This window comes from Chrysoperla carnea, chromosome X (genome assembly GCF_905475395.1).
Source record: "Chrysoperla carnea chromosome X, inChrCarn1.1, whole genome shotgun sequence".
NCBI classification, from domain to species: Eukaryota; Metazoa; Arthropoda; class Insecta; order Neuroptera; family Chrysopidae; genus Chrysoperla; species Chrysoperla carnea.
Genome location: NC_058342.1, coordinates 30,592,819 through 30,653,766, shown reverse-complemented (window position 1 = coordinate 30,653,766; position 60,948 = coordinate 30,592,819). Strand labels below are relative to the sequence as shown.

The following is a 60,948-nucleotide window of genomic DNA, read 5'->3' as shown; positions in this document are numbered from 1 at the left end:
AGGACATTAAGTTTTTTTTCATTAAATTTAATTTAAAATTTATGCACTTACTAAATAAATATGCAATATTTTGAATATTCAAAATTTGCTTAATTTTCATAAACACTACCAGAATCATGATTCATTTCAAATTTGTTCATTCTTGAAACTATTACCAAGCGTATAGCTTCGAAATGTTTCGAAATTTTTTTCTGCATCTAGCAATCACAAATATAATTTAAATATATGATAATCGCGCGCATCGGATAAAAAGATTCTTATCATGATGTTGTATTATTTGATTCGATTAATATAAAAAAAAAAAAACATGTAGAGGATAACAATTGACTTTAGTCAATTATTTATATACCCTGTGTATTTCAATTTTTTTTTTGTAATTTTAGATATATTGAACCAGTTTCGAAATATATTCAAGATCAGGTCAGGTCAGAGTCAAAACTACAAAAGGCCAACCGGGGCAATTTCCTGAGGCCCCCGAACTTGGAGGGCCCCTTGAACGAAGGAGACGAGTCTCTGCGGTACAAGCACCATGTATCTGGTGTACTTAGGGTTTTGAAGCCCTGGGTACTGTCAGTATTGAACTGCCCTGTGTTTTGTCATAGCACCCATAATTATACATTTTCATGTATGTCGTTTCCATGGAAACCACGTTTTATTTTTGTTATTCGCAAAGCTACTTTAGGCGTCAGAATTATATAAATTCTTTCTAGAAACGATACCAGCCGATATAGAATATTCGATTTTGGACGATGGTTCCCGTGATACCTGGGACGACATAGTTTAATTTTGGCGAAAACGCTTTGCCGGACGCGCTACCAAAAATTGACTCGAAAACTCAACAATATTTGCAACAAAGATGCGTTTTCGAATGTCTACCAAATGTTTCACGTTCTGGAAGTTTTGCCTGCGACGAATGAACGCTCCTTTTCTACCTTGCGTCTTCATACCTTAGATCATTTTAGCCCTCGGTCAATATACATAGCGGTGTAGTGCAATGCTTTTTTTTAATCATTATTAACTTATTGAAGATTACTGACTGAATATCACATTTTGACCTAATTAAGGTGATTGTAAACCTTCGGTATTGTAAAAAAAGTTTTGGTTTATTGCACGGTACATACATATAAACCAAATACATGCTTTGTAGTCAAGTAGTGAGTTATTTTTGGAATTACAATACCACGCAACTACAAAAATATATAATATATTGTGTGCAAGTGAGGCTTATAAATTTAATAATATAGATATCACTCTTCAATCATCAATACTTTAACTATAGTCGTCTCTGTTCATCAAATGATGGATCTTCGATGAACTCATAATTAAATTAAAATTTTGTTTGGATATCATCGACAACCTTATATTTTTATGGTTTTATTATAAACTACAAGTTTGTCTAAATATTTTAGATAGTTATTTATCACACTGTCTAGATTTTTTGAAATATCCAATTGAAAATGATAACCTATATGATTCATCATTTTTTCAACCAACTTTGAACGATAAAAAAATTAATAAAAAGCGCCATGGCCTAGGAATTTTTTGGGAATTTTGGAAATTTTGTTAATCAAGAAATGTATTTATAAAGTTTTATTGAAATCCCTAGTATTATTCAATCCTTACATATCTCCTTAAATGTTTTCTTTCTCGAGAAAATAATTTCTTGTTTTTATTGACTTTGAACCCTTCCCTTGGATAATTCCTACGCACGGGCCTGATAAATACTCCACTGTGAAAGGATACCACACAAAATGATATCTAATTTTTTGTTTTTATTGACTTTGAACCCCTCCCTTGGAGAATTCCTACGCACGGTTCTGATAAATACTCCACTGTGAAAGGATACCACACAAAATGATATCTAATTTTTTGTTTTTATTGACTTTGAACCCTTCCCTTGGACAATTCCTGCCCACGGTCCTGATAAATACTCCACTGTAAAACGATACCAGACAAAATGATCTCTACACAGGGTATAAAAATGTAACAATAATAATAATAATGTTTTATGCAAATGATATGAATATTATTATAAACGATGCGATGGTTGCGTAAGTAGTCTGTGATTTTTATTTACAACGGATTGAGTATCGAGTATCGAGTATTGAGTCGACGAGATTTGATTGTCTCTCAACTTCTTCTATGTTGAATATGATGGATTGTGAATCCACCTTTAATCAAATTGTGATTATTTGTATTCTTAAAAACAGACATTCTGAATACCTACCGACAACCAACAACAAGCAACCAATCTTGTAGTTCATATCTATTTTGAATTGAATGGAATGGATTTTATGTATGTATTTTATATGCATGTGAGGTTCCATTTTTAGATTCATTTTTTTTCTTTTTCCTTTTTTTTTACAAGAATTTTTTTATTTTATCATTTTGGTAGCATTGTATTTTGTTATATAATTATATTTTCTAGGAAGGATTTCTTTCTACATGTATAAGTAGTTTATGGTCGGACTCTATCTAGGAATATTTATGGTTTGAAATTTAAAAATGGCGTTGACAAAAGTGATAAAAGTGCAAGCATTTTTATACCATGTATATATCATATATATCAAGGTATATTAAGTTTAGTCAGAAGTAATGATACACTACTTTATTAATATAATAGGGCATTCTACTATATCTGAAAAAGTACTTCAAAATGTTGATTTTGCTAATAAGAAATTAACAAAAATTTAATTCGGAAAAAACTAAAATTAAATTTTAAAGCTTTTTTAAACTGTCAAAAACGAGGGCATCCAATTTGGTGACATAATATCGGTATCATTAAACGAAACAACACAGATAAGTTTGACAGATATATTCATAGACAACTAATTATAATAAATAAAAATATTTATTATCTATGGATATATTATACCCAGCTGTCTACACTGAACTAACTGATGGTCTATGGTTCATACCGATATGACATCACATCAGGGCTTACCCGCGTTTTAGGTCACGTGATATATAGTTTAAAAATTACGATTTTAAATTTTAATATTATAAAAGAAAAATGTGCTATTATGACTCGAAATCAGATTATTTAAGTATATTTTTACATAAATTTTAAAAATTTGAAAATATAATATTATTGCCTAACAAATTTTAATAAATAATTATGATAATTTACATTTGAAAAATAATATTTGTGCTATTCGATTTCTTATTTTCACATTTTTTAATGCATTAAGTTTAATTAATTAGTCTTTTTCAATAATTTTAATTTGACATTTTCTATAACATTACATGTAAACAACTGCAAATTAGTCATAACAGCGTCCTTTATCGCCAAAATTGTTCACTGGAAGCGCTAACATCGATTTTATTGTCCCTACCATGACTACACACAGAACGAATATTAAAACTAATAAAAGTAGACGAACAAACCAAAAATTATACAGATGAAAAGTTGAGAAACACTGTAATAACAGTCAGTGGATTTTTTACTATACAACGATGATTTCCCATGGATACATGAAAATTATAGAGATTTTATGAGGAGAATAATTGCGAATGTTTACTTGATGGATCATCTTTGTATGTTTCATTTTCTTTTAGAAAAATGGCATTGATTAAATGTAGTGCAGGCCGTAAAGGCGCACGAATGCAAAAAGTTTAATGTAGTCAAGTTACTTCCAACACTTTTTGAGGGGATAAAAATACTGTTTGTGTCCGATCAGGACACTAAAGTCAGGAAGACGTAATCACTGTTGCTTTTTTCTAAAATATAATATTCTAAATTCATTTTTCATATCATGGTTAAATAGAGAATTTTATGACTTTTTAAATGAGGTTTCACAAGGTTGGCGGTGCTATTTTAAATTTCAGAGGTGTGGTTGGGAGTGAAGAGATGAAACCTAAATTTCTCTAGGTACCATTTATGGCAGGCATGGCCGAGATATTTTAAGTCGAAGTCACCATTGTTATAATTTTATTGTGTGCCATTTACTTTATTGTGTGTCTCTTTATGCAAGTCCGCATTGCTCATAGAGGAGAAAGCGAGACGGGTATATGACTCTTCTACCTATCTCAGCTACTCTAATAGTAAAAATTTTGTCTCTCTGTCTTACTCGTATTTTTGGTTGTCACTGGTTAGGGTATCACTGTCTTACTCGTATGTTAGTTACAGAAGTCTGAGTGTCTTCTCTAAGCCACGTTTGCCCTTGCTGAATTTACGAACTTCCCCCTGGATATCTAAATCGATGTGTTTTCACTCAAAACAATCACATCAAGTAAAGAGTTAATTAGAGTGAATATTTTTCAAATGAACACATCGTTTCGTCGCTATAACAGATTTTGACTGTACCTATTTCCATTTAGAATTTTTAGTTGTATAATAAAATTGGTATATCAAACATGCACAAATAAAAACAATAGCGGTTAGCAGTTATTGGTTCTATGCCAATTATATTCTATGTTTTTCATAATTTGCACTCGGTCATAATTTTATGTACTAAATCCATTTTTATGTTTTTCCATTATTAATCGCATAATTAATGCTTTTTTTTTATATTTTATTTCCAGTGAAAACGATTTCTTTTTTTATAACACACGAATCCCACAATTTTTGTACTGTGATTTTTCCATAGATATCCTCTAAAATTTGCGTTTCCAATTGCAATAAAACTCCGTTTATAAGATAATTTTGATCCCAAAGCTATAAAAATCGCGTTCGAATGACGATAAAATTAGTAGTTTTCGAGTTTGTCCAAAATCTCGTATAACGAGTATTTTCTTTAATCCAAAATCAGCGAATTTTCTTTAATGTAAAATCTTTGACACTATGTGACCAAATGCTCCCAATTTGTGTATATCTGTATTTTCTTTTTTTTTGTTTTGACTAAAGTACCCTATGTACAGAATTTTAACAATTTTCGAAACAAATAGTTTATTTGTTATACAAGGGAAAAAAATCGATGGCAAATTTTTGTTTTCAATTTCCCTAGTGAGTTTGTTTACAAAAAATATAAAAATCGATATTAATTGATTGAATGAGCAGATTCAAAGTTTTTGCTCAAAAGCTTTTCTAAACTGTGCAATTTGGTCGGCTGGTCCATCCACCTTAAGCTAATAAAAAAAAGGAATCAAAAACATCAAAATAACACGAATACAAAAAAACTTCAAAATAATAATATCGTTTACAAAATACCTACTTGTTGTACTAAATAAATAAATAAAAAAATAATTCTCAATTTTTGTGTTATAGAAGTATTAATTTACATCATGTATACTGTGATGTTGTTGTTACAGTGTTACAGTGTCAAGTATTAGTCCAGGCAATTGAGGTCTTGAGCTAAAAACTTAAATTTACTCGCTAAATATCTTCTTGTAAGAGAATATAGACTAATCTATTGAGCAGAAGAATTGTGCGTGTGTCAGCTCCGGCGCATGACTGGAGTTTACTCCTTAAGTGTTGTATAGTGTGCTGGGTCCGTCCGGTTATTATCAGTTTCAAACAATAGTTGCTTTGTCTGTTATACGTACTATGAAGTATATGCAAGGGTAACCCCTGGGCAATGCTAAGTGGGAGAGAATAGAAGCCGCAGAAATGTGGTTCTGGCGTAAAATTTTAAAAATTTCCTGGACAAATATTAGAACAAAAATAATTATCCTCAAACAATCAAAAGTAAAAACTGTCATGAACTTGTACGCTTGGCATATGACAGGAATGCGTGGACAGTCGTGGTAGCCAATGTCTGTTCTCAGGCATGACACTGTCATCGTCGTCAACCCTTACAGAACCACCGCATCCAACTTTTTTTTCGACAGAGAATCCAATAGAAACCTTGGATTTGACCAAAACCTTAAAACTACAGAGAACCAAAAATCGATATTCTAAATTGAAACCAGAATATTTTACGTCCAAATATGACTTTGACTATGACCTTCAAAGTCATTCCAAGATCGATGATGTCATTTCATAGGAAACTCTAAGACAAGAGGGCAAACCTGACAATCCTTTTTTTCCCGCTGACTCTGCAAGATCTTCAGGAGTTTCCATACTCTTGTGACACTCTATCTAGTTTTGTTTGCAAAGTTATTTTAAAAAAATAGCAAAAACGCAAACTAAAATGTTTAAAAATTCCTTCTTAATAGTATGTACTCCTATACTTTTCGTAATAATTATCGACATCTTTGAAAATTTATAGCAGCTAACAGAGGCGCCCAATGCTTATACAATTTTTTTACAGCCTTATAAGGTTGAAGACGATCACTTTGCACAAGTTCGTGAAAAAATAGATTTAGTCTGAAGTCGGTAGAAACACCTTACCAAATTTTTATCGAGCCCTTAACATTTACCTATATTGCTTGTATTATATACTCTATATGTGTTTACCTGTGTTGTGTACCTGTATATATCTTTTTTTCTGTGCAACGGACACACAATTTTAACAAAACTGTCACTAACTGTTACCTATTTGTTATGTAAAATGTGTACAAGATGCTCTAAACATTTTCATGATTTAAAATCAATCAAGTGAATTTATCCATTCATTCATCCGGTAGCATTTTTTTATATGTTCTGAAATATTTTTATGGTGTAAGTAAGATATGTTATATTTATTAAATAGAGTTCATTCCGCCATGACTGAACCTTAATGTCAAATTCTCGTTCTACCAGTGGAATAAAAAGTATATATAATCGGATAAAATTTGCTTGTGTTATCAAAAAATCGAATTTTTTAACTTTATGACGTCATCAGAATCCAAAAAATTTTATTTTGCTCTATCAAATCCAAATTTTATCCAATTTGGATAAACCAAGTATGTAATCCTACTAAATTTGGGCCATACTTTTCAAATTTGTGATCAAAATTAACCTAGCTCTAATAGGTTTCAAAAATGTGGATACCTGGTCCCGGAATTAAGCACATAAGTGATAGCTAGCGATGAACCGATATCAAAGCTGAAACGAATGATCCAAAATTAGTGGGTTTCAAAAAAAATTCCAATAAGATCGGATAAAATTTTCTTGTGTTATCAAAAAATCGAATTTTTTAACTTTATGACGTCATCAAAATCCAAAAAATTTAATTTTGCTCTATCTTTCCTAAATTTTATCCAATTTGGATAAACCAAGTATGTAATTCTACTAAATTTGGGCCAAACTTTTCAAATTTGTGATCAAAATTAACCTAGCTCTTAAAGGTTTCAAGAATGTGGACACCTGGTCCCGGAATTAAGCACATAAGTGATATACTGATACCGATAAACTGATATCAATTACAAAAAAAAGCAGTATTATGTAAAATTTACGTTTTAATTTTTGTAATCCATTTTAATGGTAATAAAATCCACTTAACTACACACACAACCAAGGATCTATATGATAATTAAATGTTACATAATCATATGGATTTTCTGCTTTATCTTATCCGACATATATGTACAGGACATGCCAGTAACAATTATAATTATAATTAACATTTAGTGATTTGTTGTTTATATGAGTTTAAACATTTTTATTTTGTGTTTGAATTGGTGAATTTTCGATTGTTTCCATACTGATTTTCAATTCGTTTTATGGTTGTCCTCTCTGGTTTTGTGCTATAAGTCTGCAATGAGTAAGTATAGTATTTAAAGGTATGAATTCTAACCCTTAAAAAAATTGCAAAAAATCGAAAAATTATTTTTACCTCCAATTTCGATAAAACTCAGTATATAAGGTAATTTTGACCCAAAAAATCCAAAAATATGGTTTATTTAGTCATTGGATGCGTGGCTTTTGAGATATAATCCAAAATTGGACACAAAGAGCGATTTTCTCAGAAACTATTGATCCAATCGATACACACACCCGATTTTTGTATTTTTTGGGTCAAAATTACCTTATATACAGAGTTTAATCGAAATCGGAAACAATAATTTTTTCCCGATTTTTTCGATTTTTTCAAAGGGGTAGGGTTACATTAAAGCAATCGTTACTATCAAATATCCTTTAAAGTTTTGTATAAAATTTACTATGAATATGTTTGTTTTCGATAATTAATTACTAAAGCTTGGAAAATGATTAACTCTCACACCAAAATATTTAAGGGCATAACCCTTAAACATATCAAATAATTTTGAATTTATATGCAAGTTTAGAATAGAGACTGTAATAATTGACATCTGAACTGATTAGGTAATATTGGATAATCAAATATTGTCATTTGCATATCTTGTTAATGGTCTGGTGTACAAAAAGTTGGGTCTAAAATTTTACTTAAAAAAAAAAAGTTCTTATAAGAATAATGATCATTACAAAATGTGCCATATTCTTGACACGAATTAGAAATTGAATCGAAGGAATATGTATTCTCATTTCAAAATTCTCAATTTTTTCAGTTTACATTATGTAAACTACTTACCCAGTTCTATCCCATTTCAAAGTTGGTATTACTAGGTTAGGTTAGGTTATATTGGCTGTCCACGAAGGACACACTTAGGATATAGATCCCATTGTGATACCATATATGTGTTTTACCACCTTTCCGCTGGTAATTTTATTTATACTCAATTTCAGAGGCTGAGGGCACCTCTTTCATGCATAGACCATGCACTAAACCAGCCCATCACAACTATTAATTAAATTAATTTTGTTGCAACGGCGGGAATCGAACCCGCTGCCCTAAGCATACCGCGGGCGGAATTGGTTACGCCTTAACCAACTGAGTTAATAGGGCGACCTATGGGTTTTTCTTAGAATCCATTTCTTTCAAAATGAAATATCTCGATAACTGATCAATTTAGCTAAAACTTCCTCTGAAACTCTCGGCTCTAGTTACAGAGATAACACCATGAAACTTAGATTAATATCATAGATTTTGATTCGCGAGTTTTGCATATTCACAATCAACCAGTGTCTTGTCGATTCTTCAAAAATCAAAAATCAAAAATCAAAACCGATCTAGTTTTTATTAAGAGCACATAAGCTATTTAAAATGTGAAATGAGGCGAAAGGTGGAAAAATATACATGAGAAATTTGAGTATGTATATAGTATGCATGTATTTGGGATGTTTTATTCGTTATGTGCGGATCAAACAACCGATCATCGAATCAGTCAGTGTGTTAGTGGGTATATTGTAAATAGGGGAGAGTGTTATGTCTCCTACATACTTTCGCGAAGTGGCAACAAAGTGGGGCAAGAATCGAGAATATGGAGATGATACTAGTGGTGTCTCGTCTGGTCTCACTTCGCTAAAAAGGTTGCTTTTTGTACCCGAGTGAAACGCAACACTAGGGTACAAATCAAAGAATTCATGCTGTTCATTTTAAATAACATACATGAACATAATCTACCATGAATCATATTATAATGTACTTAGAATCACTCCCACCAACTATACTTGAAAGTACTCTCTTCAATTTATAGTCTTCACGAATATGGTTGGAGCATTGAAAATCCTATAAGGTTCTCTTACATGCATCCTCTTATTTGAGTGTCCTAAAACAGCCTCAAAGGGCATATTTATTGACTCCTTGAAATGAACATTATTTTTCTATTATTAGATATCAGTAATACAGTGCCTTGTTGATTCAAGATACATGACTATGTGCCCTATTCAAACTTTACCTCCTCAACATTTTACGTTATATTTAAGACTGAAATATGGCAGAGCAAAATATTCACTAATTAAAAGTGAATTTGATTAAAATGTGATTCAAACCACAAGACATAATAACCAACTTTTGAAGCACTAAACACTGTTATTTCTATTTTACTTGACATAAATGCACATGGTTAATCATTCCTTTCCGTGCTTTTCTAACAATTGAACTTAATGTGATTGATTCAAGGTAAATTGTATCCGGGGTACTACACATTACCCTATCATATATACATAGACTTATTTCGAAGGTACTTTAGGATAGTATACCTAACCTATAACATAATATTATTTCACTCACTTAAGAATAGTGTAGTCCCTTGGGGTCTTCCGTTAATTGAATAAGCCATTTTGTAAACACAAGCTGTAAGGCCTAGCGTTGCACGGGCAAGTTCTATAACTTACTTGAAAAATCTACCATATTCTTCAAATTGACTTAAATTATCCGTTTGAATATTGACTTTGAACCCTCGGTTATTATTATTTGCTTTAATCCGCTCTCTTCCGAGAAGGGATGGCAAACATAAATATTAATTAATGCTGCTGGAATACCAATGCTTGCCCATTTTTGAGCCAGGGCTGCCAAACCATGCCTTGATAAAAATTAATACTTGGGCAAGGGTTTGAAAACAAGACTCGATTAATTAGCCTTTGCCAAGATTCGAGCCAAAGCTTCGTAAATAAATGCTGGACGAACATCGATTCTATCAGATTGATAGATCCTTCATAGAAGTAAGTATAATAAAACGCAGCTTGATCAGTTAGAAGTTTTCGACTTACAAAGAAAGTAGTCGGAGGCGAAAACAGTCGACACTATATTGTGATACCCTATCAAATTATGATACACTAAAAAGTTCAGCTGTATAAATCGAAAAAACTATACTTGGGACAAAAGTATCAAGTTTAAAAGAAAAATTTATCATTCACTTTATCAACAATTAGCTTTGAGTTTTCAACGACTCCGTGGCGCAACGGTAGCGCGTCTGACTCCAGATCAGAAGGTTGCGTGTTCAAATCACGTCGGGGTCAATCCAGTTTTTTTTTTAATTTTATCTGTATTCTTATTTAAAATAAAAAGTTTATGTTCGAATTGCAGTAAGTAATAGCATTGGATTTATTGCTTAGATAAACTTTAGCTATAAGAATGGCGATATTATTACACAAAGCACAGTGGAAGCGTGCTGGGATCAAAACCCAGAAGTCTTTTTTTTTAAACAAAATTATGCAGGTGAAGAGTGTTTATGACTGGACCCAATCACTAGAGGAGTTGAAGCTCGTATCCTCTTTTTTAAAGTTGCTACATATGTTATAGTTATTTAATATCCAATAATAATTTATGCATCACCTTTAAACTAATAATAATCTGTAAAATAACAAGTGAAAACAAACAATTGACTGAATAAATTGTTGAAATACCATGCATAGTCAGTGTTGATATCTTTATCACATAACACATACATACATAACTGATATTCAAGTATGGTAAACAGTGATGTTTACGAAAAAATATTTCAAGCAAAAGTTGTTTATTTTTGATAAGGAACATTTCTTACATTTAAACTTTTGTTCTATCTCTAATGGTTTACAAGATGGATCCTACGGACCCAATTGATCTATGTTACTCATTTACGAACTCTATCTTACTTTTTACGTCCTGAGTATGCTGTAAAAATTTCAGCTCGATATCTTTTTTCATTTTTGAATTATCGTGTCCACAAACGGACGGACGAACAACCGGAAATGGACTAATTAGGTGATTCTATGAACACCTATAGCAAAATTTTGTGCGTGGCATTAATATTTTTAAGCGTTACAAATTTGGGACTAAACTTAGTATACCTTGCATATTACATATATGCATGGTATAATTACAAATTTGGGACTAAACTTAGTATACCTTGCATATTACATATATGCATGGTATAAAAATTTTTTAAAAAGCCGAATTTTTGAGATCCAAGAAAGAAGAAACGGAATCTACCAGTAATGAGAGCTCCTCTATCCCATACTCTTCGGAAGTACCCTAGAGTACCTTACATGCAGACCGTGTATATATGTTTATTGTATTATGTTCAAGTTATATGTCTACTACTACCCAATTGTGTAAAGGTACGTACAGTATACAAAACCAAACATACGTACAACAAACAATTGACGACTATCAGGTTTTCAAATTCAATCATCCATTATAATCCATGTTAATCAAATGTAAAAGTTTTTATTTAACGATAAAAAAAAAAATATAATGAACCTTTTTTTTTAACTCTACTCTCTGTTATAATATACTTGAGTTATAGATAGAATGTAAATTTAGCATTTTTTCTCTTAGATTTCAATTCATTATAAAAAATCACTGTTAAATTTTCATAATTGGCAATTGACTACAAAAAAAAGTCATGAGCAATACAGCAGTACAGCTACCCCCCTTTAGAGATTCACAAAAATGGCTCAAAGTATCCAATTGCTTTAAAAAAGTGTTCCTACAATTCATACTTTTTCCATTCTCCATAAAGCTACTTAGCCCCCTCTTTGCCATAGACTGGCAACGTCCTTGTCACTATGGTCGTATTATTTTCTCCTCAATAGGTGCTTTTTTAACCCCCGACGCAAAAATTCGACTGTTATTAAACGAATGAACCGATTTTGATTCAATTTTTTTTTTTTTTTTGAAAGGTGGCTAATCGAGGTTGTACTTAATTATGTTTCAAGAAAATCTGTACAGTTGGGAAAGGTTCCCATGCTAAAAATAGAATTTTTCGACTTAAAGGGATATTCTTGTCTAGAAGCGTTGATCTCTACAGCCCCTTCTGATTGGGATAGAGGGTTAAATTTTGTATATAAGTTCAGGCGGTATCTAAAAAATGCCTATTTCCGTCAATTACCCCCCTCTAGGGGGGGTCAATTACCCCGCTCATTCCCCTTTTATATCAAAACATATTATTTATTTATTAAAAGGCGAAAAATGGGCACTGGAGTGGCTACTGACAGGCACTTTCTTTAAATTTACTAAATTTGAAAACAAATTTTGATTCCTTCAACTCAATTTGGTGGGGATGTAAATATGTGCAAAATCGACAACCAAAAGTTTGCTTGTTAATTGTAATCGTCGGTAATATTTTGCTTAATGTTAAGTTACTTGAATAGAGTGCAAAGTTTACAAACAACCGTTATAATATACTTGAATTATATGTAGACGACACATTTTTAACACATAAACATGCAATTTTTTAAACACCTATTTGAGTTTTTTATTTATTTATTTTTATTGGTTAATTATTTTCCCATAAATTATTAATTTTTTGTCATATAAATTTTGTTTTAATGACAGATTTTTATTAAGATAAATAATATGATTAGTGTATGAATGATTTTCCAATTAGACAAATCAATATCGCTAGTGTCAGACCCAAATTTGCGCTTTTATAACCGGGCGTTTGAGATAAATTCTTTAAAAACAACTCATAAATATCATTACGAGTGGCATACAAGGCATTTTCTTAATTTTTAGGTCCGACATATTTTACTACTGTCTTACACGACATGTTTTCGTCTTTGCGAAAGAATCTTTTAGCTTAATAAAATTTAAATTTTGATAAAAACTAGGTTCTACCGAGATTTGAACTCGGATCGCTGGATTCAAAGTCCAGAGTGCTAACCATTACACCATAGAACCTCTTGAAGTTCTTCAATAATCATTAAACTTTTAGAAACTTGCAGGTTATTTTAAGTTTTATTTTTTAAACGAAATTTCCAATGTTGTTAATAAGTTTTGCTCCAAAACAACAATTTTGTAGAAACTAGATTCATAAAATTTGAGATTTTTGATAAAAATTAACATAGTTTTCAACCATGTTTCAGTTTTTGAAACGATAAACTCGAAATTGGAAAATTTAAGAAGATTCCAGAAATCACGTAGCTTCTCCCAACTCCCAATACTGACAACTAACACAAATCCTCGAGAGTTGAGTAAATAAAGAAGTTATTTGAAGCAAAATTATTTTTAATTATTTGAGGGATATTTATTTAAATTTTTAATGATGGAAAAACTAAAAACATTAAAAAAATGGTACTGTATTTTGATTCGGTCATATAATTAATTCAATATCTCCCGACTTCCGGAACTTTGAGTTGGTAACCCTATTAACAAAATAGAAGACCTTTTGTAGTGGAAATTTTAAAATAATTAATCAAAGCACGAATATTTTCAAATCTCCATGCTACAAATTTGTTTAAACCGGTGACACAAATCTAATTGTATCCGATTAATATGAACTACAATGAAAATTATCAACAGACGTACATTCTTTAAAAATTTAAAAAATAATGTTTTTGAGGTGTAATAATAATACCATTTGAAAATAATAATAGCAATAAAAAATTGCATGATACAATCTGTATGAATTTATGCGTATAAAACTTTTATGACTTATAGCGGAGATGATTTTCAAATTTATATTGCTCTATGTATACTTAGGTATAAATATATCGTGTATAACTTGTACATAGTCCAAGCAAAATAGGAATTTGTTAGTGCACTGAAAAAGAATAAAATAATAAAAACGTCATTCCGAAGTTGGTCGTTAACTCAGTAAATTGTTTGTTTTCATTTGTTCAAATTTTTTTAAGGATTATATATCGAATACAAAAATGAAATTAGGAAAAGAAAAGCATACAAATATATAGTTAAAGTATTATTTTAACCACAAAATGTCACTAAAATCCTCAACAAACCCTATATATGGATCCCGGAAAATCCTTTTGAAAATTTAAAAGTCTATACAAAGAGAGACTACTCGTTTCAGAATTAAACGCGTCAAATTTCTAATATGCCCGGACTATGTGTATAGATTACCCATAACTGATTACAATGTAAGTTTTATCGTTTTACAAGTCGCTAGCAAATTATATGCACTACAATAATTTTAATGAACATTTAGTATCGTTATGTTTTGTTGTTATATGTCTTCTGTTTAGTTCTGTCTGTGTGTATAACAAAATATATAATGTACACTTCTGGAATTTACCAAAATAGATACAATTTAATTCTTAGTGCGTTCGATTAGTCCAAAAAATTCACTAAGAATTTGACAGACCTTCACAGATCCGTGAGCAGAAATTGTCCAAGGGCTTAGAAAATACAATATACAGAGGAACTTTTATGTTACTAAAAATTCATGTCAGAAGATTCTCAATTGAAAGGAAGAATTTTATAAGATTTTAAAAAAATTCGATTTTGACCCCGACGTGATTTGAACACGCAACCTTCTGATCTGGAGTCAGACGCGCTACCGTTGCGCCACGAAGTCATTGTAAAACATGCTTTTTAATGTGATCTAACCGTGAGTGATCATGTTTGCGTTGTAATTCTTTGCAAAAATACAGTTTTAAAACCATGCTCCAAAAACATTTGATTGACATCGACGTGATTTGAACACGCAACCTTCTGATCTGGAGTCAGACCCGCTACCGTTGCGCCACGGAGTCGTTGTAAAAGTTGCTTCTTAATGTGATCTAACCGTGAGTGATCATGTTTGTGTTATAATTTGTTGCAAAAATAGATACAGTTTTAAAATCATGCTCCAAAAAAATTCTTTTTTGACCCCGACGTGATTTGAACACGCAACCTTCTGATCTGGAGTCAGACGCGCTACCGTTGCGCCACGGAGTCGATATTTAAATGATTCTAAATGTTGTCTGTTCTCTCTAGCATATTGTTTATAAATCATATTAATATTAAATTATTCGGCTATAACCGACTAATTTGGGTTCTATACAACCAATATATTGATGAAAAAGAGTTAAAATTTTATTTATTCATGTACAGTTAAACTAATAGATAAATTTTGCTTTCTTCCTTGACCACGGCGGGGAAGATGAACTTAATATGGCTCCTATGACCTTATTATGGTTTTGCGTTAATCGAACGGACTATATAGTATGTATATATTTGTATTTATAATTTATATTCAACCCTTAATGAACAAGATCGTTTAAAAGTCTTTTGTCTCTCTCAAAGTGTAAAAATTAATCGCCTTAATGTTTGATGAGAAAATGGGCAAAGTGCAAAGGATCGAATTTCGATTTTAAAGCTTAATATGACAAAGCAAATATGTGCAGAACTAGTAGAGATTTCTTGATACCCTGAACCTTTTTTATCATCTATTATTACTTTTCTGCTACGAAACTTGATTGGGTTTAGTATTGGGATCGTAATAGAATTTTCTAGTTTCTTTGGGTCCAAACTTTGTACTGAGTTGACTTATTTTGACATTGTAAATAAAAAATTTTACGTGGTATAATAAGAGTTAATAACTGTTTATACATATTTAGGTTGACAATAAAATACGATAGACAATATTTTTTGTTGTACTTGTTAAATAATTTAATTAGTTCAAAATTAATTAAGTTAGGTATTATTTATCAAAAAAAAAAAAGAAAGAAACTCGTTTGACGATTTATCGAAGACTGATGTCTGATGTAATTATAATGATTTACTTCTTATACTTCTACAGTCACCAAAATCTAGTTAATTTACTTATTAGACAAATATTCTTTTGAGGAAGGGGCTAGGGAGTGATACTATTCCTGGTTCGAGGTTTTTTTGTTTCAATTCTCTTTAATAATAAATCCTACATTGTTTTTTTTCAAAATATTAAATGTTATCCAACAATAAAATTATATATATATTTAGATAAAATTCACGTTGCTTTTTACTTTATTCACGCTTCTAAAAGTATGTCAATAACAGTTAATATACTAATTATCTTTTAAAATATTAACTAACGAACAATTTACGTAAATAAGTAATTATAAAAGCTTCAAATGCAAGCGATATTATTTATATATTACATTTGTGTTAATATACACATCAATGCAGCGATTCTTTCTGATAAGTGTGAAATTTTAATTATCTAGATTCTAGATGATATAAAATATAAAACAGGTGGGAAAATTATAATGTTATTTAGAAAATATTATAATAATATCGTTATATAAATATAGCTCTTGTACGTAGGCGATTTTGTATGTTAACAGCAGGTTCGTGAGCACGGAAGGAGTTTTGGGAATCCCATTGAGAATCTCTCCTCATAAATTTCAATTAACAATATAGTCTTGTGAACGCACCCATTTCCACTGACTAATCAGATATCCATGCATTTTTCAACTTGGTATATTCTTTGAATTTCGCCTTTGAGTCAACTACTTCAAATAGAAAATCTGGATCTTGGCCACGATATCGAACTGCAGAAGCTGCGAAACAGATTTTGGTTGAAAAAAGAGGAGACACTGGAGAAGAGATTAGAAAAATTTTCAAAGTCATGAGCGATATCGAATTGCGAAAGCCAAGGAAAATATTCCATCAAATATTTTTGGTCTCTTTCGCAATAAAATGAAAAATTTCGATGAACACTATTGCCCTTAACTTTTTCAACTATTCCCGTGATGAGTCGACGAAGTTTAATTTTAACGAAATCGCATTTACGAACGAGACGTCGAAAATTCACTCGAAACCGGTATTTTCAAGAAATATGCGAAGTTCTCATGTTACCTGTGACAACAGTGACCATTGTACGACTCTTTACATCTTTTCGTCGTCTCAAAACATACCTTAGACCGAAAATGTCTGAATATCGACAAAATGATTTAACCTCGCTTAGGGTTATGGGAACAAAATTTTCTGCGCAGCTCGCAGAATTAACTTTGCAAAATTGAAAACAGTTGCTGAATGTCACATTTTGACTTAATAAAAAGAGTATCTTATTTTATTGACATTATGACTAAACATGAGGAACAAAAATTTGAACCCCTCCCTTGAAAAATTCTTGCACACGCGTCTGGCTAACAGTAAACATAATATTTTGCTAATCATAGTGAGAATTTCCTGTGCGAAGTAGTTGAAAAATAAAAACTATGTACTGTTTTCAATAACAGTGGGGAATATTACCTCTAGTTTTCAATAACAGTGGGGTTTATCACTAAACAAAGAAATTTTCCTATTATTTCACAAAGTCAATGTTATTGTCGAATGAATTTTCATACCATGTCTTTATGAAATATATCAAGATATTCTAATTTAATTATCTACAATAAAGGTTATTACCAGCTTTTGTCTAAAGTGCACGGTTATGGAGATTTAGCCTAAAACGGTTTTCCTTAAAATGGAGGGTGCATTTACTTTCAGTACGTGATATTGAACCTATTTAAATGAAAAAATAACTCCTGTAATTTAGTGCATTATGGACAAGAGTAACTAGCTTCTATTTAACCTGTAGTAATATACAAATGGCTCAAGCTTTGATATAAAGTCAGCATGCATGCTAAAATGAATTTTTCATTATACATTTTAGGTTTACAGACCTAAAATCGTTCTTTAATTAAAATCTCCTCCCAAAATCCAGACCAGTGTGTTATCATGTCATACTACTTACATTTCCTGCAATTATATTTGAAAAAAAATATTCTCAATAAAATTATTAAACTGTTAAATATGCATTGACGTATTATTAATTTATTATTATTATGCAACCCTTATAAAAAAAAACTACCCCCAATGAATTCTCAGTCCACTTTTCTTTTCTTTTTTTTTAATAATTATCATTTTAAATCTATTCTTTTAATTACAATCTGATATTGAATGGCAAAAACAATTCGACAAAACAAAAAATTAAATACAAATTACATTCATTAAAAAATATCGGGAACACTTTTTCAAAAATAATACCGGAGAGGGCTTATTGTTATGATTTTGTAGATAAAAAATTTATAGTTTTGTTTGGGGGGGTAAGTGGTTTGAGAGGGGTCCCTTTTATAAGAGCATTATTACTCTTGTCGGAATACTTGAATATTTTAATTCGAAAATAAATAGAATCGTTATTGAATACATATCATCCATGCAAGGGGTAAATACCCTCATGTGTGTAAGGTATGTTGGCCTTTGTTTTTATTTATTTCTTTTTGAAAAAAAAAATACAGGGGGTTGATTATTAGGGAGGAGGTTACATATTTACAGACCAATTGGATGTATTTGAGATGTACATACCATTATGGTTGTCACATAAAAATATTTTTCAAAAACACCTACTTAAGTAGTGTTTGAAAGGGGATTTAAGTTTATTGAAATCAAGTATGAACCCCGCCCAAGTATTATGGATGCCATAGAAATGCGTTTTTTAAAATGTGTTTTTAAAATGTGTATTGCAAAATTTTTGATGAAAAAAATGGCGAGTTTTAATTTGGCCTCTTTTTTTCCACTCCCATATTGTTTGTTTAGATGTAATAATAGGTTGGGGCCTAGGATTATTTAAATTAATGGGTCATTATAAAAAATAGGCAAGGGTGTATAAGTGAAAATAGAAGTTTTGTTAATTTTGATTCTTAAAAGATTGGATAGGTTGATCGAATTGGATTGATGAAAGTTCATTTGTTGTTTATTTCACCAGGGCCCGATCATAGCTATTTAGCCGCTACGAGGAAAAATAATGTTTTCCGCCCTTAACACTCATACCTTTGACAGGGTGTCTTGATTAAGTTGACATATGCTTGAAACTCGATTTAATCCAGGAAAATGTTTCACACAAAAACATTAGTTTCGATGGGACACATCTTATATCGGCACGAATTCGATCTAAGTTTTCTAGTTCAATTAAATCTCGCTCTGATTCATAACACTGGTTCCTTTGTATGTCATGAACTAGATTCAAGCCCCTAGTTTTTGTATTTTTATGCCCTCTTAAGGGGAGGGGTATATAGAATCAGAGGGTTTATGACATAGGACAATTTGGTTATAGTATAATTTTGTATCTATCGCAGAAGGCGGGTAATCGCTAGTAATATAATGTAGTCTTTTCCACAATCCTTGGGTTTCTTTTTCAAATAATATATTGATTGAATTTCTGAATCAAACTTGTGTAATTCAACACAATTTTTATAGTTGGTCATAGAATTCTTTAAGTTTTTTAATTTAATTAGAATAGAAAATATTAAGAAAATTTATAACACAATCTTGACTAATTCTAATTAAAACAGTTTTAAGGAGGAATTAATAACAGTGACTTCATGGGCGTATCAAAGTTTGCTAAGAATGAAGACTTTATTATCTCGATAATACACCATACTTCTAATACACCCCTTTCATGTTCGGGGGTTGAAACAGCGATGCAGATAATCGATTTAACTATCAACCATTTCAAACGGTATACACAAACATTTATGTAATAAAAAAAATACTTCTGATCAACAGAGCTCCGTCACTAAGGTCAGATTTCACCCATATTAACTGCAACATATCCGGTCAATTTAAATATCCGAAAGTACAAAAATTAGCACCCGGCTGAAACTTAGTAGGATTAATCAAAACACCATCATAAATGAAATCGATCCGTGATGTCTTCATCGATCCGAGATGTGGAAAAAAATTTATGCAGGGTTAAAGGTCACAAAAACGGGTCGATTTTCATCGAAACTTTAAGTTTTATCATAAAATTAGTTCAGGCGAAAATTGTAGATTTGAGAAGTTTTGTTGACAGAAACAATTATATTTAGAGTATAAGTAGTGTAAGAGAGATGTCTATTATATATACAGAATTCCATATGTTTATTATTATGCTATTATCATACAGAATACGTGATAAATGGACAGTTGAGTTAAAAGCATGTTAAAATTAATACTTATTTGAGTGTGCTAAGCATATATATTATATATGCGTACATACCACTGCTGTATGATGTATTACACTATTTTTACAATATTGTACAAAGACAATCACTTTAAAAAAAACTAACGTGTCAGAAATTGTCACAAACTATTTGTTCTGATTTAAAAATAGAAAACTCAAAACTATTGACAGTTTCATTGTTGAGATATAATTACGCGAAGTTAATCAATTTTATTGTTAAACAGAAATGACTTTAGTTACAGTATAGAAAGTTGAAGGGAGATAACTATATTGTTGTAGAAGAGAGAGTGTGGTAGTGTGGGTAAGAGGTAAAAGTCTACATTTCTAGAGAAAATATGACTAAAAATTATTTTAAGAAGTAGTAAAAAAAACTTTTTTTAGTGATTTTTCCACTACCAACATACATGTAGTTTAGTAATATCGTTTTTCATGTGATGTACAAAAAAAAAACATTTTTTCTTGATGTTTTGTGATTTTCTTCTCCATATTTTTTATTTATGCTAAAAGGAATGTTTCCTTTTTTATATGAAAAAAAAAGAAAATAATCAGAAATTTTTCATATATTTTCGACATTTTTCATTGAATTGTCATACATGTTTGTTGAATACTTCGTATAATATTTTTGTTAAGTAGATGGTTTTCAATTCTTATGAACCATTCTTACCAGTTTAATGACTTTAATATGTTGTTAACTTAACCTAAATTTATGTTACAAATCTATTTTAAGGAATTTAACATATAGCACAGACAATGGAGATTTTTAGATCAAAAATTACGTGAACAAGGTCAAAATTTGGTTTTGGTTCAAAAATTGTGTGATCTAAGCTAAATTTATGATACAAACCTATTTTAAGGAATTTAACATATAGCACAGACAATAGAGATTTTAAGTTTAAAAATAACGCGAAAAAAAATTTTAATAAAAAATACTTTTTAAGGGACAAGCTTTTATTGTACTAAAAAGTAGAAAATAAATTTATCTATGAGTAACTCATACTCGACTATTTGTAAAAGCTCGAGGCGCTCAATGTGAAATATCCAAAATGAATCAGAACCCCTCATCTACTCCACATGCCTAATTATTTATTTTTTTACAAACAGTCGGGTATGAGTGATTCATAGATAAAATTACTTTCTACTTTTTAGTAAGACTAAAAAAATGTATATATATCAAATATGATGGAAGTGATGAGAAAATCAGCACGCCACAAGCTTACCATGCATTATCATCTTAACTAAATGTGCATGCAAAATTTCAGCTCGATCGGAAAGCGGGAAGTGGATCAAATTTGACTTGCAAGATTTGATTTTAGACAGACAATGGGACACGTGAAACTAAATAGAAGCTTGTAAAAGATCAAATTTGGTTTTGGCTCAAAAATTGTGTGGCTTTAGAGAATATAATAATAATTTAAATGATCCTGTCTCATAAAATGCCGGGAAAATTTGGAAAATGACCACAAAAGGGTATACCTTTATTATACCATTTATCGAATGTAGCCATAACAACGAGTAAGTGAGCTAAAACAGCATTCCGTTGGAATCGCAGTTAAAACTTTCGTTTTTTTTTTGTTTTTTAAATTAAAAGTACGGGCGGACAGCCGTAAGTGGACTAATTAGAAGATTCTATGAACACCTATACCAAAATTTTGTTCGTAGCATCAATATTTTTAAGCGTTACAAACTTGGAACTAAACTTAATATACTATGTATATGTCATATATACATGATATAAAAACTCGTCGGACTATGATATTTTTTCTAGAAAGTTTCGAGAAAACATTTTTCATTCCAATAATCTTTTCTGTTTTTACCTGAGTAAATAAGATCTGTGGGCGTTTGGGTTATATAAGAATGTTTTTCCAAGTATTAAATTTATACACCAATATCTTGTGTCATTGCCAACTGTAATTATTATTTTCTTTCGCTTGTTAAAATTATGGTTATTAAAATTGACGTATTTTCTACCGATTTCTTAGAGACTTATTTTTGAAATTCCAATAAAATCAAATAGATGTTTTTTGCGTCGTAACAACAAATATCATCTAAAATTATTAATTATTAATAAATATAGATATTTAAGCGTTACCCATCCGCTCCGCTGGACAATTCCAGCTTTTTTCAAATTTCCTTCTTCCTGCTAATTATATGTAAATGTGAAAGTTTGTTGTTTGATTATTTCGATGTTTGGATGTCGAGAAAACGGCTGTACAAATTTGAATGAAATTAGGCAAATAAATTATCTGGATTAAGACATGCGATAACACATTTTTATACCGGAAAAATGTTAGGTTCCTGCGGGATTATCTAATTCGAACTTCAAGATATATCTACTTTAAATTTGATATAGATGTCCCTTATGGAACATTATTCCAGGATAATAAGGAATTATTAGGCAAATTTAAGGGAAAATCCAAGGCCAATATTAGTTGAATCCAATCCTTTACATAATTACCATTTCTCAAGGAAGCCTTGGCTTAACTCAGTCAATTGTTTGTTTGCACTAGTTTAACATAGAAACACTCTGATCAAAAACTTTTTTCAAACGTGAGCTCGCGAGGACTCCAATGAGTGACAGTAGTTTTTACCTTACTCCGGTCGACGGGTTCCCCACCCCTGTTATATACTCTATGTAATAATAATCTTTTTCACACCTTAAAGGAGTCTTTCATCCTTTTTTCTCACTTATCGCCAATTGGTTGCTTTGATACAATTTTAAATGAGTTTTCTTTGATTTAAAAAAATAAAATAAAATAAAATAAAAAAAATAATTTTTCCTCGATAAAAGTTAAGAATAAAAATACTCATTGAAAAAGTTTTAATTAATCAGATAGATAAAAATTTAACGCATGAACAACAAATATTGGTAATGTAATAAAATGACCAATGAAAAACATTTTTATAAAAAGAAAAATGTGTTTGCATGAGTTGATTGTAGAAAAACTATATCATGAAACTTTAAGAGTTGATGATATTTTCTTCACATTTATTTATTACTAGGATTCCGTAGTCGGTTTCACCATGCCCATTATCCATGATCTTCTAGTAAAAAAAAGTAGTTGTTAAAAATTAGTAATCCAGCCTCCTTTGACGCCAAAATTTTTCACTGGAAGCTCTGGCATCGATTTTATTGTCCCTACCATGACTACACACACAACGAGTAGTTCGGGCCTATAAATAAGACACCCAGACACCTCCAGCTAACCGCGATATACCTACCACTGCAGATCTAACTTCACATTCAGAAAACCTTCACATGAGACTAATATCTTGAAAACCATAAATCAGATCGCATTTTTAATGACAGCAACGTGGTTCAAATTGTCATATAATCAGTCTAAACTCGTTACTAGAGGGTTTTTGGGATCGCTGAACACGAATATTGTGTTTGAAAATATGCAAAATGTAACTACCGAACCCCATCGATACATAAACCATACGCACAACCTCGATATAAATATATATCTAAATTATTTTTTTATGTTTGTTCCGAAATTGATGAAAATGTATTGATAAGTGGAAAAGTTTATTATGATAACACAAGCATAATATATACATATATATGTTTGAAGAAAATTTTCAAATTATTAACTTGACTTTATTACAACAATTTCAGTTTCAATAAATAAATATATTAATATTATAAAAGTTTTGTTAAATAGTTGATTCATAATATGATTGTTATTTTGTATCTTAGCTTCTTGATTTCACGTCGAATATCAAATCAAAATTTGTGAAAATGACAGTCCTGTAAACCTTAAACTACAGTATAAAGTTTAATGAATATCTTGCCAACGAACTATATTTTCAGAACTAATTTACTCGATATTAGCTCAGTTTGTTAAGGCGTAACCAATTCCGTTTTTTTGAGTTTTAGCGAGACTAACGCACAGCAATTTATTTTTATATATACAGATCAATAAAATTGAAAAAAAAAACCCAACTCAACCCACACCCACACCCACACCCACACCCACGCCCACACCCACACCCACACCCACACCCACACCCACACCCACACCCACACCCACACCCACACCCACACCCACCCACACCACACCCACACCCACACCCACACACCCACACCCACACCCACACCCACACCCACACCCACACCCACACCCACACCCACACCCACACCCACACCCACACCCATACCCATACTCAACCCAACCCAACCCAGCCTAACCCAACCTAACCCAACCTAACCCAACCTAACCCAACCTAACCCAACCTAACCCAACCTAACCCAACCTAACCCAACCCAACCAAAAATTACAAAAATTGTGTTTTTTTGAATTTTTTATGATTTTTTCGATTTTTACAAATTGCAAAAAGTGTAAAAAAAGTTTTTGTTTCCGATTTCGATAAAACTAAGTTTATAAGGTAATTTTGACCCGAAAATTACAAAAATCGTGTTTATTTGACCATTAAATGATTAATTTTCGAGATATTTTATGAATCTGACTGTAGAGCCAACATTTTCATTCCGTTCAGTCTCTGAAATTATTCCGCATTGAATCTAATTATTCCGAAATTGTCCTTTTCATTTCAATTACGATTCATTACTGTTTCGGCCACACAGTAATAAGTTGGACAAAGACCCAAGATATTTGTTATTCATTTTATTACATTAGTTTTTTAAGAAACTGTCCGAAACAAACGGTAATCAATTTTTAAAATGAAAATGATTTTTTTTCTAAACCATCCCTGAACTAAAGTGAACAAAACAAAAAAAAATTTTGAAAATCGGTCCAGCCGGTTTTGAGTTTTAGCGAGACTAACGCACAGCAATTTATTTTTATATATACAGATAAAGATAAAGATAAAGATATACATGGTATGGTATAAAAACTGTTTACACATACTGTAGTGTATAACAGATAATATACGATAAGTTTAAAGTGTTTGACATTAAACTACATATTTGTTTGAAACTATGAATATTATTAAGTTGTTCATATTAAATTGATATAAAGCGTTTGAAATTATAACTTTCTAATATACAAAGATATTTTGACAAATACAAATGTAAATTTTATCATCAATTTCAAATTAATTAAGAGCTCGATAGATATATTATTAACAAAGAGTTATTGTTTATAAGGATATCGTTAAATTCATTAAAAATTTATAAATTACAAATGAAGAAAATAATTAAATGGATTGATTGTTTAACCCTGGTTCAGCTCGATATTTTTAAAGTGTTACCATTTCAAGAAAACAACCCTACTTGTTTCCGATTTCAATAAATCTATATATAAGGTATTTTTGACCAAAAAATACAAAACCGGGTGTATGGATGCATAGTTTCTGAGAAAATCGCTCTTTGTGTCCAATTTTGAATTATGTCTCAAACGCACGCATCCAATCATTCAATAGACCCTATTTTTTGATTTTTTGGGTCAAAATTATCCTATGTAATGAATTTTATCGATATCGAAGGCACCCTTTAGAAAAAATCGGGAAAAAAATTTTGTTTTCGATTTCGATAAAACTCTGTATAATGATTGGATGCAGAGTTTCTGACTTATCGCATTAATTGGATCGATTTTAGTCTGTATCTCAAAAACTATTCGACCAGTCAACAAATGTACCCGTTTTTTGTACTTTTTGGGTCAAAATTACCTTATAAACTGAGTTTTATCGAAATTGGAGGTAAAAAAAATTTTTTGTTTTTTTTGTAATTTTTTAAGGGGTACCCCTTAGATAAAATCGAAAAAATCGGAAAAAAATTTTTGTTTCCGATTTCGATAAAACTCTGTATTTAAGGTAATTTTGACCCAAAAAATACAAAAATCGGGTTAAGGTATCGATTGGATGCATAGTTTCTGAGAAAATCGATCTTCGTGTCCAATTTTGGATTATATCTCGAAAACCACTCATCTAATCATTAAATAAACCCTATTTTTGGATTTCTTGGGTCAAAATTACCTTATTTAATGATTTTTATCGATATCGAAGGAAAAAAAAAATTTTCGATTTTTTGCAATTTTCTTAAGGGGTACCCCTTTGATAAAATCGAAAAAATCGGGAAAAAATTTTTGTTTCCGATTTCGATAAAACTCTGTATATAAGGTAATTTTGACCCAAAAAATACAAAAATCGGGTATATATAACGATTGGATGCATAGTTTCTGAGAAAATCGCTCTTTGTGTTCAATTTTGGATTATATCTCAAAAGCCACGCATCCAATCATTAAATAAACCCTATTTTTGGATTTTTTGGGTCAAAATTTCCTTATTTAATAATTTTTATCGATATCGAAGGAAAAAAAAAATTTTCGATTTTTTGCAATTTTCTTAAGGGGTACCCCTTCGATAAAATCGAAAAAATCGGGAAAAAATTTTTGTTTCCGATTTCGATAAAACTCTGTATATAAGGTAATTTTGACCCAAAAAATACAAAAATCGTGTATATATATCGATTGGATGCATAGTTTCTGAGAAAATCGCTCTTTGTATCCGATTTCGATAAGTTTTCGTATACCAAATGTATGCGCATATGAAGAATACAAGCTTAAATTAATTTTTTAAAAGATGCCTGTTTTTCGCCCACAGTGTGAATAGTAAAAGAGATAGAAACATTAAAATTAAATTTCTTATTGATATAGATGTTTTTATTAAAATCCACAAGATATCAATTTATATTTACCTAGAACAAACTCAGTGTGAACTTTCTATCTAATTGCAAAACGGTGTGTGTTCGCTGGCTGACTGGCTGGTTGGCTGCTGTCGTAAACGTTTCTATCTACCAACGAGAACAGAACCAACTAACGCTTACGTACACGAAAACGACACGAAGCTTCACTAATGAAGCTTGTAATGATGCTTATATTTAATTATGCTGATTTAATGTTACATCTATATACTCTTGTATGTATAGTTTTAATATAGAAGCTGATTCTAATTAAGCTATCCGAAATTATTTAATTGGTTATTTGTAATTAGATTTGGACAATTCATCAAAATTGATTATTGGTGACGTCAGACGTGTAATAAGCGATTAGCTTATGGTGGCCAAATGTTATATCGAGTGGACTTTAAAAATGTGAAGGCCCGTGTGCACAAAACATGTATGGGGAAGCATCCAATCTTATATAGTTTGACTAGTTTTGCACGAGATACTTTTTTTATAACCTTGCTTTGTTTATAATGACCCTCGCCTCGCCTCTGTCTTAGTCAACGTAGAATGTTAAGGATGTATGAGCATGACAACAAAGTTTGATTTAAAGGCTCAAAATTTGTTTGTAGGTAGCCTTTTACTCAAAGAATATGTGGTTAAAATTTCAGCTAAGGTATCCGTGCAAATTTTTAAGAAAAAAGTCATTAAAAATCGATATAAAATACATTGGCTCTTATGGAGGAATCTCAAAAAACGACATATTTTGGAAGTTTTTGATAATTTTCATTTGGAATGAATGAAAACAAATTTAACTTTTAATAGAAAGTAAACATATTAGCAATGAATTAGAAAAGAAAAAAACTAAGTGTCACCGTCCATATAAGGGATGTAAGAGCAGGGTAGATTAAGGGTTGAAATTATTTTTATCTTATTTTCAACTTTGATGATGAATTTTGTTATAACTTCATGAATGTAGACGAAAAATAAGAATAAAATTTTTCGATATGTGTCTTGGTTTTCGAAATATCGAAAGCTAAATAATTAAACAAAATTTTCAATTTTCGATATTTTGAAAATTGACCCAGATATCGAAAAATTTTATTCTTACTTTTCGTCTTATATCGTCAAGTAATAATATAAATTTATCATCAAAATTGAAAATATCTATTTTTAAATTTGTGCCCCCACTACCATGTTCATACATCCTTAAAAGAAGTCTACTTATAATTCGATTTATTAAAAATAAAGTTTTTTTAAATTAAAGTTAAACTCAATTTGAATCAGCCTTTATAAATTATGATACAGTATGTTTTCTGTGAAAATTTTAGTTTAGTGTAATATCACCACTATCATTACACCCAAAATAACATTATTATCAAATTACAGATTGGTACCATTAAGGAAATAAGTATACATCTCTCTACTCATAATATTTTATCTCAATTCATCATTCATTACTCGAAACTATATGATACAGTAATTATGTAACTTTTACACATATACCGAGTCTCAAAGTTATATGGCAGTCGCAGAGAGATTCGATTAATTCGTTGCTTTATATAACCGCTACATGTTTTACAGAACAGCTCCACAACGTTTAGCAGTTATTCATAACCGAACTATAATTTGCAAAATTGCGTAAAATGAATTTATCAATCAAGCGTACTGGATCTATTGACCCGTTCGGGAATTTTTTTATTATTTCGAAACTTTTCAAACTAAAAAAATCGAAAAAATTCGCGATAGTACATTTCGTCATATTTTGCTAACGAAAACGATCCGACCATTTCAAATACGATCTGAATTTTGGTTCTGAGGATATCGGCCCTATAGCACTAAAAATGAAAGTACATAGAACCTGAGAGTACATATCTTAACAGAGAAAGGTCGGGGACCATTTATAGGTTTTTTTCGAATTTTTTCTAAGTGAATCAACTAAATCGATTTAAAATACTCGACCAAAGTTGAGAAAATTAGAGAAACGTTTTTGACCACTTTCCACTTACACAGTGCTGTCAAAATAACTACTTTCCTAGAAGGAAATTTCATAGATATTTTCGGAATTTACTTTACTTTACTCACAAAATTCATTTCATATCTTTAATTTTAATTAAGCTGTGGACAATGGCTTTATTGACACCCTGGTATATAATAAATACATATAAATTTATTAGTGATGTCACAGACTGACTTAACTCTTTGTTGAGGAACTTTCCTTGCAAAAAATAATAGGGTATTATCGTTAGTCGAAAATAAATCATGAAATTTGAAAAAAGTTAAAATTTATGGAAAAATATACTTAAATATTCTGATTTCGAGTCATAAAAGCACATTTTCCTTTTATAATATTGAAATTATAAATCATAATTTTTAAACTGTATATCACGCGACCTAAAACACGGGCAAGCCCTGATTTGATGTCATATCGGTATGAACCCTGGACCATCAGTTAGTTCAGTGTAGACAGCTGGGTATAATATATCCATATATAATAAATATTTATATTTCTTATAATCAGTCTATGAATATATCTGTCAAACTTATTTGTGTTATTTCGTATAGCGATGCCCGCGTTTTTGACAGTTTAAAAAAGGTTTAAAATTTAATTTAAGTTTTTGGCAAGAAAGCGTGTGTATTTTTCCGAAATAAATTTTTGGTAGCTTTTTATTAGCAAAATCAACATTTTGAAGTACTTTTTCAAAAATAGTGGAATACCCTATTATTTCAATGCCATAAAAACCTTTAACGTGGATTTCACCTGACCTAACCGAATCATCTTAAATCATTTACCAAAGATGGACGGACATCTTACATCGTTTCGAAGCCTGGAACACCACTAGCATTTATAACCAAAGACATTTTAAACCAAACATAGAAGTTTATTATTTGAATCGTAAATTAAAGGGTAATAAAAAGTAGTTTATAAAATTTACATAAATAAGTCGTTAAAAATTAAATAATAATACAAAAACCGCACACATACTGTGTTGTTCTGTTTCAACTTCAAAGAAATTTGGTTATTTAATTATTTTACTTATAAAATCATCAAAATTTATTATGTAACCAACCATCGAAATGTAACGCAAGTATGGGAAAAATGTATAGGTATTATGTGTGTATTACGAACATATTTTAATTGAAAACAAGTGAAAATACACAATTGACGGAATTAATTGTTGAAATACCATGCATGAATAAAAGTATTTAAAGTAAGTAAAGAAAGATAGCCACTCTTACACACAAAGTAATAAGAGTATCTGTTCTCTCACTTCCTCAGTGGATATAGTAATAAACAAAACAAAAAAACGGGGCCAACCTGACTATAAATAATAAATTTAGATATTTTATCTCATGCTACTTATTACTTGCAGGCTACAATTTTTTTTAAAATTGAAAAAAAATAACTTTGTCAGGTGTGGGGTTCGAACCCACGCTCCCGTTTGGGAACCAGAGCTTAAATCTGGCGCCCTAGACCGCTCGGCCAACCTGACTATGTATAATCAATTTGGAGATTTTATCTCATACAGCTAGGACTACTTATCAAATTTTATAAAAAAATAGAAACAAAATAGTCTTGTCAGGTGTGGGGTTCGAACCCACGCTCCCGTTTGGGAACCAGAGCTTAAATCTGGCGCCTTAGACCGCTCGGCCAACCTGACTGTGTACAACAAAGTTAGAGATTTTATCTCATACAGCTACGACCACTTATCAAATTTTATAAAAAAATAGAAAGAAAATAGTTTTATCAGGTGTGGGGTTCGAACCCACGCTCCCGTTTGGGAACCAGAGCTTAAATCTGGCGCCTTAGACCGCTCGGCCAACCTGACTGTGTATAATCAATTTGGAGATTTAATCTCATACAGCTACGACTTCTTATCAAATTTTATAAAAAAATAGAAAGAAAATAGTTTTTTCAGGTGTGGGGTTCGAACCAACGCTCCCGTTTGGGAACCAGAGCTTAAATCTGGCGCCTTAGACCGCTCGGCCAACCTGACTGTGTATAATCCATTTGGAGATTTAATCTCGTACAGCTACGACTACTTATCAAATTCTAAAAAAAATTGAAAGAAAATAGTTTTGTCAGGTGTGGGGTTCGAACCCACGCTCCCATTTGGGAACCAGAGCTTAAATCTGGCGCCTTAGACCGCTCGGCCAACCTGACTGTGTTTTATAAGTTTTGAGATTTTATCTGATACAGCTACGACTACTTATCAAATTTAAAAAAAAAAAATAGAAAGAAAATAGTTTTGTCAGGTGTGAGGTTCGAACCCACGCTCCCGTTTGGGAACCAGAACTTAAATCTGGCGCATTAGACCGCTCGGCCAACCTGACTATGTATAATCAATTTGGTGATTTTATCTCATACAGCTACGACTACTTATCAAATTTTATAAAAAAAATTTAAAGAAAATAGTTTTGTCAGGTGTGGGGCTCGAACCCACGCTCCCTCTTGGGAACCAGAGCTTAAATCTGCCGCCTTAGACCACTCGGCCAACCTGACATGGTATTTAGTCAATTTATCTCACACAGCTAGGACTACTTATCCAATTGCCGACTACTTATCCGTTTCTTTATTATTTCTAAATCAATTAAGATTGTTATTTCCACTTCGAAAAATTAAAAAAAGATGAGCAATTATTTATATTTCTTAGTATCGATTGTCTCATTGCAAAAATAAATTGAAGTTGTATGAAGATCAAAAACACAAAATATTATTTCCAATATCCGAGAGACTCCCCGAATCAAACAGCGAATGCAATCAACGCCTACCTTCTTCGAACTGCATTAAATGATCTTGAAAATATATAAATTTTCCATAAGAAGAAAAGGGGTGAAAATAAATATAATCAGAACTGCGTATTATTGGTTTTAAAAACTGTAATCAAAATATTGTGTCAAATGCAGGAATATTAATTACAACCTACCAGTTATTCACGGTCGAACGGTCGTATGTAAAATACGCACTAGGAAGAATAAAATTAATATCCACAAACTAAAAGAAAAATTTATTTTGGAAATGTTTATTAATTTGAGAATAAAAGATGTTTTTCAAAGTTCTAATAAGATATAGTACTTGTAAAACAGTCAGGTTGGCCGAGCGGTCTAAGGCGCCAGATTTAAGCTCTGGTTCCCAAACGGGAGCGTGGGTTCGAACCCCACACCTGACAAAACTATTTTCTTTCTAATTTTTTATTGAATTGGATAAGTAGTCGTAGCTTTATGAGATAAAACTTCTAACGTTGTTAAACACAGTCAGGTTGGCCGAGCGGTCTAAGGCGCCAGATTTAAGCTCTGGTTCCCAAACGGGAGCGTGGGTGCGAACGCCACACCTGAAAAAATTATTTTCTTTCTAATTTTTTTTAGAATTTGATTAGTACTCGTAGGACTGTATGAGATAAAATCTTTTTGATAAATAGTCTTTATGGAGGGTAGAGATAAGGATAATCATCACTGTATACAGGGTGTCTCGAGTAATAATTACCTATCTGAACTTTCAAATATAAAATCGAACCGAATAGACAATACGACAAATTAACAGGCAAGAAGCGAAATTGAATAAAAGCTTATAAAAACTGGCCTGGAATGCGGATGTAACATACTAAAGCTCAGTAGGAACATAACAATGCAAACAATGTTCCACCTTTTAACGATGTTACTGGGTAACCATATTTTCTGTATTCAGAGACATTTTCTGTATTCAGAGAGTATAAGCGATATTAACGATATAAGAAGCTTTATGACTTAATATTTATACTACAAAACTTAGTCTAAGAGATTACACATAACGCCCGAATATTGTTATATTACTTCCCGGGGTTTTTTACTACCAGCTTTTAGCAAAAAAATAGAATTGTAGTTGGTTTTCAAGAAATACGCCTTGGGTATAGATTTGAGCCCATTTAAAAAAGCCTATTAATGTTTTTCTTGAAGTTCGGGTATACAATTTCAATCTTAAGGTCTCAAACTATATCGAATCGGGTATGTCTTTTCGATTTCCTATAAATTCATAGTAATACCAAGGCTGGTGTAGTGTTTGGTATCACTACAATATCTCATCACAACTATTTAAATTAATTTTCGATTGGAAAACATTGTCTTTGTATTACTATGAAATTATAGATAATCGAAACGAAATACTCGATTCCATATAATTAAAAAAGACTTTTCATGGAAAAAGGCTTCAGAGTATTTGCAATTGGTGAAAAAGCAATATTGATCGCATTGCAGACTCAATAAACAGGTGCACACAATCAATTTTTCAGGAAAAGATCTCTGCAGCTTTTATTACGAAGAGGGGGAAACTAGAATACACATTCTGTGTGAATCCGATGTCTGTCAAACGAAACCGTCACTTGGGATTAATATATCTTTAAAGCAAAGATATAATTGATCAAACACTGGTGTCTAACAAGAGATCTTCTAAAGGAGAACTCAAATCTAATACAGTGAAACCTGGTTAGGTTAGGTTGGGTTATTTCAGTTATCGAGCAAAACTTCAGTTTTTCACGTACTGAGCCTTCGTTTCGGAATTTTAAAAAATAAATTTTCATCCGTATGATAGTAAAGCCATACTAAAACAGAAGGTCATTTAGGCCCAAAATTAGTTAAGTATGATTTTGCAGGTAGATTGAGAATAAGTAAGTAAATGAACAAAACGCAGAAGTTACTGCATATAAAATTCACTCACTGTCTCAGTTATAGAAGTAACTATGACGATTAAATCGAAAGAACGAATCCCAGATATAAAGGTTTGTTTTGCCCCACTAACAGAGATAATTCAGTACCAAAGTGTTGGTACTTCGGCATGAGATCGAGTTATGGAGGTTTCTCACTTATCCATGTCCCACTTAACCAAGTTCCACTGTATAATCTATATAAACGTACATCAACTAGAAAAACTTGAGGTGCTTTATTTGTGAATATCTTGGAATATATTGATGACGATCGTAAGTTTACTTTCTTATTAATAAATTTATTATTGTAGAGAATTAACTAGAAGCTATCATTATATTTAAACCGTGAAATAAAATGCAAAATGACAGTTATGATTTTATAAAGCTGTGCTGTGTTTGTCGGATATTGTGTAGGAAGTTTTATGTATTTTATGATATTGATAAAATATATAGCTATTTATTGCTATTTCTTTTGTTTCATTAAGCTCATATTTCTTATTATAAAGTAGATAAGATAAGGTAACGGTGGGTAATACCTAAAATATTCAAAAAGATAGTTTTACAAATTTTCGGCGTCTTAGCTAAAATATGAATCTGTCTCTGAAAAATGTACTAGAGCAAATTCAATATGGCGGAAAAATGAAATTGAGTGGAGGGTTTTATATTTGGCCCAAGGAGTGGTATGCTCTCATGGTTTCCATATTTTGCTCAAGGAGTGGTATAAGCGACTAATTTCATTTAAATTGAACAAAATTTGGAAACCCAAAAAATTGAAATTTACTCATTAAAACTCAAAAAAATTGATTTCGCTGTATCGCACTCAAAATTGATCCGATTTTAATAAACGAAATATATTATCCAACGAATTTTCGGCCATAAATTTCAAATTTCTGGGCAAATTTAACGTAACTGCAATATTTTCCAAAATTTAACTATCATGGTTTCCATATTTGGCCCAAGGAGTGGTAAAAGCGACTTATAAACACGAAAAATCGAAAATGCGATCTCAAGTTAGTATGTTTCAAAAAAAAATTTCATTCAAATCGAACAAAATTTGGTCAAGATATCCAAAAAATTAATTTTTTATATTCTATGACGTCAATAAAATCCAAAACAATAAACCAAGTATGTAATTTCACTAAATTTGGCCAAGCTTTTCAAAGGACCCGGACCCAAGACATTGTTTTTTGGTTTCGGTTAAAGTTTTTTGAAAACAATGGATTAAGTAGTTTTCATCATACATTAGAACTACTTAAGGATGTATGAGCATGGTAGTGGGGGCACAAATTTAAAAATAGATATTTTCAATTTTGATGATAAATTTATATTATTACTTGACGATATAACACGAAAAGTAAGAATAAAATTTTTCGATATCTGGCTTAATTTTCAAAATATCGAAAATTGAAAATTTTGTTTAATTATTTAGCTTTCGATATTGCGAAAACCAAGACACATATCGAAAAATTTTATTCTTATTTTTCGTCTACATTCATGAAGTTATAACAAAATTCATCATCAAAGTTGAAAATAGGATAAAAATTATTTCAACCCTTAATCTACCCTGCTCTTACATCCTAATATGTTTACTTTCTATTAAAAAGTTTTTTTTAAATTTGTTTTCATTCATTCCAAATGAAAATTATCTTAACTTTCAAAATATGTCGTTTTTTGAGATTCCTCCATAAGAGCCAATGTATTTTATATCGATTTTCAATGACTTTTTTCTTAAAAATTTACACGGTTACCTAAGCTGAAATTTTAACCACATGTTCTTTGAGTAAAAGACTACCTACAAACAAATTTTGAGCCTTTAAATCAAACATTGTTGTCATGCTCATACATCCTTAAATTAAAATGTGTGCTTTAAAAATTTACTTTTTGGAAATGTTGGCCTCGATAAAACGCATGAAGTAAACGTCTCAACTCGAAGCCAACAAAAATGCATTTATAAAGGTTAATTCACACACATTCTTTTAAAGGGAACTCAATTTATTTTTCCGATTCTATTGAAAACCCTTTTAGAACCTGTAACGGAATTAATGAATTAACAATTTTTTTTTCTTTTATTATGACCTGAATTTTTATGAATAAATATTATTACCGTTGAAATTTATAGACCATAAGAAAATGTTTTTCTTGCAACAAGTTATACTACTATACAATAAAAGAAAAGTATATGCCTAAAAAAAGAAAATTCACCACTTTATTATTTGAATAGCTTATACATACATATAAGCATCGTATGTACTTCTCGTATTGGATATAGAATGTAATTTGGGTTATAAATTACCTGAAACTAAAATTGAACTATGTTACTAAGACTCCGTTGACTATGAGATTCTTGACTCCGAACGGACGACAGGATCTCCAATCGTTAAATGTACCCGTTTTTAATATTTGATGATAAATTTATATAATTACTTGACGATATAAGACGAAAAGTAAGAATAAAATTTTTCGATATCTGGCTTAATTTTCAAAATATCGAAAATTGAAAATTTTGTTTAATTATTTAGCTTTCGATATTTCGAAAACCAAGACACATATCGAAAAATTTTATTATTATTTTTCGTCTACATTCATGAAGTTATTACAAAATTCATCATCAAAGTTGAAAATAAGATAAAAATAATTTCAACCCTTAATCTACCCTGCTCTTACATCCCTTATATGGACGGAGACACTTAGTTTTTTTTCTTTTCTAATTCATTGCTAATATGTTTACTTTCTATTAAAAAGTTTTTTTTTAATTTGTTTTCATTCATTCCAAATGAAAATTATCAAAAACTGCCAAAATATGTCGTTTTTTGAGATTCCTCCATAAGAGCCAATGTATTTTATATCGATTTTTAATGACTTTTTTCTTAAAAATTTGCACGGTTACCTAAGCTGAAATTTTAACCACATATTCTTTGAGTAAAAGACTACCTACAAACAAATTTTGAGCCTTTAAATCGAACATTGTTGTCATGCTCATACATACTTAATTAATTAAAGAGAATTGAAAAAAATATACTCGAACCAGAACTCTTGGATTCATGTCAAGCGCCCTACCAATTAAGCTATTCGAGTTCTAGACACGAATGCAATTTCTTCAACTCATTGATTGTGTTCGGAGTCCTTTGATATTTTTCTCAAGGAAAGTAAGAATTATATTGCCCAAATAATATCTATGAATATGTAGTATGTACATGTAAAGCTGCTTGGTGTAAGGTATAGGTAGGTATTAGTTTTGGTACTTTAAACAAATCTGTGTTCACTAAATTCCCTCTTGTACTGATTATCAAAGCATTTTCCTACTTGAAAATGTCTATATGTAAAAAGGTTATGTTGTGGAACAACACATTTGAACTATATGTTTTTTTAAAAATAAAGATAGTTATATATAATCAAATGATATGATCTCTCTTTCTTTATTGAAATAATGTCTTGTAAAATCGTATCGTTGTGTTGTATTTTATTGCATCTGATTACTTCCATAATTATGCATGTCATTTTCATTACGTTTTGATGAATCAAGCGAAATGTGAATGTGATGTATTTGAAAGTTATTCAGTAAATTCTATGGCAACGGAAACATGAAAAATTTTAAAACCCACAATTAATACTATTATTTATTAAAAAACAAGTGAAAACAAACTATTGACTGTGTTAATTGTTGAAATACCATGCATAGTCAGTGTTGATTACTCTGTTATCTTACACATACATAACTGATATTCCCATATAATACATACTACACAATTTGCGTTCTCAGGGGTAAACAGTGATGTTTACGAAAAAATGTTTCAAATAAAACTTATTTATTTTTTTATAAGAAACATTTTTTATATTTGAACTTTTTTTCTATCTCTAACGGTTTGCAAGACCCAACTGGCTTATGTTGCTCATTTACGAACTCGGCCTCACTTTTTACGCCAAGCACGCTATAAAAATTTCAGCTTGATATCTCTTTTCGTTTTTGGGTAATCGTCATAACAGACGGACAGACCGACGACAGACAGAAAGATAACCGGGAATGAACTAAGTAGGTGATTTTATGAACATTCATACCAAAATTTTGTTCATTGTTTCAATATTTTAAGCGTTACAAACTTGGTACTAAACTTACTATACCTTGGTATATTTCATATACATGGTATAAAAAATGTATTTTTTTAAATTTTTTTGGTAAATTATGTTATAACAATATAAGATGAAAAATGAGAATAAAATTTTTCGATGTCTGGAGTAATTTTCAAAATACCGAAAATTGAATTTTTTTTTAAATATTTAGCTTTCGATATTTAGAAAATTAAGGCAGATATCGAAAGCTAACAAATATGAGTCTAACAAATATGGTTTCTACTCTTTTTTCTCGTGGCGCTGACATCTTAGCGTTAAAATCCCAAGAGAACCCATCATAATTTAATGTTTAAAAGATAATTTCGCTCACATAATGGAAGTACCAAGTTTATATTCGTATATATAACACATGAATTAACACTGAATTTATAAGTTTTGAAGTTTTATAAAAGTTTCAACAAAATATATGTTATGAACAACGTACGATCCATTGCTATATACCACACCAAGTCAAACTAACAGTATTATACCGAATATGAAATACTTCGATGTTTATCGAAGCGTTGGTTCATTTGGCTTGTAGAATTGCAAATTTGACCATAAATACAATATAGGGATTAAGATGTTTTTTTTTCTCTCTCCTATACAATGAAAAGAATGTAAAAGTATGGTGGTAAGGAACGGCTAGGCTCGCTTGATACCAGAAACATGTACTGGTTTTCAATTTGTCTGTACGATAGTCTAAGATTAGTTATCTTGAAGAAATTCATTTTGATTAATTAAATTCATATTATTATTATTTGAAAATACATCACGCAAAAACTATTTTTAGATCCTTCAATTCCTTTTCGTCACGCTTTAACATTGTAACCTATACAAAGTTAAAATTTATCCCATCCTCAAATAATCGAAAACATAAAAAAAAAATCAATTGACGGAGTTAATTGTCTGTTGAGAGGATTAAATTGTGTTTTAATATTACTACAATACACTGCAGATAATCCGCTCCGTATGTTGATACCTCCCACATCTAAATGTCTCTGTATTGGTGAAATAATTTGATAAATATATAATTATTTTTTTTGTTTTCTGCATAAATGGAGACAAAATAGTTTACAATCCATTTACAATCAATTATTAGTTTATGATACTACTTTTAATGAATGCATAAATCTTTCTATTTTTCTCATAGTCGCATCTCCCAAATTAGGCCTCAGATCGAAATTTGTCAAAGAGCTTTTTCATTTGTCTTGATAAGTTTAATTTATTGATATAATTTTCTGCTATCAATAATAGATCACCCTATATACATGGTATTAAAAACCCAAAATTTTATGTTTATTATCGATTTATATCGAGTACAGAAACTTACGAATAACGATCTTGGGCTGAATATGAAAGATTAACACAATATATCAACAAGTTAAGCAATCAGTAGTAATAATTTAGACTTAGAAATATTCTAACCGTAGAAATATTGCCTAGAAATATTCTAGACCTCAAATTATATCCTAATATCCACAAGATTGTGTCTATATTTTACTATTCACCCTCTTATTTTCGCACAACTGCAATATATCACACTTCGTGATACAGATAATCTCATTGCGTCATAAAAAATAGTCCAAACTATTTATTCAACTTTTTGTGTGCTATCTTTTACTATCATCAGGTATTTTGTTTTTATTCTTTTTTTTTTCCTGCAAAATTGATGATGGTTAAACACCATTTTTATTATCAAATATTTTTACAAAAAAAAAAAATCATGTAGATGTAGTGAATTACATATGTACATATCAAAGTACCATTCTACGCAATTTACATTTGTGGTAGTATTATTGTACGCCACTGGAAATCGTGCATCGAACTATTGAATATAGTATTTTTAGCATAGCATCTATTAGCGTAAGAATGTCGTAAGAAGGGCAAGCTTGCCGTTAATACTTGCCGATTTTGGTGCGAAGTCTCTTGTTTTAACCCCCGAACTAAAAAAAGGGGTGTTATTGGTTTGACCGCTATGTGTGTGTGTCTGTCTGTCTGTGGCATTGAAGCGAATAAACGGATGAACAGATTTTAATTTTTTTGGTTTCGTTTGAAAAATAATTTAATGAAGAGTTTTCTTAGCTATCTTTTTAAGTGCTAGCTTTCAGTTACGTACCCGAAAAAACTAAAAACTTGACGATTATCTTCAAAATCGATTCAGTTTGGAAAAGGCTTGATATATAATTTTAACATATAAATAATTACTATGGAAATGAATGGTCAAATTAACCTGGATCAATTCATTTCGAAAAATGAAGTGGTAATTAGGTAATTCAAAACAATAATTCAAAAGAACGAAGTTAAAGTCCCAAAACATGATAGCTCTCTAAGTATCCTTTTCATCTCATCTGATGTCCTTGACCATCACTTTGATATTGGTTTAAGAAGGAGTGTTAGTTTAAAGTGTTTAACTGTGCGTCTGTCCCTAAACGGTCGAACAGACTTGAGTGAGAACATTTTATAGCTAAGTTTCCAAAAATCGGTTTACAAGAATTAAATCGCATTTGCCGGGAATTTTTTAAAACATGTTTTAATATAATTTCTTAATGTACAATTTTATTTCGAGTATCCTGATATTTATTTCAAGAACTAGGATCGGATAAATTTCAACACTTGTTTAGCAAAACGCCAATACGCCATAGACTAACCAGGTATACATATGAAATGGTCCAATTACAATAACATGAGGTACCTTTAACTGATGTTCAAGTAAATCTGACCATATTACATTGATGTAGGTAAAAATGTCGTCCAATGTCGAATGCAAACCCTGGATTCAAATGTATATATTTACAAATGTTTTTTTTCTAAAGGAGTTTCAAAAGTTTCAGAAAATAAAAAATTTAATAAAAAATATTTTTAAGGGACTAGCTTTTTTTGTACTAAAAAGTAGAAAATAATTTTATCTATGAGTCACTTATAACCGACTATTTGTAAAAGCTTGAGGCACTGAATTTAAAATATCAAAAATGAATCGAAACGCCTCATCTACTCCACATGTCTAATTATTTTTCGATTCATTCTTGCTATTAAGCGCCTCAAGCTTTTGAGAATAGTGGGGTATGAGTGACTCATAGACAAAATTACAATAGTCCTGTAAATGTACTCCTGTAAGTGCTCTGTAATTGGATAAATTTATTGTTTTGTTAATTAATTGATTTGTTTAATTATCTCGAAAAGTACGGGTCCGATCGAAGTTTCGTAAAAAGCTTTTTCGTTCATCTTGATAAGCTTATTTCAGTAGTATACTTTTCTACTATCAATTTTAGAACATTCTGTATATGTTTTATCCATATATAATTTGCCAGGTACTTTCAAGAAACGGGTCCCACAAATTATTTAAAAAAAATTAAAAATCTACAATCTTAAGTTGAAATGCTTGTTTCAGAACTTCAACAAAAATCAACTAATATTAAATTCTCAATTCCCTTGGATACCAGGTTCGACTGAAGTACTCAATCGCAGTTAAATTAATTTTCCTTTACCATCAAGCTGCGTAGTTCCAGTAACGACTTATCAATAATAACATAAATGATTTTTGAAATTAAATACGAAAATATTGATCTCTATCTTCCACTTGCAACCTGCTATTGTGCTGGTGCTCGTGTATCGTTTAAAAGAGACTGACGCACTTATCTTATACAATGATGACACTTACACATGTTATAACAATATTTGAGACAACCAGTAATTTAAATATCGAATACGTAACAAACAAAAATAATACGTGAGAGATGTCATATCAGTTTATTTCACGATATTTTATGATTATCTCAAACGTGATCGCACACTTTTTAAACATTTTGTATATCCGTACAACTATATACATATACAGGGTGTATCATGAATATTGGGGGAAAATTAGCTCAGTTGGTTAAGGCATAACACGTTATTTAATTAATAGTTGTGATGGGTTGGTGTAGTGCATGGTATATGCATGAAGGAGGTGCACTCAGCCTCTGAAAATAGAGGAGCTGATAAATGAAATTATCAGCGGAAAGGAGGTAAAACACATATATGGTATCACAGTGGGCTCTATAGCCTTAGTGGAAAAGCCAATATAACCTAACCTAACCTAACCTAACCTTGGGGGAAAAATTTACGCGTTTGGTCTCTAGAGTGCCACATAGAAACACGCATACATTCTTTTTCACAATATGGCGTCTGGTGGTCGCTATATTGAATTATTATTACTGCCATATCTTCAGTAGCACTCGCAAGGTTAAGACAAATGGATTGACGTCTGAATCATCAAAATCGGCCCACGCGTTTTGTCTCTAGTGTGCCATACAGGAACACACATATATATAGACTTATAGACACATTACCACTCCTTTGCGTTGCTCAGTTGGATAAAAAGATAGTAAATGGTTTTTTTTTAAATCAAAACGAGATTCTCACTATTGAACTAAGAAAACAAGATCATTTTAACATTTGGACTCATTTTTTTTCGAAATATGACATGAGACAAAAATAATAAAAAATTTAAGCAACAAAAACACTAGTCCATCCGACTAAGCCGAACCTGAATCGAGGACACCCTGTTTTTATATATTTATATATGAATATAAAATAAGCCATATTAAAATGTATGTAAAATATCCCGTATTGGAAAAAAATCTATTTCAATATATCTGTAGTATTGGCGATTATTGTTCTTCGTATCGAAACAATACCTTTTTTTTCTGTTATAAAATCATGCATTTACCTACAAAAAAAAAAAAAGGGAAAAAATAGGGTTTTTCGTCGAAAATATTTAGATATAGAAAATGAATTTTACGTACGTATACTGCCAATTTTTTGTGTGTAGTTATTATTCTTTATCGAAATATTTCTCTGTGTTCGGTGTTTTGTTGATTTTCAAAGTGGATATTTTAATTGGAAACGATGAATTATTTTATGGCTTTACATTGTTTAATTAATTTTTTGTGTACCATTTTTCATACTGATTTTGTCGATTTTTTTGTGCGACTAAAAGATAGACAATATTTAATAGAGAAATTAAGGTTAACAAACTGTCAAATAGTAAATATAGTAAAACCACTAAATTATCCGAAATGCTAAGATAACATCCAATACTGACACCAAGATTGTTACAATTGTGGTTTGCTAAGTCCACGTTTGCCAGATCTTACATAAAGCCTAAGCCATAGCTAATAAATCTAACCATAATTTACTCAAGGCTCATAAATCAAAGCCAAGTTAGTTAGTCCTTACCTGAGACTAAATAATCTAGTATTCGTTTTCCAATATTTGCAAGCCTAGGCCAAAGATATTGGACCAAGTTTGTTTTTCATATTTATGTTTTATGTGCCTATTCCCCCCCCCCCCCCGTTGGGGCTCTATGCCCTTTTATGAGTAGGTTAATTTGGCAGAATGTTCCATGGGGTTATATAAACACGTTCCAGTTTATTTAAAATCGGTGCTGTTTCCCCACATTTTTCTTGCATCCCGGCTTATTCAACTAAATGCTGAAACGACTTGAAAAATCCAGGAATTCAGGGGAATAAGAGGGGGGATACTGACTATAGCCGGAGAATCGCAGTTTTGGAAATTGTCGGTTGATCATATCTCAACCAATTAACAATACCTGGATTAGTTTGTGATAAGCCAAACGGAAAACAGAAGATGAAAAGCGAAAATGTGCTAGGAGGTGCATCAAGAAGAAGGAGAAATTATTTCAATGACAAAAAAGGCAATTCAGGGGTTTATATCATAGCAACTAGTAACTACCATCAATCTAATTTCCGATTTTTGATTTTTTTTAGCTGAGTTTTACAAGAAAGTCTGGCGTGGTAGATGAAAATGAATATTATTTTTAGATTCAGCATTCATATAATCATATAATTTCAGAAGGAGGAAGGAGAAATTGTTTCCAAGACAAAAAAGGTAAACTGGCAATTCTGGAGTTTGTATCATCCCTACTAGCACCTACAATCAATCGAATTTCCGATTTTTGACTTATTTAAATGAGTTTTGTAAGAAAGTCTGGCGTGATAGAAGGAAATGAATGATCCAACACTTGTTATCTTGATAACATAAGTTTACATTGCAATGAATTTTTAAGAATGTAAATTTGAATAAAAACATAAATAATAACGTCTTTTATTTTTGTCTAAATCCTTTCCTTTGATCTTTCGACCATTTAAATACCTTGTTTATGTTATATTCTATTATAACATAATAAGCTCGTTAGATAACTTTGTATCGAAGCATACATACAGCTTTTAACATATATCCGTTCAAGGTTCTTTTATCAATATATTTGTGCTTTTATGAATTGTTTTCGTAACGTTTTTTTTTTCTGATGTAAAAGTTATTTTTTTAAATAAACTATCTTAGAGCTGTAAATATGCATAATAAACTTTTAAGCTTTCAGATGAAGTTATAGCAAACTCTATTTAATAACAAAAAAAATTTCTCAAAGAAAAATTTTTAGAGATTTAAGCGTATTATTTTTATACCCTCTATATATGAAATATATCAGAGTATATCGAAACTATTATTAAATGTAACTTTAACAAGTGAAAACAAACAATTAACTGAGTTAATTGTTGAAATAACATGTATAGTGTTGATTACTCTGTCACATTACACTGATATACCCATATAATAAATACATGCTATACAATTTACGTTCTCACGGGTAAACAGTGATTTTTACGAAAAAATGTTTTAAATAAACCCAAGACCTAATGGACCTATGTTGCTCATTTACGAACTAGACCTTACTTTTTATGTCCGCAGAACGCTACAGAAATTTCAGCTTGATATGTCTTTTCTTTTTTGAGAAATCGTGACGATAGACGGACAGACAGGCAGACATCCGTAAATGGACTAATTAGGTGATTTTATGAACACCTATACCAAAATTTTGTTCATAGCATCAATATTTATAAGCTCTAGTTACAAACTTGGGACTAAACTTAGTATACCTTGGTATATTTCATATACATGATATAACAATTTATGTCTACTAACTAAAAGCAATCTAAAGTTCAATGTCAATTGTGTTTCTTCATTGCAAAGTATCATGATAATGCCCTTTTCATATCATAACTTTTGTTTATAAATAGTATTATTCTAACATTAAAAGTTATTCTAACATTATTAATGATTATTACAAATATTTGAAACAATAAAAATAATGATAGTTAATATACAAATAAATTTGTGAAAGGCTCTAGCGAACAAAATGATAAACATTCATTCCAAAGCACAGAAGTACACGAACAAGCCCGAAAATATGCGAAGCTGTCAATTTTTTTGAAAAAAATTTAGACGGCTAAAACTATAGATATTTTAAATCTTGCGTGAGAAAAACCGCTCTCATGCGCACGGGCCTGGTAATACTAACAATTTAAATGATTTAAATTTTTTTGTTAAGTATCAACATTGTTAATATTTATAATATGAAAGCGTTTATTTGAAATATGTTTTGACGTATAAATATAGGACAGTTTTATTATTAAGATGTCAATTCATAATCAGAGGAATTTATTAATAATTCATTTGGGACCATAGTACTATACTATTATATTATTCATTGATGTTTTTTTTGTTTTGTTATTGTACTAAACTACTAATATACTTGTATATACGCATTATGAATTTAATTCATTTCCTTTTTTTATCAAACTATAACAGAAACTAAACCCGTTAAGATTGTACCAACACACTAAAGTCAGAGTCGGAAGGAACCGCGGAAGGAACCAACAATTGTTATCATTAAAACCAATAATCGTTTTAAGGAGATATGCAAGGATTGGATAATACTAGGGATTTCAATAAAACTTTATAAATACATTTATTGATTAACAAATTTTCCAAAAATCACAAAAAATTCCTAGATCATCGTGCTTTTTATTATTGTTTTATCGTTCAAAGTTGGCTGAAAAAATGATGAATCATATAGGTTATCCTTTTCAATTGGATATTTCTATATCAAAAAATCTAGAAAGTGTGATAAAAACTATCTAAAATATTTAGACAATCTTGTAGTTTATAATAATACCATCAAAATATAAGGTTGTGATGATATCAAAACAAAATTTTATTTTAATTATGGGTTCATCGAAGATCAATCATTTGATGAACAGAGACGACTATAGGTATTGATGATTGAAGAGCGATATCTATATTATCAAATTTATAAGCATCACTTGCACACAATATATTTTTTCTTTTTGTAGTTGCGATGTATTGTAAAGCCTAAAAAAACTTAATTCACTACAAAGCATCTATTTTTTTTTCATATGTATTTACCGTGCAATAAACCAAAACTTTTTTACAATACTAGGTAGGTTTACAATCACCTTAATGTATAGTTATGTACATTTTGATATCAACCCGTTAGCACTTGCATCAACCGTTCTGTTAGTCGCGTGATGAAAGATTTGCTCTTGATATGAAAAATTTCAACCCCACATACCATTTGGAAAATAAATTTATTTGTTTTTTAAATCGACCGTCAGAGCCATTAAACCATTGGACATTGATCAAAGAAAACTCAACACAATTATTTTATATAAAATTATAAATTTCATTTACTATACATACCTTATTGTAAAATGACATTTTTTTTCATAAAATAATGTTTTTTTCGATATTAAAACTTCATTTTTTTTATAAACATTCATTTCATGTAAGTTGTTTTTCATTATAGAAATTAAACACTTTTCTGCAGGCAAAAAATAAAGAGTGATTCAAATTGAATTTCCTTTCTTTCAACCAATTCAAAATAAAAAATGATGCCAGCCAAATAATCGCCTTTGGATCTTCTGCAACAATTTATTTGTTCGAAGTAATTTTCAATGACTTTTCTGCAGTTTCGGGGGATTATTTTCGTTAAAGCTTGGTGGATGTTAGCATTTAGATGTTCCATCGTTGCAGGTTTGTTGATAGAGTCGCGACTCTCATGAAATTCAATGGCGTAATATTGGCTGGACGTATAGACCGATGACACACACGCCTCACCCTCTCTACAATGCTTACAGTTTCCTCGAACTTTAGCACAGTGATACAAATTGTTCGCACTTACTAGGACAACTAAGTTGGCCATAATCTTCCCGTATAAGTCTATAAAAAATTCTTACAGAATTGTTACTTCTGTAGAATTTGACGCATTGTTGGGCGTTTGTTAAACTATTCATATCCTAAATGGGATGTTTCAAACTAACGTTTAAAATCAGGAAAAGAATTAATAGCAGTCTAATTTACAGAGCTGCAAACATTGGAAAATTGGACCATCCTTTATATTAGAAAAAACTTTACAAAAGATTAAAAATACAATTTCTGATTGAAATGTATGTCAATTAGATAATAGTAACTAATCAAAGAAAATATTATACCTTAAAAGGCCAATTGTATAAATTCAATTACTTAGTTCCATTGGTAACATCAGTTACAGCGGGAAATGGGACAGTGAAATAAAACGTAGAATTTCATTTTTTTTAAATTAAAATCGCTGCAAAAATGGGGTACTGGTCGGGGATGCGCCAATCGTTTTTCGGTATCACAACGGACCCTATAATCTAAGCGTGTCACATACCAGGACAGCCACTCTAATCTAACCTAACCTTGCCTGTAATCGCCTGGGAGCTTTGTGTTACCATTGGCTCGAGTACAAAAAACTGCTTTTTAGCAACGTCGGGCAAGGCGAGACACCAAAAATATCATTCTTGATCTTCAGCCGACTTTGTATTTCCTTGCGAGCGTCGGGATGAAGTATTATAATATTATTTGTGTTGTATTGAAGGGCGTAAAATTATCTAGAAAAATGCTTTTAGTTGACGCAGTTTTTTCACAAAATCATCAGGTTTTAGAACATGCTTGGCTTTTAACAATAATTAGTTATTAAATCTCTTTAGCCTTTATATTCTTTCATTTCTACCTTTATTAAGTTTAATATTATTGAAAAGTTTTTAGTCCATCCCCATTAGCCGTATTCAGTATTACATATTTATGAATATTAAAATGAATAAAGGTAGTACGTTCGTAAACTTTTTTGAGTAGATGTTAAGAATAACTATCTCTTTGAGAGTTAAATTAAATTTTTTTCGCTCGTCTTGTAAAAAGGATATTCACTATCAAAGTTGGAAATTCATGGATAAAAGCAGATTTTTTTCAAAAATAACATAATTTTCTGGAATCAAGAAATTGTATAATCATGACAAACATGAGATCTGAGACATTTTTTATTCTCTCCCGTAGTGTGAATACTACTTTTCTACTCAGTAGAGGCGGAAAGCGGCAACTTCGTTTAGCATAGTGGGACGAAAGTTAACACTTTCAATCAGGAGGGGAAAAAACTGTTTTTGCCCGACTCGTTAGATAAGATAAATAAAAGCATAATACTTTATATGTTTTCAACTTATCGATATGCAGGTGTGTGTATATGTATACATACACTGTCACAGTATTAAGTACAGTATTACTATTAATGTCACAGTTTTGACTGTGACGGATATACTACCTTAAATATGTGTAATTTTCCATACAGATTTATTCTGTTACAAAAACAAAAGCTTAATACTTAATGATTATAAATGAAATCTTTAAAATTATGGAAACTGTTTTCATCATTGTGCAGATCAGAAAAAGGGACGTTTCTTAACCAAGCCGAAAAAATTATTCCTTCTCATGACATACGCATTTTCATCAGTTAAATCTTCAGCAACTTGTTATTTCCTTTTCTTTTTGGGATAAATTATCCTTTTACAAATTTTATTGTTTGGAAAAACGCATAATTGTTTTCATGGTTGAAAAATGAAATGGCTCTGCCAAAATTCTTAAATAATGCCTGAATATCTTCAAGAAAATTAAAACTTTTATCGATAATCCCAATTTTATTAATCCAATTTGCTTTATTTAAATTGCGAAAAAAGGGCTTTCGTTAAAAATTAAGTCTAAGAATAACCTGCAATAGCGTCAAAATTTGGAAGGCACCCAAATTTTATTTTATACTTTATTTTTGGGCCTTGAAAAAAAATTTTTTAAACCCTCGAACTAAAAAAAAGGGGTGTATGTCTGTGCGAATTTAGGGTACCGTACCCAAAAATACTAAAAATTGGTGATAAACCAATTGTTGGGAGTCTTTTCAATTTTGTAAATTTCACTTGTTTTGCGTTTTCTCAAACATTAACAAACATTTTTGGAAAGAACAAAAATTATATTTTTCGCTCAAATCCGGCGAATTCATATCTTGTCCGTAGACCTTAGACTCACATCGAAAACCATTGACTCCGGTCGAGAACCGGAGAAATGGCAGACCTAGAGATAACTCGTATGAATCGATGAATGGGTAAAGCCAACACTTTTCGTCCTTATACAGACAGATATTATTGATTTGGTATCAATAACAAAATGCCAATAAAACCAAAAATATTTCAATATTATGATTGTGTTGATTTTTTCAAAAACAAATAAATTTAATGTGTATAATATAAAACTGAGATATCTTAGTTGAATTTGTTGTTCGTTTTGCATTTATGATATTTAAGTTAGCGACAGGTTTTTCGAATTCCGTTCATGTTATATATACATATAGGTAATATATACAGGGTATATCTCTAAAAGGTCTATACAACGCTACGCTGTACAAGATATTATCATCATCAATTCCTGTTGGTTCTCCGGGAGAATAGGAATATCCTCTATTCGTTCTATGTTGCAAGGCTGTAACTAGAGTCAAATTTGAGGTAGGGCAACATTGGTTACAGATAGGGTTTCGTCAAACTCCCGTCAACTTCGGACTTTTTTACGATAATTTGTATGCAACTTGCTATTGAATTTGACGTAAACTTACTGCCCGGATTAGAATGCAAATTGCCTTCAAAAGTTGACTAGAAAAAAGTTGTCATCAATTATCAATTTCGGGACCAGGACTCCAACTTCTTGAAATTTATTATAGCAAGGTTAATTTTGACCACAAATTTGAAAAGTATGACCCAAATTTAGTACGATTCCATACTTGGTTTATCAAAATTGGGTAAAATTTGGGGAAGATAGAGCAAAATTAAATTTTTTGGATTTTGATGACGTCATGAAGTTAAAAAATTCAATTTTTTTGATAACAAAGGCATATTTGATTCGATTTTATTGGAATTTTTTTTGAAACCCACTAATTTTGGCTCGAACTTTTCAGCTTTGATGTCAGTTTTTTGCTAGCTATCATTTATGGGCTTAATTTCGGAGCCAGGACTCCAAATTCTTGAAATCTATTACAGCTAGGTTAATTTTGACAACAAATTTGAAAAGTATGACCCAAATTTAGTAGGATTCCATACTTGGTTTATCAAAATTGGGTAAAATTTGGGAAAGATAGAGCAAAATTAATTTTTTTGGATTTTGATGACGTCATGAAGTTAAAAAATTTAATTTTTTTGATAACACAGGCATATTTGATCCGATCTTATTGGAATTTTTTTCAAACCCACTAATTTTGGGTCGAACTTTTCAGCTTTGATGTCAGTTTTTTGCTAGCTATCACTTATGGACTTAATTTCGGGACCAGGACTCCAAATTCTTAAAATCTATTATAGCTAGGTTAATTTTGACAACAAATTTGAAAATTTTAGGGGCACTCTATATGTACTTATATATATAAAACATTGAATAGGATATACTTTACGTTGCTTGTCATTTGCGCGAGGAGTATTGCGGGGGTAACAACAAACTATGGTCGCCCGTCACTCAAACAAGTACCCCGCTGAATAATGTGTTTTGTATTCCATAGTTCGTCAAGTTTGTGAAATAACGTTGCCTGTTTGATCCGAATTGCATTTAGTTATGTTTGTACATATACGTATACATTTATATATCTGTTCTATATCAAAATATACAGGTTGTGTCTTAAAACATTAGCTCATGAAAAAATATGACTCATCGATACGTTTATATTTACTTATATACCTACCTACTTTTATACTTGCTTATACTAACATTGATATTAACTTTCTAACTCTTAAAGTAGTTCGGCCATCACATGACTAGTCAAGTTAGCAACTAATTTATATTCATTGAATTTAAATCCAACTTATGAATAAAAATAATATTTGTATCACGTAAATGTTTTTTAATGCTTTAAAAATATCGTAAAAGATAAAATTAATACGTCAATTTGACTAATTTTTGTTGTTTAAACGTCAAAAACCAAAGCTTTTTATGTTTTCTTTTTGAAAAGCTCCGTAAAATAATGTTCATAAACAGAATCTGTGATAGATTTTCTTCATGATGAAAATATTTTTAAAGCTCAATCACATGCATCCAAGATAACTCGGGGGTTTTTCTAAGCTATGTGTTTACTTGAGCGTAAACCGAGTACATGGTATTTGGTGGTGCGTTCGTGAGTGTTTCGAACAATTTTGAGTCATATATGCACCTGTCGTCGGATCTCTAGTATTCCAGAAAAAAATTTCTTTCATTAAATGTAGGTGTCGTATGAAGGTAGCTATAAATATTTTTAACTGACTGAGATAAGTATATTAAATTATTATTTTTATTACACCGTTATTTACGGTACACCCTGTAACAGCATATAAATGTAATGTTTGTTGATTCGACAAGGTTGCACTTTCTTGTTGCATACAATTGCCCATAGAACGATGGATGCATTTCTCCACACAACAATATATATATATATATATATATATATATATATATATATATATATATATATATATATATATATATATATATATATATATATATATATATATATATATATATATATATATATCTTAAAGCTTCGTATATTATTTCGTATTTTTATTCATCAAATTTTCATTCAATTCGTTTTCGTCATGAGAGACTGTCTTGAAAGGAATTTTCAATAAAAAAAATCGAAAAATTTTCGCCAGGAATCTTTTTTAATTAAATTAAAATTCTTCTTATATTCTAGGCAGTAATTGACCGTAACGAGGGTACAAATTTGCCTGTATTATCAAAAAAATCGAATTTATTAACTTAATGACGTCATCAGAATCCAAAAAATTTAATTTCACTCTATCACATCCAAATTTTATCCAATTTTGATAAACCAAGTATGTAATCCTGCTAAATTTGGGTCATAATTTTAAAATTTGTCATCAAAATTAACCTAGCTTTAATTGGTTTCAAGAATGAGGAGTCTTGGTCTCAGAATTAAGTACATAAATGATAGCTAACGAAAAACAGGCATCACAGCTGATTTAAATGACCCAAAATTAGTGGCTTTTCAAAAAATTTCAATAAAATCGAATCAAATTTGCATGTGTTATCAAAAAAATCCAATTTTTTTAACTTTATGACTTTATGTAAATTTTTTTTTCCAATTTGCCATAGAATCCGTTCTCGAGTTATAATAATCATCACAGAATACGAGAAACATAGTTTACACAAAAAAAAAAAATATATAACAATGTTTGTTTGTTCACTATTTGTGTTGGGTGGGAATTAGGTAAATAATATGTAAATGAAAAATTTATGTAATGAATTAATAATCAAATCGGTTTTGTCCGTATAAAATTTACAATAATATTAATACAACGAAAACCATAGACTTCAAAATTTAAGCTGATTGTATTTACATTCTATCTCATTAGGTAAATATGTCATTAGCATACACATGAGATCACACGTGTTTGGCGGAAAAACTTTGCTGAACCTGCTTATAGCAGAGAAGTTATCTTTCAGGTAGGGCAACGTTTTCCGAGTCCGCTGATGCATATACAAATTTTTGAAAACTTTCAGAAATATACAAAAGTTTTTTAATACGATAAGAAAATGGAAAAACAATATGTGATAAAGATTCATATTTTTGTGATGCACTCGTGAAATTTCAATACATTCGCGACTACAGCTTTCGCTAAAAAAATTCCCTGGATCTAGATCTTTTAACATAGGCTTATATGGTAGCTAGCTAAAATCATGAATAACAAGTGAAAACAAACAATTGACTGAGTTAATTGTTGAAATACCATGTATAGACAGTGTTGATTACTCTGTCACATTACACATATATACATGTCACACATATATAACTGATATAGCCATAACATACATTCTTTACAATTTGCGCTCTCACGGGTAAACAGTGATGTTTACGAAAAAATGTTTCAAACAAAAGTTGTTTATTTTTGGATAAAGAACATTTTTTACATTTAAACTTTTGTTCTATCTCTAACGGCTCTAAGACCCAATTGACCTATGTTGCTCATTTACGAACTCGACCTGACTTTTTACGTCCCCAGCACGATGAGAGACGGACAGACGCAAGACGACAGACGACAGACAGACAACCGGAAATGGACTAATTAGGTGATTTTATGAACACCTAAACCAAAATTTTTTTCGTAGCATCAATATTTTTAAACGTTACAAACTTGGGACTAAACTTAATATACTATGTATAGTTCATATACATGGTATAAAAACGTAACTAACTATTTTCGTAGCGATAAGAAAGCTATAAAAAGTGATATACAGATTTAACGGCAATAATGACCTGTAAAAATTGACTTGTCTGCGCCATAATACAAGAAAATACGACAGCATCGCTATATTATATTAAATATTGATTAAAAATCAGTTTCTAACTTATTTAACTTTGTTCGAAAAGTTTCAGCTTCCATGCGTCTGTTTTTCATACCCAGAATTCAATAGGTTAGTACTCGAGGTGTGATTATTAAAACTGAATTTTAATATCACTTCATAAAAAATATCATTCGTTGGAATCGAATTTAGGCAAAGTCGCGCTTACTATAATATTCGAATTAAAGTTTAAATTGAAAACAATACAAGTTTCATAAGTTCATTTACAGGTACCATATTATATGTAAGCTTATGGTTTGTCTTTGAGTGGTGTTTATATATTCATAAAGCTTAATATTACATATTTAAATTATTCATTTGACATAGTTTTGATAACATATGGATTAACTATATTTGGTAGGGTGTTGCACCTTGGACCAAAATTTAAAGTTTTTTTAAAGTATTTTGTTAAAATATCATTAAAAAAATTTCTGAAATGTTTCCAAAAGTTAAATAAGACGGAAATATTTTTATCTAAAAAACATATTAGACTATTTTAATACAATTGAAATTTCGCGCTTATTTCAATGCCATGTGCGATACACATTTTAAAAGCTGTGTTGCCGTTGTTTCTTGTATTTTGTCCACTGATTATGTCATTTTGTTAAACATTTGAAAGTCAAAATAAAAAAAACTGTAGACGTGATTTTAATAACGTTTGGTATTCGTTGTGTGCGTAGCCATGGTAGGGACAATAAAATCGATGCTAGCGCTTCCAGTGAAAAATTTTGGCGATAAAGGAGGCTGTTATGACTAATTTGCAATTCTTTACATGTTAATGTTATAGAAAATGTCAAATTAAAATTATTGAAAAACACTAATTAATTAAACTTAATGCATTAAAAATTGTGAAAATAAGAAATCAAATTGCACAAATATTATTTTTCAAATGTAAATTATCATAATTATTTACTTAAATTTGTGAGACAATAATATTTAATTTTCAATGCAAGTCATAAATGCAATCCATACAATTATATATGCATCCATACAATTCTATAATTAAAGTAGTGTATCGTTACCATGGAAAAGAAACTCACACACGGAGCGAATAGGTCATCACTACCGTTATATCAGTATACCATTTGTTTTTTATAATTTTACTATCGCTACGACAATCGTTATTTACGTTTTTTTTTGTGATTTTACCTAGCTTCCATATAAGCCTATGTTAAAGGTGCTAACTTTGGGAATTTTTTTAGCGAAAACTGTAGTCGCGAATGTGTTGAGATGCCCTTACTCCCTTAATGTTTCTTTCAGGTGTAATCAAAACTTTTAAAATAAATGTTATAATTAATCACGATCGATTTGATCTTGAAGTGATCTTGGTGGTCAAGGTTAAGGTAAAATCCGAAGCCACCATTAGATTATACGAGCGAAATTCTGCAACTTTTATCGTTTAGAGGCGTGTTGAAGTTTTCTAACAACATGTAAGTTTTTTAACAAACTGCAGAGTGATCCAAAGTAAAATTATTGTCAAGGTACAACACTGTACCCTATATAAACAAAAATTTTCTGTTTTTTCAAATTAAATATAATAAAAAAACAAAACCTATATTTGAGTTTCTTACGCTCAGTTAAGTATTGTGTAGTATGTAAAAAATGACAATAGTTTGAACAAAATTATACGTTGTCGAAAATTATATGTTTTTTAAATTAATTTTTTATTTATTTACCCAGTAATCTTTTGGGCTTTGTGTATTTGCTGTAAACATGACCTTGACTAAAATTCATCTTATACTTATAGGACCCATATGATGTTGTTTTTTTTTTTTATCAATGTTTATTACTTATTTAAATGTGAGACAAATGTTTACGAATTATTCATGCTGCCCCTACATAAAATAGGCAATTCCAAATTTATTTTTAGTACAGTAATATGGCACATCAAGATTTGGATGAATTAAGCTTTTAGTTTCCAACGGTAGTCACACGTACCCACAATTGAATACTCTTATACTCTTCCTAAAGACTAACTAAGATTCGAGGGCCACTAGGATACACCCAGTTAGCGCGCCAAAACTTCGAACATGTCTTCTATCTTGTCTATCAAAGTCCCTAGGTCAGGACCGTTACCTTGGCGAGGTTCGCGCTCTATCTAGCAGTACTAATAGCTCTGAATTGCTACCAAACGACTTGAGTTTAGATGCAAAACACACACCGCAGAAGTGAACAGAGCTATACTGAGTTAAAGATACACTTAGACGAAGCCATAGCCAAACTTTGCTTGCAATAGCCAGGAATATACATGTCACTACTGGGGCCACTACTAAACTACACAAGTAATCACTATCACGAAGATGTGAAGATGAAGCTCGCATGTACTCATCTGCGCGTTTCGTGTTGTCTTTGACTCTGGTACAAAAAACCGCCTTTTTAGCGAAGTTGAACAAGGCAAAGCGAGACGAGGACGGATGAGATACATTAAGTGTCACTTCCACATTATCGTTCCTCGCCTGACTTTGTACAACTTCGTGATAATGACGAGGAGGCCTCACACAAGGAATAAAAATAGTTAAAAAAGGGATTTCGTTCGTAAATTTGAGTATTTAACTCGTTTTTCGTCTCCGAATCCAATTTTTTTTATTGGTATTTCGGTATGAATATAATTTTATACTCCTATTCAAGTACTATGCTTGGATATCGATCAAAGAAAGTTTTTCTGAAAGAAGTAGTGTAAAACGACGCATTGCTTCTAAACGAAATATTCAATAATAAATCGTTTGCGTACGAAATAACAGGTTTATTTAAAAACAGTTGTTATTATGCATAGAAAAAAGAATTCAACATACATCTAATCATGCATTTGTCGATCATAGCTGCTTCATTCTGTCAGACTGTGGATTTCAAACCGTTGATACTTTATGTTCCAGCCGGACCACGTCGACACACAATCATTCTTGTAAAAACAAACCCCCCACCACCATCCAGTCACAACTTTTACTGGTTGGAATATCAACGATTATCAGTAGAAGAGAACCTCAAACACTACAATATTTTACAAAAAAAAAAAAATAAATAAATAAATAAATAAAAACAACAGCAACAAAATTTTTAGAAAAACTTCTTATGAATAATAGATATTTACATTACATGTATTAATTTACGTTGATTTAAATGTTTTGAAGCTGTTAAAACTACATAATAAAAGTGGGAAGTGTGAGTCGCTTCACACCAGTTTCATACAGGAGTGCTTGATTTACTACATTAACCATGGAGATTATAATGAAGGAGAACGATCGCTATAGAAAATATTGTCCCCAAAATATGGACAAAATAAGTGAGGCGCTGGGATAGCTAAGTTGTCTCATTAAAAGCGGGCTGTTGTGCGCTAATTTCAAATGATCTATCAACGTTTAATATACGTGTATATAATATCAGTCAAAGGAAAAAAAAGCAAATAATGAAATTATTTGCTTGCGAGGATGCCATACCAAGAAGGTCTTAACAGATTAGGAGATAATCTGAAAAACCAACAATTAAAGGCATGGACCAGCTACGAGGGAGGACGAATCGCCAAAAGCCTGTTGGGTGAAGGAAACTTGCTCGGTAACAGAGCCGAGGAGATCTTGAAACTAAACAGAGCTGATATAAGAGTCATCGTAGAGTTACTCACAGGAACCTGAACAAGTTCCAACATCAGATTGGAAAAAGACAATCTCCCGCGTGTGACAGATGCGGAGAAAATTCAGAAGAAACATCGATCCATTTTCTCTGTTAGTGCCCGGCGCTCATACAGCAGCGAAGGAAATGGTTTGATCCGGCCATAGTCGAACCAGAAGAAATTAGGAAACTCAGCGCTAGGCAAATCCTAAGTTTCAGTACATCAGTTGGTTATAATAGCCACTGAAAAGCGTAGCGGGAATAGAGTACATGGGTCTATTTGGCTAGGTGCTCTGAACCATTGCTTCGAGGCCCGATGCTCGAGCATAGCCAGCTAACCTCCATACCCATACCAATACCCATACTCTAATATCTAAACAACAAATCGTTCAAGTAAGGTTTTGTAAGCTCAACTAAAGTTGTTTTGAGTTTTGCTTAGAAAATATGTCGACTCTACGTATTTCGTGCGTTAAGAAATTTTTATAATTGAAATCATTCATTTTTAAATAAAAGCCTTTTCATTTCATATTTACTACCTTTTATTTATGTAAATTGTTTACCAATTCACAACACTATATTTGAAATAAACAAACAAAAAATTGTTGTTGAAAATTTAAATTTTTCCTTTACCACAAACTACAATAAAAATAGTTTCAATATGTTCGTATTAATGTAATCCTTTTCATAACAGATTATCTTCTTTTCATAAAAGAAAATTTATAACACGCTCAAAGACGATGAAAATATTTTTACTTTATATTTTTCACTAAGATTCGATTTTTCACAATATTTATGTACATCATATCTAGAACAGAATGCTACTTAGAAAAATAGAAAACATCAATAGATTTTAAACTATTCACAATTCGAAATGTCTTACCGTTTAAGATTAATACCAGAAGAGTGTATCAGCCAAAACTATTCTCCGCAGTTGATTGAAGTTTTAAAAATTTTCTAATTGTGGGTCTTTAATCCGCCAGCACTGAACTAATCAATCTCTTGTTATAATCATAAGCTTTTCGTTGTGTAGAAAGCTTTAGAAACCCATTCCAGTTTCAAAAATTTTTAATTTTAGTTTATGTTTATTTATATTGTTGATAACTAAAAGTTATGTGTACACATTTTAAAACAAAGTTTGAAATGTGTAAAATACTAATGCTGTGAAATGGTGGAACTAGTTCGTAATGTTTATACCATGTATATATGTAATATATATCAAGGTATACTAAGTTTAGTTCCAAGTTTGTAACGCTTAAAAATATACTACAAACAAAATTTTGGTATAAGTGTTCATAAAATCACCTAATTAGTCCATTTCCGATTGTCTGTCTGTCCGTTTATGTACACAAAAAAAAATTATCAAGCTGAAAGTTTTATACTGTACTCAGGACGTAGAGTGAGGACGAGTTCGTAAATGAGAAACATAGGTCAATTGTTATTTTTCCGTATAAGCCATGCTGTAAACCATTAGGGATAGAGCAAAATGTATAAAATGTTCCTTATAAAAACATAAACATCTTTTGTTTGAAACCTTTTTTCATAAACATCACTGTTTACTTGTGAGGGCGCAAATTGAATATTATCTATTACATGGGAATATCAGTTGTGTATGTGTGACATGTATGTATGTGTAATGTGATAGGGTAAACAATACTGTCTATACATGGTATTACAATAATTAACTCAGTCAATTGTTTGTTGGCACTTGTTTTAATGTAATTTCAATTCACCTGTTTAGAAGGATTTTGTAATTAAATAGTGTATTTTTTTTTAAATATTTGTTACATTGTATGATTTAATGATTCCGTACCATCATTTTATTTAAGTAATTGTAACGGCACAAAAGCTGGTCGAATAAAAATTAACACTCTATAAAATGGTTTATATCCAAATTGGACAAGAAAATGATTTTGTGCCTCTTTAAAAGTAGGAAATTTTAATCTATAACAATCGATTTCTTTCAAACAGTTACAATGCCGTCCTTAAGGTATTTTATCGATTCGAAATTAATATCCAGTCTACACACTTCGCTTAACACTAAAGGTGAGCTATTTATCTCATCTAATTATCATACACCAATTAATAATATTAATTATCTTAATCAATTTACTGACGATTCTGGCGTAAACTTGATAAGATATCTTAATGAATTCGACAATTTTAATTCACACATGTTTCGGTTATTTTTTTTTGGAAATAATTAAAAGGTCATCCTTTAAATTTAAAAAAATTAAATTTTATGAAAAATGAGATACTATTCTGTGTATTTTTTAACTTTATTTCCAACTACTGCAAGAAACGAAAAAATAGAAACTGTTGTAATTGAGACCAAATTTGAAAATGAATAAGGCTTCTCCATGACATACTGCGTAAGATTTACCCAATTTTTGTTAATTCTTGAAATTTAACTCCAATGCAGATGAAAATTTATATCCAGACATGTTATGTTGTTCATTAATCATTTCATCATACAATATTATGTATTTTTTGAGTATTTTTATTTTATGTATGTAAATAGAATGCAGGACAACCTACTAATAGTTAATGTAATAACACAATACCAGCCTTTATAAGCTAAGTGAACTGTGATTCGATAAAACTATTTACTTTGTAGTAATATTATATTACTTTATTTGGTTAATTATCTCTCAAAGTAGGTCTTAGATCGAAAATTGGTAAAGAAGTTTTTCCTTCGTCTTTATGAGCTTCTTCTGTAGGCCAACGTTCTACAGTCAATAACAGAGCACCCTGTATATAAAAATAAATGATTCACGAACACTTCAAAAAAGGTAAACGATTCACTAACAAAAATAAAATAAACGCTAATCCCAAACAAATAAATTTCTACAAAAAAAATGTAAAACATGGATTAAAGCCCTTGTGAAATCATTTGCACCTTCTTTTTTTTGAAAATGACTATATATTTGAAAGTTTGAATTAATTTATTAAAAACGTTTATAAACATCTTAATAAACCGGCTCCAAATACTTATTATGTTAATATACATCATCGAGTGATTAATTCTCATAATGTGCGCGACTACTTAAAAAAAAAAAACGGTTAAGTGTGACGGTATACCGTAAACCGTGTATACGGTTTATACCGTGTATACGGTATACCGTGTATACGGTATACCGTGTATACGGTATACCGTGTATACGGTATACCGTGTATACGGTATACCGTGTATACGGTATACCGTGTATACGGTATACCGTGTATACGGTATACCGTGTATACGGTATACCGTCTATACGAAACCCAATAATTTTGGGTCATTCTTTTCAGCTATGATGCCAGTTTTTCGCTAACTATCACTTATGTGCTTAATTCCGGGACCAGGACTCCACATTCTTGAAACTTATTAGAGCTAGGTTAATTTTGATCATAAATTTGAAAAGTATGACCCAAATTTAGTAGAATTACATACTTGGTTTATCAAAATTGGATAAAATTTGGATGTGATAGAGCAAAATTAAATTTTTTGGATTTTGATGACGTCATAAAGTTAAAAAATTCGATTTTTTTGATAACACAGGCAAATTTTATCCGATCTTATTGGAATTTTTTTTTGAAACCCACTATTTTTGGGTCATTCTTTTCAGCTGTGATGTCAGTTTTTCGCTAGCTATCACTTATGTGCTTAATTCCGGGACCAGGACTCCACATTCTTGAAACTTATTAGAGCTAGGTTAATTTTGATCATAAATTTGAAAAGTATGACCCAAATTTAGTAGAATTACATACTTGGTTTATCAAAATTGGATAAAATTTGGATGTGATAGAGCAAAATTAAATTTTTTGGATTTTGATGACGTCATAAAGTTAAAAAATTCGATTTTTTTGATAACACAGGCAAATTTTATCCGATCTTATTGGAATTTTTTTTGAAACCCACTGTTTTTGGGTCATTATTTTCAGCTGTGATGTCAGTTTTTCGCTAGCTATCACTTATGTGCTTAATTATGGGACCAGACCTCCACATTCTTGAAACTTAATAGAGCTAGGTTAATTTTGATCATAAATTTGAAAAGTATGACCCAAATTTAGTAGAATTACATACTTGGTTTATCAAAATTGGATAAAATTTGGATGTGA

General features: G+C 30.7%; 8 non-coding genes across 8 annotated transcripts; 2 read left to right on the top strand and 6 right to left on the bottom strand.

The window, feature by feature from the left end:
- Window positions 1-10,549: 10,549 nt before the first annotated feature.
- Trnaw-cca lies at window positions 10,550-10,621 on the top strand. Its single transcript has one exon. It is a non-coding gene; the product is annotated as a tRNA-Trp (tRNA).
- Window positions 10,622-13,193: 2,572 nt separating this feature from the next.
- Trnaq-uug lies at window positions 13,194-13,265 on the bottom strand. The gene has a single exon. It is a non-coding gene; the product is annotated as a tRNA-Gln (tRNA).
- Window positions 13,266-14,826: 1,561 nt separating this feature from the next.
- Window positions 14,827-14,898, bottom strand: Trnaw-cca. The gene has a single exon. It is a non-coding gene; the product is annotated as a tRNA-Trp (tRNA).
- A 290-nt stretch (window positions 14,899-15,188) lies between these two features.
- On the bottom strand, window positions 15,189-15,260 carry Trnaw-cca. The gene has a single exon. It is a non-coding gene; the product is annotated as a tRNA-Trp (tRNA).
- A 15,208-nt stretch (window positions 15,261-30,468) lies between these two features.
- Trnal-uaa lies at window positions 30,469-30,552 on the bottom strand. The gene has a single exon. It is a non-coding gene; the product is annotated as a tRNA-Leu (tRNA).
- Window positions 30,553-30,636: 84 nt separating this feature from the next.
- On the bottom strand, window positions 30,637-30,720 carry Trnal-uaa. Its single transcript has one exon. It is a non-coding gene; the product is annotated as a tRNA-Leu (tRNA).
- A 251-nt stretch (window positions 30,721-30,971) lies between these two features.
- Window positions 30,972-31,055, bottom strand: Trnal-uaa. The gene has a single exon. It is a non-coding gene; the product is annotated as a tRNA-Leu (tRNA).
- Window positions 31,056-31,977: 922 nt separating this feature from the next.
- Trnal-uaa lies at window positions 31,978-32,061 on the top strand. The gene has a single exon. It is a non-coding gene; the product is annotated as a tRNA-Leu (tRNA).
- Window positions 32,062-60,948: the final 28,887 nt, after the last annotated feature.